This window comes from Gymnoscopelus braueri (genome assembly GCF_963280865.1).
Source record: "Gymnoscopelus braueri genome assembly, chromosome: 24".
Classification (NCBI taxonomy): domain Eukaryota; kingdom Metazoa; phylum Chordata; class Actinopteri; order Myctophiformes; family Myctophidae; genus Gymnoscopelus; species Gymnoscopelus braueri.
The window spans coordinates 26,314,829-26,375,776 of record NC_137626.1 but is presented as its reverse complement, the minus strand read 5'-3'; the positions used below and the strand labels follow the sequence as shown (position 1 = coordinate 26,375,776).

At 39.3% G+C, this 60,948-nt stretch overlaps 6 protein-coding genes and 1 long non-coding RNA gene across 7 annotated transcripts in view; all 7 read left to right on the top strand.

Annotated features, from left to right (window-relative positions):
- Positions 1-4,948: 4,948 nt before the first annotated feature.
- On the top strand, positions 4,949-8,879 carry LOC308080921. Its single transcript, XR_013932762.1, has 5 exons — positions 4,949-5,210; positions 5,389-5,700; positions 6,125-6,254; positions 6,755-6,797; positions 8,132-8,879. It is a non-coding gene; the product is annotated as an uncharacterized lncRNA (long non-coding RNA).
- A 5,509-nt stretch (positions 8,880-14,388) lies between these two features.
- LOC308080408 (uncharacterized protein) lies at positions 14,389-16,418 on the top strand. The gene is made up of 4 exons (XM_080422252.1): positions 14,389-14,485; positions 15,170-15,478; positions 15,892-16,032; positions 16,339-16,418. The coding sequence occupies exons 1-4, from the start codon at positions 14,416-14,418 to the stop codon at positions 16,398-16,400; spliced, it is 582 nt and encodes a 193-aa protein (XP_080278378.1). The 5' UTR covers positions 14,389-14,415; the 3' UTR covers positions 16,401-16,418.
- Positions 16,419-22,672: 6,254 nt separating this feature from the next.
- Positions 22,673-25,177, top strand: LOC308080194 (OX-2 membrane glycoprotein-like; the record flags this gene model as incomplete). Its single annotated transcript, XM_080421970.1, has 6 exons — positions 22,673-22,742; positions 23,345-23,683; positions 23,977-24,270; positions 24,427-24,465; positions 24,553-24,649; positions 24,931-25,177. The coding sequence occupies 6 exons, from the start codon at positions 22,673-22,675 to the stop codon at positions 25,175-25,177; spliced, it is 1,086 nt and encodes a 361-aa protein (XP_080278096.1).
- Positions 25,178-32,386: 7,209 nt separating this feature from the next.
- LOC308080193 (nectin-1-like) lies at positions 32,387-38,899 on the top strand (the record flags this gene model as incomplete). The annotated part of the gene is made up of 5 exons (XM_080421969.1): positions 32,387-32,479; positions 33,412-33,753; positions 35,175-35,456; positions 38,091-38,216; positions 38,835-38,899. Exons 1-5 carry the CDS (start codon positions 32,437-32,439, stop codon positions 38,897-38,899), a joined length of 858 nt encoding a protein of 285 aa, XP_080278095.1. The 5' UTR covers positions 32,387-32,436.
- A 1,642-nt stretch (positions 38,900-40,541) lies between these two features.
- LOC308080401 (OX-2 membrane glycoprotein-like) lies at positions 40,542-49,869 on the top strand. Its single transcript, XM_080422245.1, has 9 exons — positions 40,542-40,681; positions 45,159-45,494; positions 45,963-46,262; positions 46,555-46,596; positions 46,686-46,767; positions 46,869-46,919; positions 47,689-47,757; positions 48,151-48,255; positions 48,595-49,869. Exons 1-9 carry the CDS (start codon positions 40,621-40,623, stop codon positions 48,647-48,649), a joined length of 1,101 nt encoding a protein of 366 aa, XP_080278371.1. The 5' UTR covers positions 40,542-40,620; the 3' UTR covers positions 48,650-49,869.
- A 1,804-nt stretch (positions 49,870-51,673) lies between these two features.
- Positions 51,674-58,801, top strand: LOC308080192 (OX-2 membrane glycoprotein-like; the record flags this gene model as incomplete). Its single annotated transcript, XM_080421968.1, has 10 exons — positions 51,674-51,856; positions 52,622-52,960; positions 53,601-53,894; positions 54,715-54,753; positions 54,840-54,931; positions 55,068-55,112; positions 55,987-56,047; positions 57,572-57,910; positions 58,290-58,583; positions 58,731-58,801. Exons 8-10 carry the CDS (start codon positions 57,583-57,585, stop codon positions 58,799-58,801), a joined length of 693 nt encoding a protein of 230 aa, XP_080278094.1. The 5' UTR covers positions 51,674-51,856; positions 52,622-52,960; positions 53,601-53,894; positions 54,715-54,753; positions 54,840-54,931; positions 55,068-55,112; positions 55,987-56,047; positions 57,572-57,582.
- A 1,107-nt stretch (positions 58,802-59,908) lies between these two features.
- LOC308080121 (OX-2 membrane glycoprotein-like) overlaps positions 59,909-60,948 on the top strand; it is a 17,568-nt gene continuing 16,528 nt past the window's right edge. The window contains exon 1 of the mRNA XM_080421873.1: positions 59,909-60,110. The gene's annotated coding sequence lies outside the window, so the exon portion shown is untranslated. The remainder of the gene's footprint in view (positions 60,111-60,948) is intronic.

Here is a 60,948-nt window from a genome sequence, read left to right as displayed (position 1 = left end):
CTACAAGCTGCCACATGTGTAAGCAGTACACTAATGACAGAAATAGTATAAATACAACATGTCACTTGTCTAAGCAGTACCTGATAGAAATAGTAGAAATATTACATTCACATCCTATAGTGACATATGCCATGTTTTCTGTGTAACCTTGACATAGCATATACCTACTTTCTTACATTTACATTTCACATTGTAGCGCTTGTTATATGTAGTTCTAAATGTTATCATACTTTCGAAACTCAATACTTTCAGTTTGGAGTAAAGAGATAATGTCATGTCACCGCATTCTTTTTTATAGAGCTGCGTGTTATTCAGGAAATGCTATAAAAGTTGAGGCCTGTGAATTTAATTATCTGCCTGCTGGTCTCTCTCTTCCTTGTCTGTGCGTGTTACTGTATGTAGATCAGTGGTTGTCAAAGTGGGTTCTGGGGACCCCCAAGGGTCCTTGAGGGTGTTCCAGGGGGTCCCCAGCAAAATGTGTTAATGTAGCATCAAAATCTGTTTAATCACTTTAACCCTATATAAATTGCCAATCTATAATCTCACAACGCATGGTGTTGAATGTCGTTTTGCAGTCCAGCTGAGGCGCTGTGCTTTGGTCAGAAAGAGACAGAGAGGAGATGTCTCATCATCCTCAACAATGTGACCAAAAACTCTGTGGCCTATAAGGTCAGTCCTGTTCCTTGATATTGCATTCCATGTTTTAGGCATTTAGCTGAAGCTCTTGTCCAGAGCTACATGCAGCTGGAGCTGAATAATGTGTCTTTGTCATATCGGATACATGAGATTGTTTTAAAGCAAAGCTTACGCTGATGAACCCAGTAAAACCGGAAAAGCATCTGTGTCATTTTAGATTTGAGTTTTAGCTTTTAAAAAATAGCAGATATACGAGCTCACAGCGTGTCACTTTGTGCTGTGCTGCGAGCTTGTACATCTGCTATTTTTGAACATTTTTGAAAAATCCTAAAAGAGTGTGAACTACTGATTTAGAAGGCATCTGTAGCATCTGCCTCAGGTCTTAATGGGTTAAGTTTACTCACGTCACACATCAACATGTGTGCGTGAACATGTACATGCGTGCGTGTGTTCTCCCAGGTACGGACCACAGCCCCGGAGAAGTACAGGGTGAAGCCCAGCAGTAGCAGCTGTGCAGCAGGAACCGGTGTGGAGATCACAGTCTCTCTGCATGGAGGTACCGTACCTCTAGTCCATGAGCCAGAGCCCCAAAATTGAGCAATTATTATCGAAAGAGTGGGCAAAACCAAACCTATATTAAATTGTTCAGAGGGTCAATACGAGTAAATAAATGTATGATAACCTCACCACAGGAGCAGCTTTTTCATGGTTATCACACATTTTGTAATTTTCCCCATACGTACATGACAGGTCAAAAAATGACAAAATTTTAAAAAGAGTTATCATAATGAAACTTCCTGAGTTGATTACTTACATGAAGACAATGATTTATCGTATTACAAGTTTTCTGAAATTGTATATTTAAATATGCAAATTAGGCATAGGAAAATTTGCCCAAATTTGCATAACTTTCCAGAATCAACATTGGACAAAGCCAGAGTCAACATACTTATTTCATTTTGTTAAGAAAATTTTGTCATTTTTTGACCTGTCATGTACGTATGGGGAAAATTACAAAATGTGTGATAACCATGAAAAAGCTGCTCCTGTGGTGAGGTTATCATACATTTATTTACTCGTATTGACCCTCTGAACAATTTAATATAGGTTTGGTTTTGCCCACTCTTTCGATAATAATTGCTCAATTTTGGGGCTCTGGCTCATGGACTACTCCAGACCACCGCTCATCCATACCTAACTGGAGCTCTACTGTGAGCTAACCTCCCCACATGAATTTTGGGGGTCCCCAGATCACAGTGAAGTGACAATTTAAGGACTTTTAAGACCTTTTTAATACCTCAAAAGAAAGAAAAGAAAAAGACCATTACTGCATCAAAAGTAATCAACAAACTATATCATAAAAACTGGTCAAACATCGGCCGAATTGTCAAATAATATAAGGAAGAGGCAAACATTGTGAAAATAGCTGATCTACAATCTCACATGAAACCAACGTTTCGACCCCAACAGATGTCTCCTTCAGGGATGAAGACCTAACCCTTTTCAAGACCTCTGTTGGGGTCGAAACAATGGTTTCTCATAAAATAATTCAGCAAAGTGGCTACGAGTCGTGCAACCTCTTTTTTCATCTTCGAGACAACCAAACCTAAAATAATAACTTCCAGCATCACACATCCACCATTCAAAGACAACTTGGAGAATAATTAACAGCATGGAAATTAATATATAGATGGTCAGTTAAGTAACACAGTAGAGTATAGTATTACTGAGTTATGACTTATGATGAACTCTTGGAGAACCTATATGAATTGTGACGGTCGGTCATAAAAGGAATGCGCTTTGGCACTCTTGGCAGAGACAACAATTAACCATTTAGGCATTTTTGCAGACGCTAACTGCCTAACCAACCAAACCTACAGGCAGGAAGGGTGTACACCAACATTACAGAGGTTCTGACCACAGAGCAAAAGCTTAAAGATGTAAAAAGAGGTCACATGAATTGACAAACTGTACATGCACACATGCTTCATTACAGTAGTTTATCACTCAATTGAATTGCAAAATGATACAGCTGAAAATTCATTTCAAGACTTTGGACCAAGATGCTGAACTCTTCAGAAGTTGGGCAAAGTGACACAGCTTTGCTAAATGTGGACAGCCAAGTGTGGGCAGCATTCAGGAAGTCAGACAGTGTGGGGGGTTTCGGAACACTGCTTGTAAAGTCAGACTGAGCGTGCCATTCTTAACTACATTCACTCACTGCAATTTCAAGACAATTTCTTTCCAAACAGCATGCATTTCATGCACACTAAACAACTTTAAGCTACCAGTAATTCAATGAGTCCATATGATAGAGCCAATGATTCCATGCTCAAAACATCATCACTCCATTAATTTCTCATATTGTGATTATTGTCTCCGCCAGGCCGAAAGGCATGGCGAGAGAGTATGTTTTGCCCCCTGTCCGTCCGTCTGTGTGTGTGTGTGTGTGTGTCCGTGTGTCCGTCCTGTCTGTGTGTTAACAGCTAATCTCCGGCACCATTGGCCCGGTCGCTGCGAAACTGTGCACACCCACTCCCTGGATGCCAATTCAGAACCTCTGCCCCACATTTTTCACATGGGCCTGTTATAGCGCCACCTGGAGGCCGATGTGTGCAAAACCCATTTTTTCCTATTACTCCTACAGCTTTTAACTAAACGTCATGCAAATCGGTACACAGTATCTCTATAGTCATGTGATCAACCCGGATCTGTTCAATTTCCCATATTCCATCCTCATTGGCTAAGGTTGGCTTCCAAAGTTTGCAGGATTGGTGAGTTTTGAACAAACTGCCTCAAATCATGAACGCAGCTTGCCATTTCCATAAAATTGCACACGCACATTCCCACTAGGCCGAGGAAGAAATGCCACTTAAAACTTTTCAAATCAGCCTCATGGTGGCGCTATAACAGGCCGATTTGCATTTTTAACTATAACTGCACCGATCTGCGTGAAACTTTGCACGCACACTCCCTAGAAGCCAAGGAAAAACATCTGCACTGCATTTTTCATATCTGCTTTTTACAGCGCCACCAGGAGGCCGACTTATGTCAAATACATTTTTGGATATTAATCCTTCAGATTTTATCCAAACATCACGCAAATTGGTACACAGTATCTCTATAGTCATGTGATCAAGACGCATCTGTCCGATATTTCATATTCCATCCTGATTGGCTAAGGTTGGCTTCCAAAGTTTGCAGGATTGGTCCGTTTTGAACAAAATGTCTCAAATCATGAACGCAGCGTGCGATTTCCCTGAAGATGTGCACGCACATTCCCACTAGGCCGCGGAAGAAATGCCACCCTTTTCACATTGCCCTGTTATAGCGCCACCAGCAGGTCTACTTTAGCAAAACACATTTTTGGAACAAAATGCCTCAAATCATGAATGCATGCACATTCCCACTAGGCCGAGGAAGAAATGCTACCCTTTTCACATTGGCCTATTATAGCGCCACCAGGAGGCCACAATAACCTACCTGACCTGGCGGAGACCTGTGCTCCGAGGAGCACTTTTTCTAGTTATTTTCTCATTTTGAAATGAAACGCATTTATTCATCACGTGATTATAAGTCTTTACAGTCAATGCTTCCTCTTAGCGGTTATGTTGTGTTACATACTTCTTTAAAGCAGTGGTTCTCAAAGTAGGGTCCGGGGACCACGGGGGGGAGGGGAGGTTCCGGGAGGGTCCCCAGCAAAATGAGTCAGTATAGCATCAAAATTTTATTGATTACTTTAACCCTATTTTTTACTTCAGCTAATTGAAAACAGCCAATCTACAAGCCCACAACGCGTCATATCGGGACCCGTTATGAGCTTGTAGATCGGCTATTTTCTTTATATATTTTTTTATCTAGAAACTTGTGAAAAATCTAATCTGACACCACAAATGTCAGATTGGGAGTCCTTTTTTTTGCAGATATATTGACTGGATTCAGACCTGGGACCGAAACACACTCGGGTCAACAAGGTCAACTGCACGGCGATAGCAAAGTGAAACTGTCCGAATGATGGTGGAGAAAAACTGTACAAGCATGATGTGCGAATGGGAGCATTATGGAAACAACTGACTCGTTTAATATTGCTCTGTCAATCGGTAACACGTTTATTTGCACCGATTTGCACTCCTTGTCTGCCTCTGATTATATTCTGATGTCCATAGAGTATGATTTGATGTGTATTGTGTACGGAAGGAAGCCAATAAAAACTGAGAGCCATCACACCTCTTTCACAGTGAACAGCAACACTGGCACGCAATAACACAACTGAAGCACTTCCTCGTTATATTATCACTGTGTTTCTGAGGTATGTCAGACGTCCGTGAAGTTTCACACTTTAGTCATATGGATTGGATAGGGTACCATTTTTGAATGTGGTGGGCGAGTGTGGTGGAGATGTTGTTTAGACTCTTTCAATACCACATTTGCTGCAAGCTACGTTACAGTTCTTGTGTAGCTCAGAGCGGAGGAAGGAATGGTGCATTTGTGTTTTCCCTCGGTCAGCAAGTCTGCATGGAACATGCAATTTGTTTCTCTCTTGCAGTTGTGGATTTTGTTTACTGCAGCAGAAGGTACAGTAATTATCGGTTATACTGCACAGTTTACTCAATTCATGTTTTATGATTTGTTGATAACATGCATATCTGTTGTAGATTTCCCAGCACACATTGGTGCGCTGGACTTTGTTAGGAAAAATGTGATGATTATGATATCTTACAGATTCACTCACTCTTTTCCTATGGTTTGCAGATTCTCTTGTGAAAACCATTGGTGAAGAACCAGATGTCACTCCAATATGTGCCAATCAAACATATGATGTCATCATATTTATAATATGTAATATCACAACAAGGAGTGGAGGACAAGAATGTCAACTGGGGTATAACTCTGATAAGGGCAAGACTGACAGTTCTTGTGACTCCAGGATCACACTGTTGAAACAGAATGAGAGAATGTTTCTACACCTCAACAAATTAACACCAGCAGATAATGGAAGCTATAACTGCGAGTGTTCATTCAATGGAGGAACGCATTTTGTCAAACTCGATGTTACTGTGAATAGTAAGTCCTTTTTTCTTCTTTTCTTATATTTCCCAGACTACATTTATTCATTTTCGTTTACCGCAGAGCTCAAGCATCAAATACGAGTGAAAAGTTTGGATCAGTCCAAGGGTCTTGGATTGTCAATGAATGATGACCCAGTTTATAGGTCTTTATAAATATTGGTGTGATATTTGTTTAACAGTACCTACTGTGCATTGTAGACTGCAGCTAACAAGGCCAACATAATAACCATAGCAGCAGTGATTACAGCTCACCTGAGTAAACTAATAACATATTTACTGATTGAACATCTGCTGGTCTTTTATGATCCTATAGCTCATGTTGCCACATTATGAAAACTGAGGCAGGGTAAGGAATCTGTTTATCACTGTGACACCTTGGCTTGACGATAATGGTTTTACAAATGTCTTTTCCTTTACAGGCACAGAAAAGCATGAAGTGGACAATACTTCCCCCACCCCCATGTACATTCTTATAGCACTGACAAGCGTCACTGTCATCGTCATTGGAATTGCAGTTACCTTTGCAGTTATCAGGAAAATCATCCATCGGTGAGAGTATTATATTCCAGCAAAAACATTAGATAGTGACTTATGCATTATAAATGTATGTATTCTATATGTTCAGTAGGAATAAAGGTATTACAACAGCTTTGGAGCTTTTAATTCTGATTAGCATTTTACTACAGTATATTCTCTAAAGTGATTTCCAAAAGGCCATATTGAAAAACAAGTATCTGGTTCATCATACAGAAAATAATACCAAAACAGAAGATACAAAGAAGCTGTAAACATAAATTGTTTGTAGGTAAATGAAGTTTGGAGAATAAATGTATGGAAACTATATACATATCAAGCAAGTTTTGATCAAATCAGAGATGTTGAGGATACACAGTTCACACTTTTCACTTCCTGCTGTGGTTGTGAAAATAGATTAAACTTGTGTGCTTCAAAATGCTCTGTACTGAAAAAAATGCTCTGTACTGAAAAAAATGCTCTGTACAAATACTATTTGTAATTCACTCATTCTTGTTTGATCTTTTGTCCAACAGAAAACAAAGTCAAACCTTACAGAGGCAGAGCCTCCAAATTGTGGTAATGTATAGAACTTTTCAACTATATGTGTGCATATGTATGATGAACTGATCGATTTATTGTGTGTGTGTGTGTGTGTGTGTGTGTGTGTGTGTGTGTGTGTGTGTGTGTGTGTGTGTGTGTGTGTGTGTGTGTGTGTGTGTGTGTGTGTGTGTGTGTGTGTGTGTGTGTGTGTGTGTGTGTGTGTGTGTGTGTGTGTGTGTGTGAGCCATATGGCATGTACGTATGATATGGTATGAATGCATACATATATGTATTGCTATTATGTGTATGTGTATTACTGTATGTATATTAATGATCACATAGGTTCCTTTACGCCTGGATAAACTCCAGTGTCTCCTCAGCGATACATTCTATCAAACCACCCACAGCAATGTTTGGTGGCCAAGTTTTATCCATGTTTCATCAGTATATCGATCAGTCCACGATGGTCCTTATTGCCATATTATCCCTACAGGGAAGATACAGTAGCTGAACAATCAGCCCATCTTATCAAACTCTCAGCCCTTTTATTCCCGCCTCACGGAAAATAGAGGCTGGGTTTGTACAGTATGTAAGATATATACTGTATATATATATGTATGTAATATATCTATATTTATATATATATATATATATATATATATATATATATATATATATATATATATATATATATATATATATATATATATGTATATATACACACACACACAAACAGTGTATATATATACCGCAACAGATCATTGCAGAGGATGGGGAAAGGTCCAGCCGGTTGGATGACCAACAGGAAGTTACTGTAGTTATGTCAGCAGATTTTTCGGAATTATTATAATGTAATTATTACTGGAAAGTGACACATTATTCACAAGAAAGAGGCCTTAGTGGATCCCCCCTCCCCCCTCTCTCTCTCTGTTGACTTGATGCTGAATTGTAACTTCCTAAATTTTACTTTTTGTAGTTACATTTTGTCATGTAGCATTTGTTTGCATGTAAACCATGTAAATACATTCATTATTTACACTTTAAAGGGCAATTCACACTGAGCACTATAATTATAAAGATAACTATAACTATATCGTTGTATTTATTTTATAGTTGGTGTGAACACTGCCATCCACTTAGCTTAAGACGATTTTTAAAATCATATTTTTATAGTTATAGTGCTCAGTGTGAATGGCCCTTTACTCTCTACATATGAGTACATAAAGACTGTCGTTATAGCAAAGATAGTAGCCTAATATATATATATATATATATCATAGAGAGGGGTGGGGTCACAGTTGTCTGGCCCTTGCCTGAAGGGAGGTCTCAGATGTTCTGACCTCTAATGAGTATTATCTTTGTCTTTGCAGATGGCAGCGGATATTGAGCCTTACGGCATTTTCACACAGACAAACAACATCCTTTATTCAAGCAGCCTCAGACAGACAAACAACATGCTTTATTCAACTGTCCAAGCTCATACCGCCCAAACCTCAATTACCTGTTAACCAGAAATCACACAACAATATTGAGTTTTGTGCAGTGTCGAAGACTTATACTGTAGCATTATCTATACATTAACCACTGAAACCCTATAGACTTGGTAAACTGGACTGGAGTTGGCTCTGTACTTGGACTGCTTTTTTCTGTCTACACCAAATCTCTTTACCAAAAAAAGGCAATCTACATGCTCACAGTCACAACGTGTAGATAAAGATACACTTCTATCTGCTTGGGTCTTGAAACTGAAGGCACTTCAGTCACATTCTGTCACATTCTGTTGTAGTTTTGAGGACTGGCCACAAGGTGGCATCTTCTGCTTTGTGATGAATATTTCAACTGATGTTTTGCTACTTGATGGCTACATTTACAAGACACCTTACAATGATGGGTTATCCCAATTGAATAGTACTGTGAAAAACATTAACTTACAGTAGTTTCCACATAATGTTTGCATTAGCCAGTGATTTTTCTCCTTGTCTATACACTTATTTGGAGCTAGTGGTACCATCCTTCATCTTAGTATTGTATTTGTTATGAATGTTGATAGATTTCATTTGGAACACAGGAAGTGTAACCTGCAGTCTATTATGCACAATACGAATCTGAATCAGTTAATGTATACTGTAAATAAATTAATTAACTGCTAAAACAAATTGCATTTTTGACTCCTTTTGAAAGAATGTGTGGTTCATTATAGCTCCAAGGACATGTCAGCAAGAAAAACATGAGGTAATGCATCAAATGCATAGCAATTGTAATCTAGGATCATAGGTAAACCAAGAACCTATCATCGGTCTAAACAGTATAATATAAAAACTCTATAATCGGTACATTGAAACTATATACACTATAGGATGGCAGGTCTTCAAATGAATCTGACATCTGTCTACATAACATGATATCTAAATTACATTTTAAACTTTGCAGAAGCCTACAAGGTCGTCAAGGCTAGGGCAAGTGCTACGGTAAGTGATACGTGCTAGGGTAGAGTCTGAAGAGGTGAGTCTTCAGATAATGTACCATCATAACTCATTCTTCCATCATAGTTAACACATAACTCCCCTTCATCCTGTTTCCTGCTGTAGTATATTTCATAAACATAGATACAAATCTAAGTCATATGTTACAGACAGAAGAGTGTATTCAGGGTTGACCGCGCCGGGTGTGGGGTACACTTAACATTCTCTTTGTTTTACCTGGGAGACAGAAGGTCTGGGCATCCCCCTTCCTGGCCTATACAGTTGCAAATGTGGTGGGCCAGGGGGTGGGGTCTCACCTTCCAAGGCTGACCCCCACCCACTTATCCTCTTTCTCTGAATGTACTATAAAGATTGGCCTGAAATGTAACTAACTGTGTGTGTGCCACTCCAAGCCGTGAGGCTGTGGAGATGGCTGAGGGACCTCAGGGTCCAAAGTACCCTGTTGTACTATGAAATAAACTGGAAGCAAGTAACCTCACTGACTGGAGTGATCCCTCAATCCATTCTTCAACCATTCATACACTATGATATTCTTTTTTGATTTTCAAATTTTGCTTGTAGATATAATATATCACGCCACTGAAGGTAGGACATCTGTAAAGTCTGTTTTCTAACAAATGACATGTTAACATTGATAGGCCACTGCTACATCAACTTCCTCGTGCAGAACATGAGGTGCAGTAACTAACTGTTGAGCTACAACTGTCTTTCTACAGACAATATTTTATATCCTCAAGACTTAAGTCTTAATTGAGGTAAAAGCATTTACAACTTGTTAAGTGATGTTATTTGAATTGTTTAAACTCACTAAAATATATTTTCTAATGCAGTGTCTCTTGTGAAACCCATTGGTGAAGAACCAGATGTCACTTCAATATGTGACAATCACACAGTTGATGTCATCGTGATGATAAGATGTATTGTCAAAACAGCACGGACTGGAGAAAAGAATGTCAACTGCTGTATCACTTTGATAATGGCACTGACAATTTTTGTGACTCCAGAATCACCCTAAAACAGAACAAGACAATGTTTTTGCAGCTCAACAAATTAACACCAGCAGATAGTGGAAGCTATAACTGCGAGTGTACATTCAATGGAGGAACACATGTTGTCCAACTCAACGTTACTGTGAACAGTAAGTAATTTAGTTTAGATTTATTTTGGTATTTTCCTGACCGAAATTGGAGTGGTGTCATTCATGTTATTCTGTAAAACCAACGCTAGAGGGCAATGCAAGCCAGACTGGAGGGAGGGTGGGTGTGTGTGTGTGTGTGTGTGTGTGTGTGTGTGTGTGTGTGTGTGTGTGTGTGTGTGTGTGTGTGTGTGTGTGTGTGTGTGTGTGTGTGTGTGTACGTGCGCGTTTGTGCGCACGCGCACGCACACACACACACACACACACAGTGATCTATGAAAATAACTATTCTGTCCCTATCGGTTCACAACTCGGACGGCGCTTATTCGACTAGCAGAGCATCGGCCGGTCAGCGCGGGCATTCGCGCCTGGAGGCGCGAGGGCGCTCCTCCTCGGCCTCAAGCTCTGCTGAGTCGGCGCGCCTCCGTCATGGACAATAACTATTATCACGTGTGCGTGTGAACGCGTGTTCAGCGTTCCCCTAGCGTAGCTTCCTGGTTCCTACGTGGGGGAGAACAACAAAAGACAGGTCCGCGTCGCATCAAAGCCCCGCCTCGCCCCGAAGCCCCGTGCCTAAAAACGAGCGCTCTGTCTTCAATCTCCCTGGTTCTCCAATCTCCCTGTGACATATACATTCATTAACAGCCTTGTTAACATTGTAATATAATGTGACTGATTTAATGTTCAATCCCAGAGCATTGCCATTAAATAAGTATGAAAAATGTGGATGATTCCTAGAGTCTTGGCCATCAATGATTCCCCAGTTTATAGGTCTTTAATTCATATGGCGGTCAGACTCCAGTCTGATACTGATACAACAGCATTTACTGATCACCTGTGCAAACTATTGACATGTTCACTGAACTGAACACCTGACGGTCTGTTATGATCCTAGATTCCTAGCTCATATATTGTAACACGTGAAAAACTGAAGCAGGATAAGGGATCTGCACAGTAATAGCCTCTACACACTGTACGATATTTGACCCGATTTGGCTCTCGGGGATATTTTTTGGTGATCGCCGAGAAAACCACCGATCTCAGTCCAGATCGGGCGTTCCTCGGCGAGGTGTTGATCGCGCAGTGTGTAAGGTACTCCGAGAAGAAACACCCCGATAAATTCCGTTCGGCGAGCATGTTGGATATTTGGGTTTGTCGGATCCAATGAGAGCCGTGCTACAGCCAATGAGAGCACATTACAGCCACGAACCGGTCCGTGGCTAGTCCTCCTGCATAGAACCGCAATATTACCATACAGACAGTCCAGTCCTGTATTAGATAAACATGATAAACAGATTGATAGAGTGAGCGAGTCTGCTCGACAACGTTTGGAATAAAAACAAATGTATGTATTGGGTCGGGATCACATCGTGGATTCGTGGTGAAATATCTTCAGTGAATCAGTGAATCCCTGTCGCCGAGCAATCAATCGTGCGAGAATCACAACGATATATTTAGCCCGATTTCAAGAGAGAAACTCGTGCAATGTGAAATGCTTAACGATCTGTTCACTCGCCGACCATTTCAAATATCGTACAGTGTGTAGAGGTCTTAAAGGTTCTATGACATAAATTTTCACTTTTTTTTATTTTTTATGCTTTTTGGGGGGTTTTATGACCTCAATTACACCCAAAAAATCTGAACTTTGAACATTCAGTGGATTTTCTGAGGTCTGGGGTTTTCTGAATAATTAGGCTGAAAAGTAATCTGAGCTTGGCCCTTTGGCAGTGAGGTCACAGCCGATTAATCCCGCCCACTTTCCTCCTCGCCCCTCCCCTACCCTATCCTTTCCTTTGGGGGGGGGGGGGCGGAGCAGAGGCGATGATTGACAGGCAAAATCCCTCACCAGCGACACCGCAGGCAAAGATTTCTTTTTTCAATGCAGTTGAAAAGGCTTTAGAAATGTGAGAGAAAAACACCTGCCATGGATCAAAGCAGTTGAATTTTTTGTTAGAACTTTCTATACACGTTTGAAGGACCATGACAAAGACTTTTAATGTGTGGTAAAACTGAACGTCATGAAACCTTTAAGTTGGATGAGTAACAGTGACACCTGGCATGACAATAATGTCTTAAATGTCTTTCCTTCACAGTCACAGATGAGCTGGAGCATACAGTGGACAATGTTTCCCCTACCAAGATGATGCACATTCTTACAGCAGTGATAAGCATCACTGTCATCATCATTGGAATTGCAGTTACCTTGGTTATGCAAAAAAAAAACATCCATCTGTGAGTTTTATATTTCAGCAAGAACGCTGGATAGTGAATCATGAATTATAAATATATTTAGAAATATATTCTATAGTAGGAATAACGCTTTTTTTCTGTTTTGCAGCTTTGCTATTACTACTACTACTACTAAGCTAATTTACAAAAGGCCAAATTGGAAAACAACGATTATGTGATGTTCTTCATTAATCAGCTTTAAAAAAAGAAGATAACTAAATGCTATTATGATGCTGACTAGTACTTTCATACCGTAGCAGTATCACACTAACTCTGTGTTCTTTTCTATGGAATAGAAGTACAAACCCAGATGTCTCTGTCTCATCTATCACAGCAGCAACTCTTCATTATAAAGTGAACAGTGTATGAACTTTTTCCCCCTTCTTTTCAACAACATAAGCTAGTCTGTGACATCAGCTTTGTCATCCATATCTAATTAAGTTAACAATTTAAACATGCATTTTCATAGGACCAAGAGGACCAAGACACATACACTGCTCTCCAACACCCAGACAATGATCTCTACCAGACTGTCCAGTCAGGACCGTTCTCCCTGCCAATAGAACCATGATGATTTGCTGCTTCGAAGACCAGGAGATGTGTGAAAGAGATACCAATGTTTCTCGACTCTTGCGAAATGTGAATGGAAGTTGACTAAATAACGGGAAAGCATTCTCCTCTTTTTGTTTTGTGTGTAGACAGAAAGTCAATGGTTGTACAAGGAATGGGAGAGACCTACATGGTCTGAGACAGGTCTTCTTAACACAATATATAATTTGTTGTATGACTGTGTAGTGCACCAACAATAACAGATTTTCTGTGCACAATGCTGTTGTAAGAGCAAGTCTAGATTAGGCTTTAACAAGCTCTGTCCACAGCAGTACACTGGTCTTCTTTACTGCCAGTTAGCTCACAAGCTGGAGGCTATTGGGTACCGCATAGCTTCTCTGTTGCACGTGTCAACTCGTAGGGCAGGTACTTCCAAGATGTTATTGAAAATTGAGAAGATGAGCCTGTGATGTAGTAGTGTATAATTCTGTACGTGCCACACACACCCTCTTTAATGAGCTTTTACGTTACTCATCTTTACTGTGTGTGAGAATGATGACCAAAAATAATATTTTTTGCCTAATGTTCCCCACAGAATATGGATGCTGGGGATCAAGTGGTTAAAGATGCACTTCTAGCTGCTTGGGTCTTGAAACTGAAGACACTTTGCTGTCACATTCTGTTGTAGTTTTGAGATCTGGCCACAGGTGGCATGTTCTGCTTTGGGATTAATATTTCAACTGATGTTTTGCTACTTGATGGCTACATTTAGAAGACATCTAAAAAACAAACTATTTTCAGATCTGTGGTGGCCAAGTACGTTAATTTGGAGGGTCCTTTGTTTGAGATTGAACCACTAAACAACATGAGTTAACAAGCAAATAAGCAACTGTTAGAATCAAGCCCAAATAAGCAACTACACTTTACAATTAAAGCCCCAAAAAACGCAACCCGTAATATTTACAAGCAACTTTACAGAAAAACAAGCCCACAGTCGCTTACAATAAGCAGAAATGGCACTGGATTCCCGGAAATGGGAATTTGGGACTGCACTCCTGCACTCACTGCTGCAGGCCAGGGCAGGCAGTGTGAGGGAAATTCTGGGGAAATCCTCCCACCCTGAATCATTCATAAGAAAGTATGTAGCTTTTGGGGCGGGGCGTGTCTTTGAACATATAGGCGAGCTCGGAGTTCCTTCATTCACATTCAACAGTACCAACAGTGGCAGGGAATAACCAAGAACAATCTCTCCATCATAATGATCAGCATCGTGAAATCAGCCGGCATAGGCTTTCTCATCTGCCTGCTTGCTCTTCATCATGTAGAAGGTAATGTGGCTTAATAGCCTACTGAAATAATTATAGATAATATTTTCTAATCAAGTCGCTTGAATACCAGCCATGTGGTTAGATTGAATTGAATACAATGAATTTAGCCATTTTGTCTTTTTTTTTATTATAGAAAAACAAAATCAGGTTTTATGTAATCATGGTTTGGACCATGCTTCATTCATGCTTGTATACAGCCAGTATGAAGTGAAAATACTTGTGCCATGTTATATTGATGCCAGTATAATACTGTACAGTGAATAGACGTATGGGTTATGTTATGTAATAAACTTCACTGATGTGATCTAAGTTAATAGGTTAATTATATCCACAGTGATAAAGCAGATGTGAAAATAGAAAACACAGTTGGAGACTTAGAAAACACCTAACCATAAAATAAATCACTATTTTCTTTAACTATTTTGTATACACCATACTATCTTTTTAAAATCCATCATAGAATATATTTTGTTCTATGTGTAGTGAGTCATTGTGGCCTGTGTCACTCTCAAAGCTTTATTTGTTAAGCCACCACAATGACTGATTTTACAGTATATATAACAAACAGATACATTTTTAAAGTTCACATTTGCTAACAATATTGTACTTGAAGTAAAGCTTTTCCAACTTGTTAAGTAATGTCATTTGAATTTTAAACTCACTAAAATATATTTTCTAATGCAGTGTCTCTTGTGAAAACCATTGGTGAAGAACCAGATGTCACTTCAATATGTGACAATCAAACAATTGATGTCATCATGATGATAAGATGTATTGTCAAAACAGCACGGACTGGAGGAAAAGAATGTCTACTGCTGTATAAATTTGATGATGTTGCTGTAAGTTCTTGTGACTTCAGGATCACCCTAAAACAGAATGACACAATGTTTTTGCAACTCAACAAATTAACACCAGCAGATAATGGAAGCTATAACTGCGAGTGTACATTCAATGGAGGAACACATTTTGTCGAACTCAACGTTACTGTGAACAGTAAGTCCTTTTTTTCTTCTTTTTTTTGTATTTCCCAGACTACAGTGGGAGGTGATTTATGTTGTACATTCATTAACTTTTTTCTTTACATTGTAAGATAATGTCACTGATTTAATGTTTACCCCAGAGCTCAAGCATCAAATACGAGTGAAAAGTTTGGATCATTCCAAGGGTCTTGGTTTGTCCAAGAATGATGACCCGGTTTATAGGTCTTCATAAATATTGGTGTGATATTTTAACAGTACCCACGGTGCATTATAGACTGCAGCTACAAGGCCAACATAACCATAGCAGCCGTGATTACAGCTCACCTGAGCAAACTCCAATATGTGCCAATCAAACAATCAAAGTTGGATAAGTAACAGTGACACTTTGTCATGACATTCATTGGCTTAAATGTCTTTCCTTCACAGTCACAGATGTGCTGGAGCATACAATGGACAATGTTTCCCCTACCAAGATGATGCACATTCTTACAGCAGTGATAATCATCACTGTCATCATCATTGGAATTGCAGTTACCTTGGCTATCATGCAAAGAAAAAACATCCATCGTGAGTTTTATATTTAAAAAAGAACGCTGGATAGTGAATCATGAATTATACAGTAAATATATTCTATAGTAGGAATAATGGCACTACAGTACAATAGCATTGCCGCTTTTATTTCTGTTTTGCAGCTTTACTATTACTACTGCTAAGCTAATTTACAAAAGGCCATATTGGAAAACAACGATTATGTGATGTTCTTCATTAATTAGCTTTAAAAAAAGAAGATAACTAAATGCTATTATGATGCTGACTAGTACTTTCATACTGTAGCAGTATCACACTAACTCTGTGTTCTTTTCAATTAAATAGAAGTACAAACCCAGATGTCTCTGTCTCATCCATCACAGCAGCAACTCTTCATTATAAAGTGAACAGTGTATGAACTTTTTTCCCCTACTTTTCAACAACATAAGCTAGTCTGTGCCATCAGCCTTGTCATCCACATCCAATTAAGTAAACAATTTAAACATGCATTTTCATATAGGACCAAGAGGACCAAGACACATACACTGCCCTCCAGCACCCAGACAATGATCTCTACCAGACAGTCCAGTCAGGACTCTCCCTGCCAATAGAGCCATGATGATTGGCTGTGTGAAAGAGAGACCAATGTTTATCGACTCAGTGGAAAGTAACACAGTAGGCCTATATGAAAATCTCAGGATATTGTAAAGGATGCATATTTTATATGCATATATAGGAATATAACAAAATATGAATGCAAGATGAATACATAATGGGAAAGCATTCTACTCTCTTTGTTTTGTGTGTAGACAGAGGGTCAATAGGCTCTGGTTGTACAAGGTATGGGAGAGAAGATTTCTGGTTTGATTCATTCCCACACCAGCAGGCATAGCCTATGTGGTCTGAGAGGTCTTATAACAAATATATACTTTGTTGTATGACTGTGTCGAGTGCCAACAATAACAGATTTACTCTGCACAATGCTGTTGTAAAATAAGTATAAAATAGGCTTTAACAAGCTCTGTCCACAGCAGAACACTGGTCTTTTTTACGGCACGTCAGCTCACAACCCAAGCTGGAGGCTATTGGTTACCGCATCACTTCTCTGTTATATGTGTCAACTCACAGGTAGGGTAGGTTCTTCCCAGATGTGATTGAAAATTGTGAAGATGAGCCTGTGATGTACGGGTAGTGTAAAATTCTGTACGTGCCACACACACACACGTCCCCCCTCTTTACTGAGTTTTTACGTTACTCTCATCTTTACTGTGTGTGAGAATGACGACCAAAAAAATAATCCTAATGTTCCCCTCAAAATATGGATGCTGGGGTTCAAGTGGTTAAAGATGCACTTCTAGCTGCTTGGGTCTTGAAACTGAAGACACTTTGCTGTCACATTATGTTGTAGTTTTGAGATCTGGCCACAAGGTGGCATCTTCTACTTTGTGATGAATATTTCAACTGATGTTTTGCTACTTGACAGCTACATTAGAAGGGTTATCCCAATTGAATAGCACAGTGAAAAGCATTAACTGATATTTTCCATGCATTTTCTCCTCAATACATTCATTTGGAGCTAGTGGTACCATCCTTCATCTTCATCTTAGTATTGGAATGTTGTTAGTTATGAATGTTGATAGATTTAATTTGGAACACAGGAAGTGTAACCTGCAGTCTGTTATGCACAATACGAATCTGAATCAGTTAACGTTTATACTGTAAAATAAATGAATTGCTAAAACAAAGTGTTTTTGTCTCCTTTTAAGAATAAAGAATGTGTGGATGTGTGGTTCATTATAGCTCCAAGGACATATGTCACACAGTCAGTGTAATGTGTCTATCAAGAGCCAAGTGTTGTATCGTACAATAGCGTTCTTGTAAAAGATAATAAACCATCGTAACACCTTCTTTTTTTTCTTTGATCTTTTTGGGGCTTTTCTGCCTTTATTGGATATAGTACAGTGAAGGACAGGAAACAGGGAGAGATAAATGGGGAGTGACACGCAGCAAAGGTCGTAGGGTTCGGGAATCGAACCAGCGACTCTTGTCAGGCTGCATTAGAGCCTATATGTGGTATGTACCTTAACCGCCAGGCCATCGGCGACCCCATAACAATTTTTTCCATCATAGTTAACACATAACTCCCCTTCACCATCCTGTTTCCTGTATCATTACACCGTCTGTCAAAATGAAGCAAACAAAACAGGTTCTAATAACAGTGTGGCTTCTCTGTGCAATCTGTATGGATATTACAACAAAAGAACAACTACTATGCCTAGAAATTGATATTTATAAGCAAGGTTTTACCATGATAACTGGACTCTAGATCACAAAATAGTATTGTGTGCTTCTTTTTAGTACTTAACAGAAATATACCAGAGTGTAATTTTATTTCATGATATAAAGAACATCAGGAGTGTGCTGAAGGCTTAAGCTTAAGTAACAGCTAGCCCCTGACTCTACGCAGGTTAGTCACAGGTTAGTCACACATGAACCAGTTGCAGCTCAGGAGGCAGATGCATGTGTCTGTCACCCCTTGTTTTGAGTCTGCTGTCACTCCTCAGATCGAGGACAGTCCGGTGGGAGGTTCTGGCTGTGTAAACATAGGCCAACAGACTAGTGAGCCCCTGACTAATAATGGTCCTGACTGTGTCCTGAAAAAAGTCTGGGAGTCAGTTCTTGTTCACTATTTGTGTTTTGACTTTAGATTAGATTAGATTAGATGTCTTTATTATCCACAAATGTGTGCCTTGTGCAAGATATGTTGGGTCTATTGTTCAGTCTGAGTTAATTTTACAAGTTTGTTCTTGTTGGTGGCCGTGTTACGTTCCACGTTGTTTTGTTTTTTGTGTCCTCCCTAACTGTCTCTCTCTCCCTCTCTCTATCCTTCTCTGCAGGCACTTCAAGTCACCATCACCTCATTATCTGCTGTCAATCAACCATTACCAGGTCGTCCCCTTCCCATTTCTTGGTCCTGCCTCTGACTCCACCTCCATCAATTTCAACCTCAGCTCATCACTTACTCATTCATTCAACCTGTCAGTTTGTAGCCTTGTCTTTTGTAGCCATATGTCTGTAAGCTTGTGCTTTGATTATCAAGCACCTTTGAATCTTTAGTATTTGTTATCCTACTTTGTAAAGTGTTTATTTATGCCCTGCCCTGGGACAGGTAAGACAGAGGCCTCTATAAGGTGGTTGCCACTTTTGTATTTCTGAACCTTGCTTAGAGTAATTAGGTAGGCAGGCTTTTGGTTTCATATCTAGTCAGTCTGTGTTTGTTTTCCCTCGCTGCTTTGTTTGTTATTTTGGCAACATCCATGTCCTGAGCTGGTTGTGGCTTCTTTTTTTTTTATGCCCTGTGCATTTTGTCAATGTCTGGTGCATATTGTAAATATTGATCCATAGATCACTAAGCAGAACATTTTTGCCCTTTAGAACCTTGTGTGTGGTGTCCAAATGTATTTGCACCTCATGTTCAACAGCCCGGTAAATGTATTTAACCTTTACATTTTTATGTTACAAACTCTCCCCTAGACCTAAGGGTTTCGTAGCAACCACTTAAGCAAATAGTGAAAATAGCCGATCTACAAGCTCACAATGTATTTTTTTTTAAAGCGAATACTCCCTTTTAACTCAATTAGCAACAAATTTGATGAGCAACTTGAATTTGTATTTGAGTAGGCTAATTCGACTAGGAGTAGGCTACTCAGATTCTGCAGGTTTCCTTGGTTGTAATTTTTCCTTGATTTGGTATCAAACTCACCAGAACACAGGAAATTGCATCTACTCTGTTAAAATGCTTCGGGGGGAGAAACCCGCTTGGGGAGTCCCCCCCCGTCCTCGTCCCCGTCCCCCCCTCCTTGATTGTCACAGTGGGAGTTTGGCAGGCCTAAGTGACAGGGGTGGACACACAGTGCACCACTGCCCAAAAATGAATAGAATAACGGTTCACAGTGGGCACTTTTTTTTAAAGATTTATTTATTGACAGTGTACAAAGTAGCCTACATACATGCATTTTTCTTAAATTAGTCAGTTAATTTTTACCTGGAATCGTGGAAAAATCTGCACGTGTTTCATTTTCCTTTGGTAAGAATTCTGAAACCAAGAAACCCGTCTCCTGCTGTGATAGGATTGATTCCAGGGATCTGCCGAGGTTAGCCCTCGATGCCCAGCATGGTAGAATGCATTGGTGGTAGATCACGTGATTTCTCATGAAGCAGGCAGCAGCGTAGTTTCTGTTCTACCGTGTGTTGAAAAAGGGGACTCCCTATTATGCCTATCCCAAACTGGTGATGCGAGGTTGGTCGAAACACCGGGAAAAGAGAGTCCGCGATTGAAAAAGCCTGGTGGTGACGCGGAGGTTATTCATTCACATTTTAAATAAATCCATCGGTGTCAATGTCATGGACTACAGGCACGCAGTATTGTTTTCATGATTTCACTCTTTCTTTGTTTTCTTCAATTTGTGGCCAAGTAGGCTACATGAAAATCTTTGAGAACCACTGGTTTAAACAACATGAGTTAACAAGCCCAAATTAGCAACTGTTAGAAACGAGCCCAAATAAGCAACTACACTTTAGAAACAAGCCCAAAAAAACGCAACCCGTAATATTTACAAGCAACTTTACAGAAAACAAGCCCACAGTCTTTTATAATAAGGGACCAGTCGAAATTTACATAAGGGGGGGCATGGAGGAAATGTATGTGCCCTGATCTAAAATGCCATGACCCTCCCTTTGACAAAAAAAAAAAATCAATGACCCTCCCCAAGTGATTACAAAAAAAAGAGTAACCCTCCCCGCCTAGAAGTGTCACGATATATTGTGTCACGATATAGCCTATCGTGGTATTAAAATGTGATGATAGGTATTGTCATGATGTCATACTGTATCGTAATATTTTTTTAATTGATTTTTTAATACAAAAAAAACACTTTCTTTTTTTTTGCCGGTGAAAGTTAGGAGTTTTTATTGTATGATATGAAATGTAAAGCTTATCATAATCATAGTAATTATTAATCATGTCCTCCATCATATTCAAGGTATTTTGGAGAGAAATGAAACAGACTCCAGTCAGTCACTTTCAGTTTAAAGCACTGCAGAGGGGAGGTGTTGTGTGTCAGCTGATGCTCGTTGACGCTCGTTAATGTGACATGCATCTGCACTCTCAAATAGGCCTACATCTAATCTAAGATTGTATTATACTGTATCTGGTATTATAGATGTTTTATAGCTGTTGGAAATAACTAGGCTGCACTTGGTTGGTAAAGTCCAGATGACAAAAATATGAGGTTTGTGGAATTTTTAGTTATGCAGTCTTATATTATATTATATTTGTTATATTAGTGTCTATCTGTCCTCTGAAACAATGGGTTTATAGTTAGTGAGAACTTCACTTCTCCATTAAGCTTGCACAAATGTATTTATTTGTGTGTACAAAGCACTTTGTAATTGTTTCTAACTTGCTTTATAACGTTATTTATAAGATGATGGCCAATGTTGATGATACATGAGAGAAGAACATTAATAATATATCATATCGATATCATGCCCAACATCATGTATCGTATTGTGAAATTCTTGACAGCCCTAACCCTCCCCATCAAATACAACATGACATTTAAAACTGATATGTCCAATGTTTTGCTTTCCACATTGATTAGAACATTGCTGTAGTGTAGTCAGTCTTGCTAAATGCACAGTGTATATCTGCAGTAGTGGTAGCAGAATGGATAGTGTTCTCATCTTACATGTGGGAAACCCATTGAATCCTGGTCAGATTGAAGAAAGTTGAATATTTGGTAACCAGTAGTTTAAAACTTTTGTCACTCTGCCCTTTTAATTATCAACTACAGTGACTACAACTACACTGTTGCCTACATAAAACAAATTAGGCTATCAATTATGGCCTGATGCTTCTGGTTTTACTTGTGGAGCTAGGCATCTATACACAACTGTCCATATAGATCCACATTAATCACATGCACAGAATTACTTCAAATGATTATGAATATCCAGTTATAGTAGGCCTATTTATAATGCATCTCTCCAATAACGCCTGTTGAAGTTTTGCTTAATTGTTCAACCACCATCGTTAAGACGCTGAATAGATTTGACTGGGTCGTTCACACTCGCTGTGCGTTGATGGCTTGTTAACGACCGTCATTGATTCTAAATAGACAAGGTGTTACTTGATTTGAATTCTTTGTATCCTTTGAAATGGAGAGGGGTCATTGACCACTGTTCTGCTGTACTAAAAAGGTATATAAAAAACGGACTATTTTATCAATTCAAAATTGCATGACCCTCCCTTGGATTCAAAGTAAAATTAGCTGACCCTCCCTTGGACCAAAATTAGAAAGGCATGACCCTCCCCTATTTTCCTCCATACCCCCCCTTATGTAAATTTCGACTGGTCCCTAAGCACGGCACTGGATTCCCGGAAATGGGAATTTGAGACTGCACCGATACTATTATAACTTTATGGACTGTGCCTGCTCTCACTGCTGCAGGGCAGGGCAGACAGAGTGGGGAATTTCTGTGGAAGAAAGGCTCGAACCCTGGATCATTCTTAAGAAAGTATGTCGCTTTAGGGGCGGGGCGTGTCTTTGAACATATAGGCGAGCTCCTTCATTCACAACAGTACCAACACTGTCTGGAAATAACTAAGAATCTCTCCATGATCAGCATCGTGAAATCAGCCGGCATAGGCTTTCTCATCTGCCTGCTTGCTCTTCATCATGTAGAAGGTAATGTGGCTTAATAGCCTACAGAAATAATTATAAATACTAATCAAGTCGCTTGAATAATACCAGCCACGTGGTTGTATACAGCCAGTATGAAGTGAATAGACTTGTGCCATGTTATAGACATGTGCCATGTTATATTGATGCCAGTATAATACTGTACAGTGAATAGACATGTGCCATGTTATATTGATGCCAGTATAATACTGTACAGTGAATAGACATGTGCCATGTTATATTGATGCCAGTATAATACAGTGAGTAGACTTGGACCATGTTATATTGATGCCTGTTTACAGTGAGACATGTTGGACCATGATGATGCCTGTATACAATGGCTGACTTGCCAGTCTTCAGGTTTTCTTCAAAATATGTAGGACACTGATTTAATGAATGCAGAAATATTCTCGTAAATGTGTAGCAATTTGGCGTAGACACTATATGGCACATTAGGACTCCACTGGTGTACAGTACAGGTCATAGGCCAATGTGTTTCTGGTATTATTTTTGACCACTCATTTTGTATGTCCGTGACGTTTAGATGAAAATGTCCATAACAAGCCAGACATGGTGATGTGACCCCTGTTCTTCTCCTCAACCTATAGGTCTATCAGAGATGATCCAAACACAGGATCTTGTAACGGCCATGGTGGGAGAGGAGGCCTGTTTCACCTGCCAACTCACACAATCCAAGAACGTCCTTCAAGTTACATGGCAGAAAATGATACCTGGAGGAACGGAGGATGTTGCCACCTACAACAAACGTTTTGGCACCAAGATTAACCCTCCCTTTCATGATAAAGTGCAGTTTAAAGACACAGGACTGCAGAATAGTACCATAGTGGTCAGGAATGTAACCAAAGCAGACAATTGCTGTTACAGATGTTTATTTAATGCCTATCCTGAAGGAGCCATCTATAAGAAAACCTGCCTCACAGTTTATGGTAAGGTAGGGGGGGGTGTGTGTGTGTGTGTGTGTGTGTGTGTGTGTGTGTGTGTGTGTGTGTGTGTGTGTGTGTGTGTGTGTGTGTGTGTGTGTGTGTGTGTGTGTGTGTGTGTGTGTGTGTGTGTGTGTGTGTGTGTGTGAGTGATTGTAATTATGTCCTGAAAACAAAGGGGGTTAGGGGTTGGTGAGTGAATGTAGAAGACTTCTTTGGAATGTCCTCACAAGTATAATACAATTTGTCAAAAATTATCAAGAGGGGAAAAAACAATAGATTTAATTATTGTTTTTCAGAACAACCTGAGCCCATATTACACGTCACAAAGCCCAACAGCACAGAGCAGATGGTTGTGTCCTGTTCAGCTGTGTCCCATCCTGCTCCGACAGTAACTCTGGAGGTCCCCAGACATGTTGGATCTTCAAACTACACCACTGTTCTTGTAGCCAACACTAATGGTACCATCACAGTGACCAGTACTGTCACATTGGAAAGGTTCTGTAGTAACGGCACACAGGTTCACTGTATGGTGCGTCTCTCCTCCGGGATTGTCAAGGAGGCGTCAAGGGTCATTTATTCTGACAAACAAGGTGAGAGATTATTTCATTTCCTCTATTTCGTTTAAAGTTCACGGTTAAAAACATAGATTGAATGTTTGTGACCTTCATGTTTATGTTGATGGGTAGATTGTTGGATGGATGGATAGATAATGTTACTAATTACTCTATAATACGTTCTTTTCCCAGATGTGTTTGAGAAATCTGAAGTAGACCTGAGTGTTTGCAGTAAGTTCTTGTTCATCAATGTGCCTGTTTTAGTTTTGAGTGATTTCACTGTAAAACAACATGAACAATTTCATCTTTTCATCACAGTTGATGGTGAATCTGTGGTTATCTGTGCTGCTGCTGTCATTGGTGTTGGTGTAATCATCACAGGATTAGTCTTAAGACTTCAACACAAAGGAACAAGGTAACATTCTGTAATAAACGTCTTTGAGTTTCAGCTCTGCTGAACGTGAGATGTTTTCTGAACATAGATTGATGACTTTCCTGGTCTAAGCTTTTTCTTTCTCTTTCATTACTGGTGCTTTAGGTTGTACAATGATCCTGAAATGAAACAGATGACAATAACAATGTTGAAAGAGTAAGACAGTTTCTGCCATTTCTATCTGTCCATTGGGATATCATTAAATAAGACTAAACCTAGTTTCGGAACTATTTTAACTTGAATGTCTTTTCCCCCTTTTCTAGGACACAGGAGCCTTTAGTTCCACACGATGAGAAAAGTCCAGGGAACAAAACTGCTGATCATCTCGTGGAAATTGATAGTGGAAACTGTGACTCAAAACTCATGTGTGTGATGCCTGCATTGAAACAGCTACTCTACATATACACTACTAACGTGTCCAGTTTATCTGGAATCCAGAAACTGGAATCCAGATTAGATCCTGGATTATGCCCAAATATAGACATGCCTGATGTCACAAAAGTGACTTAATAGCTGACTGACTCCATATGACATCATGGGCCCTTAAGCATTTGCATGTCCTTTATGTGTTTATGTCATGAACTACCTCCATGCGCAAGTCGAGTTTATTGGTCGAGCCCGTTTTGCTCTTTCATGTAGTGGGCCCAAACTTGCTGTACCTCTGCCTCCAACCTACACAATATACTAACTATACACCATACAGTAGATACTGTGGTGTATTTTATATGCTCTATACCATTACTGGTATACTTATGTTCTATAAGCTATTTCTTTTTCTTTAAATTATAATTTTAGATGATAGTTTATGAAATCACCATAGACCTACTATTGCGGGGGGGGGGGGCATCAAAGTAAGTATACATTTCATTGTAGGCTACATATTTTTTTTTAAACATTATAATGTTTAGGCTGATGATAGGTTATTGGTTTACCTATGATCCTAGATTACTGAGGCACTACACTACTACCTTGTGTTTACCTTACTTACTGTGAATTGCTCTGGATTAAGCTAATCTGCTAAATGTCTAAATTGTAAATTGTAAAAGGCGATGGCCCTTGTTTTGTTTTTTTTACTTGTACAAATCTAAATTAAACATACATTTCCAGACCAACAGCAGTGCTACAACTCGTCACAAGAGGGCAGACATAACATTTTCTCCTCAGGTGTGAGTTAAAAATATTTAGGAGTATAGGATCAGAAGGATTTTCTGATCAAGCACTGCCAGAAGGGGAGCTCTGCCGGATGTACATACAGATATGGACACATTTGAAAACTAGATGAAGTTATACAGTAAAAGTCTTTGGTGTGCTTTGTCATATGGGTTCAGAGTTCCTATGTTATGAAATGTGATTGGCATAATCTGGGGAGTCAAAAATATCCATTGTGAGGTCATAGTTTTGTAACTCTGTTTTAATGGATATGGGTTTGTGCTAATGTGAAAGCGTTGACATTCATCAATAGTATTGTCAATTCCTTTTAACCCCTCCTTCTACCTCCAAGTCCCTCAGGTGAGTCAGGTCAGCTGACTTGGGGCTTCTCACAGCCCCCTAGACTGTGGAACAGCGTTCCCTTCAATATTAGACCTCCTTTTAATAATTTAAGGTTCAAGACGCACTTTTACTTGTTAGCATTTGAATTGTCCCAATCAGAATCCCCCTGATGTGGCTGATTTTATTGTTGTTTGTTTTTATTGTTGATTTGTTTGTTTGTGCCTTTGAACTGTGTGTCTTGTTTATGTCTGTAATTTTAGCGACCTCCTGGTCTGTACATTACTTTGGTCATTTGCAATACAGGAAGTTGTAAAATTCTGTCTGCAACAGTTAATTGGATCAGTTAAAGAATAGATCAGCAAATGAATTGCTGAAACTAAGATGAGTCTTTAACTACTGACTATTTCTTGCTTTTGCTTTTCTCTTTCTTCACTTATTATTACCTATGCTGCTACATTGTCTGAAGGAAGCAGAAAGAAAATAAGTTTTACTCTTACGAACCTGTGCATTGTAACAATAAAATACAACCTTGAACCTCTAAGACTAAAAGAGTGGTTGGGTTGGTGGGTGCATGCTGCAAAGTCACAGCTTCAATCCCTGCAACAATTGTGTGCATCAAAAGACAAGTGTTGTTTTGTCGAGTAGTGTCTTTGATTTGTACAATAGAATTATCAGACTTAATTCCATTTCGGTCCCAGAATGAATGAGCAGACATAAGTAAAGTATCTAACTGATAGCAGATGTGTTATTCTATTGTACCTAAACATAACTGTTCAGCATCAAAAACAGTCATATAATCAATGTACAAGAAATATATATATAAATAAATAAATATAACATAAGATTCAAAACACATACCAGCCATACAAACAGGGTCCAATCATCCAGACCAACCAGGGGCCCCTGGAAAAAGATACTGAATCACCTGTGAAATAAGCAGATAAGAGCAGCAACTCCATCTTCATCCACTTTTGATGGGTCTGTCTGTCCGTCCCAAACATCATATCTCCAAAACTTCTGGCTGGATTGCCTGTGCACCTTCACGATGAACCCTATGGATGGCCCTTTCTGCCTTCCTATTAGTGTTCTCTGACTCCTTCCTTTCATGTCTCTCCTGAGTCCTGAGGGATATCTGCTGTCGTTTTCATCAGGAATTGATTGATATCAATTTGTCTTTGAATAGAATTAGCAAGAACATTCAGGTTGTTGTTCATAACATCCTGTCTGTGGCCTGGTCTTTGAGAGTCATGTAGCCTAAATAGCTTCCTCCTGTTTTTGTGGTGGTTTGTTTCAAACACAGCAGAGTAAGGGGGGCTTGATTTATAATGACTTGGTCTCCTTTTTGGAGTCATTCAATAAAGAGGCTCCAATGAGAAAAAAGATAATAGGATTCTTAAACTGTACACCTCGCTCTAAACTAAACCTTTTCCCGTGCATGCCTCAGGCTTACACTTCCAGTTCACTATGTCATCTGATACCTGAAAGTACCACTGCCTGCCCTCACCCTCAGTGTACAATACCTAAAGCTGGATGCTAGTTGAGGTACAGGCCTACGGGTATTTCCATTCTGTGGATATGAACTGCACAAAAAAGAACCTAAAAACAGATGCAAGTAAAATGAAAAAAAAAAAAAAAACAACAGCAGAAAGTCTCCAATAGATAAAGAAGCGTAGACATGAGTACTGGTTTGTTGCTGAATTAATCAGGATTTGGTAAGTGTCTTGAAAGTGGTGAAGAAATGTCAAGTGATCCAGGTCCCACACAAATGTTTGCTTTAAAAAATATTTTTTTAACCTATGGCTTTCTATTATGTCTATTTATACTAAAGTGCTCTTCTTACTCATGGCTCTGTTTATGGGGTGAATGGACGGGAATTTAATTGAACTGTTGATTGTAAGAATTTATAAATACAATTACTGTGATATTATATTATTATTATATTATATATTTTACGTAGTTATTGTACTCCATCACTGTAAAAAAAAAAAGGAAAAATGAAGCCCAGTGCAATCAAAGTGTTAGAAATATATTGCACATAGTTGTGGTGACAGGCAGCGCAACACAACTAGCAGCTACATGTTTACAATTAGACCATTTCCTAGTGTCATGAAAAACCTGTTGAAGTAATTGACTTGGTCATCATGACTGGAGACTACTTTACAATTATGCTCATTCTTGTATTTCTCATTTTGATTGATGATATTATATATAATATGTCACACCACTGAAGGTACATTTATAAAGTCTTCCCAGCAAGTGCAGTGACATCATGTATCACTTTAATATCTCATCTGTCATATTTCAGTTTTACTATTATTATACTGTGTGCAAAAACATGATTAATTATGTACTTGCACAATAATGCCATCTACTGTTAAAAAAGAATAAGAGAATGTTTCTACATCTCAACAAATACACACCAGCAGATAATGGTATCTAATCTACTGTGTGTTCATTCAATGGAACAACATATATTGTCCAACTCAACGTTACTGTGAAGAGTAAGTATAGTTAATGTGATAATGTGGATTATTTCAGGTTTATCGGGTGAAAAGTTAAGATGATTCCAGGGTCTTGGATTGTCCATGAATAATAACCCGGTTTATACTGTAGGTCTTTAAATCATAAATATTGGTGCTTCATTATACATACATTATAAATGTATGTATTCTATATGTTCAGTTGTAATAATGGTACTACAGTACAATAGCATTGCAACTTTTCAATTTTGTAAGATCATTTGTAAGATCATTTACAAAAGGCCATATTAGAAAACAACTATTATCTTTCAAAGGGCTTTCCCCTTGCCATCATTGTTTAGCTTAAAAAATGAGGAAAAGAATAGAACTAATAGCTATTATGCTTGTTGCAGTTTAGTGTTTTCATAGCACAAGCACATTAACTCTGTACTTTGTTTTCTATGAAACAGAAAAATAAACCCAGATATCTCTGTCTCATTCATCACAGCAGCAACTCTTCACTCTCCAGTGAAGTTTTTTTCTATACTTTTCAACAGTCTAAGCTACTCTGTGCCATCATCTTTTCATCCAATTAATCAACTTTTTAAACATGCATTTTCATAGGACCAAGAGGACCAGTGATCTCTACCAGACTGTCACGTCAACACAGTCTGGTCACTCAGAACCCTGTGGTTCTCCCTGCCAATAGAACCATGATGGTTCCGCTGCTCCGAAGACCAGGAAATGTGTGCAAGAGAGACCAATGTTCATTAACTCAGTGGAACAATTAGCACAATATATGACATTTTCTGAAACCAGTAGCAGGATATTATTGTAAAAGATTAATACATATTTTTGTCAAGTTTGTCAAGGTAAATGATAGAGGAATATAACAAAATATGAAAGCAAGATGAATAAATAACAGGAAAGCATGTCACTCTTTTTTTGTGTAGACAGAAGGTCGAAGGTATGGGAGAGAAGATTTCTGTTGTGATTTGTTCATGTATGGTCTGAGACCGGTAGGCTGTGCTATGTTGTCCAAAAATGTCCAGAAATAACAGATTGTCGGTGCACAATGCTGTTGTAAGAGGAAGTATAAATTAGGCTTTAACTCTGTCCACAGCTTCTTCACTGTTTGACACCTCACAAGTTGTCACAACCCGCTGGAGGCTATATGGTTACAGCGTCACATCTCTGTTACACGAGTCAACTCACAGGTAGGGCAGGTACTTCCCAGGTGTGATAGAGAATTGAGATCATGTGTCTGTTACTTATGTACTGGTTAAGTTGTCTATTATAAGTCTATCACTGCCACATGACCCCTCTTTATGGAGTATTTTCTTTACTTTCAGCTTTAATGTGTATGAGTGTGACAAGTGGACTAACCACTCTCCTCTTTAAACAAGACAATATGGAGTCTATTACAATTGGCATGGCTTCCCTGCCCAATCTTTAGTTATAACTCCCTGTGTGAAGTTTGTGAGCTTTATAAATACTTCACCTTCAGTAAAAGTACAAAAATCATATCATGATCAGAGATCTCCATATATGGGCATAAAAGGGACAAGGACTGACAGATACAAAGATCTCCATACACAGTATGGGCACAAAAGGGACACAGACAGGTACAACGGGTACTCTGACAAAGCCCCCAACACTCAGACATATTGGTCGGATCGGCGGTGCAACATACAGTAGGTATCTCTAGATGTGAGGAACCTCTTGGCCTAAGGTAAACGTCCTGATGTTTGTATGTGTGTTTTACCAATTCTCACTGAAGAGGCCTCGATGTGACTCTCCTGGTTAAATGAAAGTTACATTATTTAAACAACAAATTATTATAATTAAACCACCTTTAAATAAAGGTAAATATAATAAATTAAATAAATAAACCTCTTTTTCCAAATGCTTGATCAGGGGATATATGTTGGGTCTATGTAAAGTGCCAAATTACAAGTGACAACTTGTAATTTGGCAATATAATACATTTGTATTGAAATGAAAAATCCCTAGAATGAGATTGTGTGAAAGCCTTTTTATTCATCTTTCAAGGAATAGGATCCAAACTCCAAATATGTTGATCATAAGCTTACAAACTGTGATCCCTGCCATACACACTTCACAGTAAAGCTACACAGGTGACATTGAGCAATTCTGACTAAATCGTTTGGGATATCCTGTGTTGTGAAAAAAGGATATACTTCATCATCATACTTACTGTAGTTACAGGTGGTTACCTTTGAATCAAGAGGAATAACATGTATTTCCCCTTAAATATATGCAGCAGCCTGTCAATATGATTAAAATGTGGGGCCCAGGCCTTTGGCTTGGCAAAATGAGATAAGACAAGATAACTAGTTATACAAATTTAACTAAAACTAAACCTTTTTAAAGAATAAATGCTATACTGGAACTAGCTAAATCACTCAAGAATTTAACAGAAACGAAACTGTAGTGACAAGAATCTCTGTGACACATCTCTTCCTATTCCTAACCAAATTTCACATGTACAGTTCACTGTACAGTAATGCATGTGTGTCATTTCATGATGAGAATAGGAGGCATCATACATGATGACACTCCAACACTGTATACAGTAGCCATGTTGTGATTTCCTAATTTGGTAATTACCACAAGGATAATAACATTACTGTAGAGACAGTTGCTGGGAATTCCCACTTCTTGGGAATTTGATTGCGTGACAATATTGTTGTTCATCTTGACCTCAAACAACCCATTATGGATGTTGGACGATAATGTAGGGCTAAAATGAAATAAGCAGCATCAGCTAAACAGGATTAACACAGTAAGCAATTCAATTCTGTCCCTTTATTAAAAGTAGCCTACACCCTGGAAATTACACCCCCATTAGAACTCTCTTTTTTTATATAATCAAGTCAGCGCTTTAAAAGATATGTGCTCAGCCCTTTTCATATAGGCTACTAGGCTATTGGTGACCTCAAGTAGGCTAACTCAATGGTTCTCTAAACAGTGGTTCTCAACCTGTGGGTCGGGACCCCCAGGGGGGTCCCCACATGATTTTTGTTTTTTTTTGGGGGGGGGGGGGTCCCCAGATGACAGTATAAGTGACAATTTAAGGACTTTAAATATCCTTTTAATGCCTAAAAATAAAGAAAGAAAAAAGACCATTACTGCATCAAAAGGAATCAACAAACTATACTATAAAAACTGGTCAAACATTGGTCGAATTGTCAATATAAGAGAGTAATAAATTGTGTGTTGCGACTGCGAGGCGTTGAGAGCTTGTAGATTGGGTATTTTCACAATATTTATATGTGGAACCGAGTCAAACTAAATGCAATGCCTCAACTCCTACAATGACAAGTGCTTGTCAGGGTGGGGGGGGGGGTACCCAGTTCAAAATCAGATCTGATTATTTTGGGGATCGCGCCTGAAAAGGTTGAGAGCCACTGCTCTAAAGTGGGATCAGATTCCAGGGACCCCCAGGGGTCCTTGGGTTCCAGCCAGGGAGTCCAAAGCAAAATGATTTAATACAGCATCAAAATCTGTTTAACCACTTTAACCCTATATAGGCCTACATCAGCTATTTCTTAAAAGATCTTGAAAAAAAGAAATTGGAATATTTTTATTTTATTATTTGGAAGTCCTGCAGCCCTTGACAAAGTGGACTAATTGATTGATACTTAGCTATAAACACTGCATCATCATAAACTCCCCCTTAATACCACAGAAGATCCCTACTTTCACTTTCAGCTGGGGGTATTTAAAGGTCTGCTGCCCTGCAGCTGAGAAACGTAAACCGAAAGCATTAGTGAATCGTGGATCTACTCCAGCACAATGTGGAAATCAGCTCTACTGTTTGTTTGTCTGCTGAGTGAAGGTAAGCTATCACATCACAGGCTACTAAGGTACTGCTCAATATCAGCTATTATAGGAAGCAGCTCAATTTGGAGGAGGCGTTGTTTCCTTTACCAATGATTGTTGTCTGCTGTGTTCGACAAGTATGCCATCTTTTGTTTTGTATGTAACAATGCTCTGCCTTACATGATGCACTTTGTAACTGGCTGTTTTCCCCTCTATCTGTGTGTGTGTGTGTGTGTGTGTGTGTGTGTGTGTGTGTGTGTGTGTGTGTGTGTGTGTGTGTGTGTGTGTGTGTGTGTGTGTGTGTGTGTGTGTGTGTGTGTGTGTGTGTGTGTGTGTCCACAATGGAAATAATCTCTCAAGCTTTTTGGCAACTTTTGGCAGTAATGCTAATAGTCATGTTATGTGCACTTTTTCAATAAAAATCTATCAATAAATCAATAAAGCTATATTACGAAAACATCATTATCGTTAATGTGTGCAGGATTGGAGTCAAATGAATATAGGCCTATTATAGCAGAAACTCAGAAACGAATCAACTAATTCACACAAAACCAAATGCATGCAGCCTTAACTGCCTGCAAGACATGTATGGGGCTATGGGACCTACAGGCCACAGGTCAGTGGTTCTCGAACTTTTTCATGTTAAGGACCCCCAAATTAATATGTATTTGGCCGCGGAACCCCATCTGAAAAAGTGCCAGTGGCCCCCCAAAATGTGAACGTTTGTTTTTGAAATAGCTGATCTAAATAGCCTTAAATAGATCAAATAGCCTATACATTGGCTATTTGTCGCGATGTACTGTATATAGGGTTAAAGTTGTTAAACTGATTCTTATGCTATATTAAATAATTTAGCTGGGGACCCGCTGGAACTTTGAGAACCACTGCTATAGGCTATGCCGTGATGTTAACTCTGCTTTCCTCTCATGTTTTTTTTCCCTCTCATAGTTGTCTCTGCTCAGCTCCACGCCAATGGAAACACCACAGGTGTATACGGCGGGAAAGCGTATTACCACTGCTCATTGGCTGACACTGCAGGTGTGCTCCAGGTGACGTGGCAGAGAATGTACAAGGACGAGTCGGTGGAAAACTTAGCAACTTACAGCAAACGGTTTGGCAGTCAGATAAATGAGCCTCACCAGAACAAAGTGGAGTTCACAAAAGCTTCGCTCAGCTCAACGTCCATCACTGTGATGAACTTAACATGGGACGATGAAGCCTGTTACATTTGCACGTTCAACGCATACCCCAGTGGTTCCCGCAGAAAGCAGACTTGCCTCACAGTGCAAGGTAAATCCCTACAGTTTAACAATGGCTGCTACACTAGATTAGCACATAACATACTTCAGCATCACAAGTTTACAAGTGAAAATAGTGGGTGAAACTATTTTTATGTTTTTTTTAAGTTACCCACAAATTGCAGTTACATTGGGAAAATGTTATAAAGGAAGAAATATCAAATATAAAAACAGACAATATAAAATATACGTAAAGATTTTACAAAAGAAAATAAAGGCTTAGTACCCCTCAGTCAGTACAAATAAAATACACAATGTAGCATAAGATGACTAGTGCATTCACAGTCATATACAGGAGTAGAGTGATAGTGTCAGTGTAATGGGAGAATAACATGGCATCAGTTTTCAGTGCCTGCTCAGCAGTGATGGCCTGGCAGGTGCTTTTACTCCTTACATCAGGGGTGTCAAATTATCTTGGGTGAGGGGGATAAATACAATGGAGGCAGCCATTTTTACACACCCACTGTGTGTAAACAGTTACATCATCTCACCATGTGTGCCAGTGCTGCACGAGGGAGAGAGAATCAAGGACCTGACATCTACGGTCAACTGAAAGAGAAAGTGAAGTCATTGCCTTATCTAAGAACTGGCATGACTCATGAAGCCAAATAGAAATATTTATTTGTGGTGTTGATGCATCTTTGATCCTCATAGAGGAGAATAGGGGGGGGGGGTTAGGGGGGTCCCCAACTGAAGTAGTTAATGTAGCATCGCAATTATTTTTAACCACTTTAACCATTATCTTATACTTTGGCTATTCAAAAATAGCAAATATAAGTTTATATAAAGTTCATAGCACAGCACAAAGTGACGCGCTATGAACTTGTAGATCTGCAATTTTTGCAAATCTTTGAATATATATATAATTTTAAAGCAAACATTTTAATCTCAAATCTTTGCTTCTGGGGGTCCCTGGAACTAAATATTTTTAGATGGGGGTCAGCGGCCAAATACATGTAATTTGGGGATCCTTGACATAAAAAAGTTTGAGCACCACTGATATAGCAAGAAAACTGTTATGATTTAGAAGGCAGACAGAGTACCGGGGCAGAGTGAAAAAAAGGATATATAAATGTGCAATGGGACAATCAATGAATCCTTGAGCAAGACACTGCACACCCATGGACTTATGGGCACTGCTCAGTGGCCCACTGCAGGGGGTTCACAGTGCCCAATACTATAATATTAATAGTTAGTAATAGTTAGGATGGGTTACATTTAGAAGACTATATCTGGGTTCTGGGACAAATGTATTAAATGTATTTGAACACACATTTTGGTTTGGTTGGCCAACATAAAATTATTCATGCAGTGAATGTAGAAAAACACAGTCAAGTAAGTTTTCAACTCTCCATTTAGATTCTGACTGGCAGAATAAGATCTTTTTATTAATACATTTTGTTTGACGTATAGGTATATCACACGTGAAAACTGATGTGCAGCAAAGATCCGGCGATGACCAAGTTGTTTTCACATGTTCTGCCACTGGGAGACCCGCACCGACCATTCAGTGGAACAGCACTGGGGGACAGAGTGACATTATGGTGCGAAATTATGACAACACATTCACCACCACCAGTAATCTCACTCTACTGTCACCATACTCAGAGGGACACGTGGACTGTGTGGTAAACAACGTGATGAGGCACAGGATTGAATGGTTGAATGGTGACAGGAGTACAGAAGATGATAGTGGTAAGTATTTTTCTTACTGTACAGTACACTGACCTCCTGCAAAAATCCTTCCTCAGATAGAAAGCAGCAGACTGTAGAGCTGTATTCATATATTTATATGAGAATATGTAGTTATTAGTGGTTATTGTAATAAGGGGATTTTCTTAGACAGGGGAATGTCTTTTCGAGGGCTGCATTACAGTAAAGTCATACAATTTTCTGAACATATTCGACTGCTGTAACTGAGTGAAATGAACAACATATGTCTCTATTTGGTCATCAAATTTACAATGGCCGCGTTTCCCAACGAGATTCGTAGAGATGCTGCGTTGAGATCCTGCGCAGGTTGTACGACGGGTCTAACGTGCGTCCACACAATCTGCGCAGTACCATAGCAGCCACGTAGATTTCAGCTCATGCGCTGCCTACGCAGCCTGCGTAAGAGCCTGGGACCCGGCGAAACCAACGCTCTACCCTCATTAGTAGCAGCTGGTTCTGCCCAACGTGCAATCGCTTCACACGTCCACGGCGTTACGTTTCTGCTAAAACTACATTTGGGAGACAGAATGGCGTATCCTACTCTCCTCCTACTTCTGCGAGAGGCGTAGCCCTGCAGTGCTGTCCTACGAAGCAGTTTGTTACTAGCGCCCTGGGGCGGTAGTAACACCGAACGTAGCGAAATAGATCCATGAAAAGACCGACCACACACACACACACACACACACACACACACACACACACACACACACACACACACACACACACACACACACATTTAATTATATATATATATATATATATATATATATATATATATATATATATATATATATATATATATATATATATATATATATATATATATGTATATATATATATGTATATGTATATACACACACTCACACACACACACACACACACACACACACACACACACAACGCGGGCAGCTGCGCTGCTTCTAGCCCTGATTCAGAGCGTTAGTGGGTACAGCCACACATCCGTAAAGCGTCCGTCAAGTTTCCGTACGGTCGCCGGAAGTCCCATCCACTCCCATGTTAAGTTTAAAACCGGAAGTACCGTTCCGTTTTTTTTTTAACATGGGAGTGGATGGGACCTCCGGCGTCCGTACGGCAACTTGACGGACGCTTTACGGACATGTGTGGCTGTAGTTCACTAACGCTCTGAACCAGGGCTTCGTCCTCTATATGCATGAACCCGAAGTTTACAAATTGTACTCTCACGGATGATCCGATCGTCTGATAAAAATATTAAGCATATGCCAAGTTAACTAAAGGTATATAAATGATGCTGAGCTAAACATGTTTACTTAATTTCGAAGTTTTATAGTTAAACGTTATGATGAAAGTCCCCAGTTCCTCTCACAAAGTGACAGCTGTTGCGCTCGCCATGTTTATCAATGGTTAAAACATCTTTTGAAACTAGCAGATCTACAAGCTCACAACGCTTCACAAGCTTGTAGATTTGCTATTTTCAAAAGATTTTAATACATATTAATTTTGGGAAATGGGACATTCTGCATTCCTTTTGGTATTTTAAGTATATTTAATTTACTTGCATAATGGGGACACTTTAGTGTTTTATTTAACTTGCAGATGTCAACTCACCACTGTAATTTCATTCATAAATATATTATTCAAAAGTTGTATTTGGAGTGGACTGCTTCAGGACATCTGACAGTTGGCTCTGGTATTTTTATGATCCATTTCACTTTCGCAAAGGGTGTTTAAACTGCAGTGTAGCGTATGACAGCCCTACGTAGTTTACGTCGGCCTTACGTAGACTTCGTCCAGGAGGTCTTTACGTCTATGCTGTCTCGCGATTGATACTAAAGATTGTTGCTTGTGTGTTCTTGTGTGTGAATATCTTCTGAACAGTCATATCCCAAATTGCATCGCATTATCCATATGGAGGTATTCTGTGAAAGAATATTGTGATATTTGATTGAGTCAGTATCTTACAGGCAGCCCTAGATTGTGCAGTAGACAGTGTTGTATGGTGTAATAATGTATAATCATAGCATTGGATAGCATAGCTCTGAGGTTCCCAAACATTTCCATGAACAAGGGCCCCCAAATAACTATACCCTCTTGCTGCGGCCCACCTATTGTGAAATGGTAAAAGAAAAGAAGAAATAAATACAAGAAAATAGTGAAAATAGCAGATCTACAAGCTCACAATACGTCGATGCAACGTGTTGTGAGTTGTAGATCTGCTACCGAAATTTCACAGGGCATTCCCTGTGACTTCCCTACAAGGAAATCAGCTGATGGCTTCATAACATAGAAGGGAAAAACACAATATTTACTTCTGGATGAACAACACTCACTTAGAAAATCCCCCACCCTTCTCACCAGGAAATGTTAATTGCATATTTACATAGTTATTTACATACAGTACACACACACACACAATCAATCATCAGTGTTTAAGAATAAGTTGGTTTAAAAAGTGGACTTGACAAAGACATAGTTTAAACAATGATTTAACCCTTAGCCAAAGTTGTATCATAATAACCTCAGAGCCGTATCAGCTCTGTGAGTGGATAATTGATTCAAAACCCAAATAAACGCTTAGTTAATGTAACCAACTGATAACTCAATACTAATAACATTTTTGCTGTCTAATTTTCCCAGGAGGTGAGACATCTCATCTGGTGATTGTATTGATCGTAGGCATCATATCAGTCATATTTGTCTTAAGTGCTGCTGTCCTCCTGATCAGGCGTAAACATGAGATATTGCATCATAACACAATATACTGTAAGTATACGATATGAGTTTTAGGAGTTTTGGACAGGAAAGTTGTTCACTCTCTGTTGTCCTACTGTCTCACTCTCTGTTGTCCTGTCTCACTCTCTGGTGTCCTTCTGTCTCACTCTCTGTTGTCCTTCTGTCTCACTCTGTTGTCTCACTCTGCTGTTCTAATGTCTCAATCTGTTATACTACTGTCTCTCTCTGTTGTCCTAATGTCTCACTCTCTGTTGCCCTACTGTCTCACTTTGCTGTCCTTCTGTCTCACTCTGCTGTTCTACTGTCTCACTCTGTTGTCCTACTGTCTCCCTCTCTTGTTGTCCCACTGTCTCAATCGGCTGTTCTAACGTCTCACTCTTTTGTCCTGTCTCAGTTTGTTGTCCTAATGTATGTGTCAGTAAAGTAAAAAGGGAAGTGTATTGACCACACTCTCCTTTTTATTTGTTTTAGTTGTTTGGGGATATTTGTCACTGTATATTTGCACAAACGTGAGATTTGTCCTCTGCATTGAACCCACCCTAACTATTTAGAATACTGCTAATGAATGCAGACCAGTAGGTAAATACAGTATTTGCTGAATCCTACTTGCTTGTTGTTTCTTACTAAGAGTTCTGCTTTGTCCAGCAGGTTGCAGGAATGCACCGTTGTCCAATACCACAGAGGAGCTGGATGTGTTTGAAGAGGGTGTGTAGCATCTGTCTGCAGATGCATGTGATTTATTTGCATTAATATTTTGTTTGTTGATGATATAAAGTAGCACAGCACTTTACAGACTTACAGGTATAATTGGCAAATATTGCTTAGAGGTTTTATTTTGTCCTGTGAATGTAACAGCACTTTATATCTTAGTAATAGAGCAAAGACTTGGGAGGACAATGACAATGAAATGTTTGGGTGCTTCATGTGATGGATAGATTTCCATAGTTATATATATATATATTAAGTGTAGTGGCTTAGCACCCAAAGCAAAATTCATCATAATAAACAGAGACTTTGACCTGTGCTGAAGAGTAGCGCTGCCACCTCATGTCCATAAGTGGTATTAAACTACAGTTTTTAACTACAGTTGCTCACTAAATAATCAGAAGCTTCTACCTGATAATCTGATATCAAGCTTTTTTTATGCCATTACGGAATTGTATTTAATATGTCTGGAGTTATACAATCTTTTGCTAACAAGATGGAAACATCTATGAAAGTGTAGCATTGATTATTATATTGATTTTGTATTTGTTATAATTACATGTTGTCTAATTTATCATAGCATATTGCAATGTTTTCACATTTGAAATTGTATTTGAAGCCTTTTAAATGTGTGTTGCTATTTATTTATGTATGTATTTATTTATAATCTATTGTCATTCATTAATTCAACTCTGATCTCTATGTCCTCCATCACCTTCTAAGCTACCTCTTGTAACTTTGTATTGACAGTAGTCACAGCTCCATGGTCCAGGAGGTTATTTGGAGCCATACACATCTATTCACCCCCCTTTGTATTTCTGTATTGGTTGTATACTATTTATTATGGTTTGCACTTTACTGTATGTATCAGAGTGTCAGTTTGTTTGTGTGTGAAATATAAAAAATAAAAAAATACAGAAGTAACCATAAAGTGATGGTTTAGTACAGTGGTTCTCAAAGTGGGGTCTGCGGGGTTCCAGATCGAGGGTCCCCCCTGTAAGATTACTTTGGAGGCCTATAGCATCAAAATCAGTTTAACCATAAACATACAGTACATCGGCTATTTTCAAAATGCCTATCTACAAGCTCACAACGCGTTGCATAGCAACAATGTTGCTTGTAGATCAGCTATTTTGGGGACTATGATCCCTGGCACAAAATATTTTCAGATGGGGGTCCGCAGACCGCAGCCAAATACGTATTAATGTGGGGGTCCGTGACATGAGTTTGAGAACCATGGTTTAGTGATTATCTCATTTAACTGTCACTCAGTAATTAACCCTCTAACACTAACGTTGAAAATTGTCACATTATCACTAATGTTGGGTATATTTTACCCGATATAATAAAAATTCCATATTAAATATGTCTCATCAAAATATATTAAAGTACAACAATATATGGCAAATTGAGGTACTCTTCTTTAATATTTCAACATGATATTTCACGACAACAAAAAAACGCCCACGCCCCCAGGCAGGATCAGACGCGCAGATCGGACAACTATTCCACAATCTCTGCTCGCTTCTTTTGGGCTTGTTTTCATAGACCTGGTTGCTTGTTTCTCTCACAGAATCTGGCAACATTGCCTGGTGACGTGAGGTTACATGACGAGAAATCAAATTCAAATACAAATGATAGCTGGGGGCGGGGCATACCTCTATTGGTTACACCTTCCAGGCGCGAACGTTCATTCATTTCAAACTTAACGGCTGCTATTCAAACAGACATGGCTCATCATCTTGATCACACACTTATGGGTTTTCTGCTGATAGCCTTCTTCTCAGACGGTAGGTTAAATTGATCAAAGTTTTATTATTTAGTGTAGGCATCAAAATCATTGTGCAGAATGTCCCATTTCACAAGCTCAAAATGTACAAAAAAAAATATTTTCTACAAGCTCACAATGTGTTGCATTGCATGCATTGTGGGCTTGTAGATCTGCTATTTTCAAATGGCCGAACATAACGCTGAAGTGGTTAGTGTGTGTTGTAATAATAATCAAAATCTACAAAGTAACTACTAACTAATGTTTTCATATAGTTGTAGAGTAAAAAGTACAATACTTGCCTCTTGAGATGTAGTAGAGTAGAAGTAAAAGTACTAAAAATTGGAAACACACAAGTAAAAACGCATCAAAAGTGTACTTAAGTGTTTCTATAAAAATGCAATTCAGCAATAAACACTAAACCAAACCTAAAATATATTCAAACAAACAATAAAAACAAGCAGCAAGGGTGATGACAAGACGGGTGGGTAGAGCAGCACTTCACACCCCTCCACAAGCCCTGTGGGGGATAGAAAATACTGGGCAGATCACTGGTACACTGGGGATAACTGTTATATTGGCATAGCCACGCTGTCGCTCTGTAGGTCAAGTGTTGTTTATAAGTCAAAGACTAGTCTAACCGGCTGCGGTTGTTAGGAGTACAAAACTGACGTCTCCGATCTCCGTCGGCTCACACTGCCCGTCTGTTACTCTCTCTCGTGTCTCGTCTCCTTTCCTTCCTTCTGCTCGTTTTCCTGCTGTCTCTCTCTTCTCTCCGTGTGTCTTCTCACGTCCATCTTGGAGCATCTCTCTCTCCCTCGCTCTCTATCTGTACCTGCAACCAGGCTGACTAGGCCGCCTCCCACGGACGGGATCCACAACAGGTGGACAGGGCACCCACCGGGCGACCGCATGTTGCCTAACAACATTCTTTGGCCAGACGGATAGAACAGCTATCTCACAGCCTGGCCCTTCATCGGCGGTGGCGTCCTTGGCTGTCCCCGCCCGCCCGTGGGAGCTGCCCCCGCCCGCCCGTGGGAGCTGCCCTCTTGCCTGCACTTAGTCATCGTGCTTCTGTGTCCTATCCTGTTACTCACACTTTAATTTCATTTTCAAAGCTCATTTTCAAGCACTTCTTCTATTCGTTCCTGTCATAGAGGTATAATATAACTAGAGGGCGGATTGCCCCGCCCCCAGCTATCATTTCAATGAATGTGCTCAGTGGCGTTTTGAAGCACCCGGAAACCTGCCGGAAGTAGAATTATTGGTTTGATTTTGTACCCCCATAGAGTTATGAGCATGCGCACTAGTGTCCTTTTTGCGTTCTACGGCAGCCCGTGTGTCAAGGATTGAACGCGATATATTTATTAAATACACTCGAGATGCCTATGTATAACTAAATGCATATGTGTTTATGTATAATATGTTTACATATTTATATCTATATATATAAATATCTCTCAGCATATTTTGCGCGTGCATGTATTTCTCCCCGCCTGCAGTTCCAGCTTTGGCCACTGGGGTGGCAGCTTCAATGTTTCTCAGCAACTCTGGGGGCTTGGGTTCCTGTACCCTCCCCTTCGCTCCGACTGGCTCCCCGCCCTGCCAAGGTGCGCTCCGGTTGGCCGAACGTCTCCTGCGTCACCGTTCCCAGCTGTCTGCACTTTCAGTCATTATCTAGGGCGCGTTCGAAAATTACGCACCAGAGCACACTCGCCTAGGGTGCGTTCGGAAATACAGCACTGAGCGCACTGGCCAATACAAACTAATAGGCGAGTGCGCTCCGGTGTGCAATATCCGAACGCACCCTTTGGGTGCGTTCGGAAATACAGCACTGAGCGCACTGGCCAATACAAACTAATAGGCGAGTGCGCTCCGGTGTGCAATATCCGAACGCACCCTTTGGGGTGCGTTCGGAAATACAGCACTGAGCGCACTGGCCAATACAAACTAATAGGCGAGTGCGCTCCGGTGTGCAATATCCGAACGCACCCTTTGTATTGGCCAGTGCGCTCAGTACGCACCCGTAAGCTCAGTGGAAAGAAATATAAACATGCAACTCAACACTCTCAGAAATAAATCACAGCAAAAGTAAATATAGCAAAACTCACAGCAAATATCACTCAGGAAAACGATAATCTCACTTCAAAACTTGCAACATATTAACCATAGAAAATATAACACAAAATCACATAATAAACCAAAAACACAAAACACAATCTAAATGTCCACTGGCTCACATGTACTTAGTTACTTTACACCACTGTGCTTATGAAAGGTGCAGCATCAATGCCATAATGTAACGCAGTGATTGTATAATGATTATTTTGATATCCTCTAAATTGCATAAACAAATGTTAGCCTACATATAATTATCCAAAGTACTGTAGGTTTGGCTTCTTAACATAATACAAGACAAGGAATACAATAGGCTATGCCACTAACCACAGTGTAAATGTAGTGCAAATATGTAGTGTACACTTTTTTTCATGTCAAGGACCCCCAAATTAATATGTATTTGGCTGTAGACCTCCATCAGAAAATATGTTGTGCCATGGACCCCCATACAAGATTTGTGTTAAAATGTTTGAAAGAAAATTCCATTAAAAAAAAAAAACGTTCGTCAAGTTGAAAATAGCAGATCTCAGCTCACAACCCGTTGTATCTAGATTGGCTATTTATTTCAAATAGCCAGTGTATATAGGATTAAAGGGGTTAAACTGAGTGTGATGCTATATTAACTAATTTCGCTGGGGTCCCCCTGGAACCCCCTCAATGACCCATGGAGGTCCCCAGACCCCACTTTGAGAAGCACTGATTAAATCAAGTGGTGCTCTCATTGCAGAGCCCAGGAGTATCTCTTGAGCAGTGGTACGCAACCTGTGGGCTCAGGGGGGTCCCCAAATGGATTTGGGGGGGTCCCCAGATGACAATGAAGTGGTAATTTAAGGACTTTTAATACATATTTAATAACCATTAAGGACTTTTAATACCTATTTAATAACCAAAAAAATAGCCAAAAAGATCACAACGCCTCGCGTTGCTTGTAGATCTGCTATTTTCACAATATTTATCTGTGGAACTGAGTCAAACAAAATGTAATGCCTCAACTCCTACAGTTCCAAGTGCTTGTCAGGGTGGGGGGTCCCCAGTTCAAATATTATTTTGGAGGGGTCCCCAGTTCAAATCATTTTGTGGGGTCACGGCCTGAAAAGGTTGAGAACCACTTCTCTTGAGCACAACACCAGCCAGGGAAAAGCAGCTGTGGGTGCATAATGCATATCTAGTCTAGTCTCCACACAGACGTGTTGGATTGGAATTTTCAAGGCTTTTTCAAAGAATTTTCAAAATGTGAAAAAGTAAAGAATAAGAGTATGCTTTGAAAATGGTCAAATTATGTAATGTATACATGATTTGAACATGTACAACGGTACATCATTATCAGACCTAAATTTAACCTTCAATTATTATTTTTTGCCACGTTTTGTAGCAATTTGTAGCAATTGTGGAAATATTAGGCCTTAAAATGTCAAATATTCAAATATGTATTTTACCTTATTTCAGACCAATTTCCAAAGCATACATTTTTTATTTATAAAAAAAAAAAATCCAATTTAACATTGAGGTGCCCATACTTCTCAAGTGCTCACTCTTTTCTTTTTATATCTTTGTATTGACAACTCGGGCTAAGTTACATCACACACTCAACTCTTTTAAACTTCCTTTTTTGTCTAACCAGGAATGTCTTATGTCCCCCCCCCCCCAAAGACTAAAACACAACAAGCAGTACACAGCTGCCCAAAAGCCAGACCACATTAATGTATCAGAGCTTACTACCTTTAAAAACCACAACACACCAGCCTGTAAGAAAGAATGCACATTGGCACAGGCCTAAAATGAGTATACCGTATACCGTACTACTGACTGTAAGTATTTTTATGGCACATATGATGCAGTAAAAAGCAGTAAATCAATATAGATATATTTAAGACAAACAAACAAACAAAAAAAAGTACTGTCTTACCTTAAGATGAACTCAAATGCATTTAATACAACCACAAGCAATCCGCCCATCAAGGAGTAATAAAGAGTCATCAAAATTGACAAACTCGGAGAACAGTTTCACAGCCATTAACATAAAGATGAGCTAATCTATAATCAATCATGGTGGTCCGGTCAAGTAACCGTTAAATAGTTTCAAAATAAAGAAAAAAAAACTAATTTGATGCAGTTGATATGGTACTGTTTCTTCGTTTCAAATCTTTTTTATTGTGAAGCACAGGGTAAGATTATACATTTCTGTTCATATATATGGATTGCTTCCTTTTTTTAAAACAAAAACAAACAGACATATACACAAAATAGACGGGTAACATGAAAAGAATACACTCAAACTTAAGCAAAAAACAAAGGGACGGTACTGTTTCTTTTATGTATTTATTTTATTATTATTATTATTAACGGTATGCTCTTATAACTGTCACCTCCTCCACCTATAGGTCTATCAGAGATGATCCAAACACAGGATATTGTAGCCATGGTGGGAGAGGAGGCCTGTTTCACCTGCCAACTCACACAATCCAAGAATGTCCTTCAAGTTACATGGCAGAAAATAATCCCAGGAGGAACGGAGGATGTTGCCACCAGTAACAAACGCTTTGGCACCAAGATCAACCCTCCCTTTCAGGAGAAATTCAAGTTTAAAGACACAGGGCTGCAGAATAGTGCCATAGTTATCAGGAATGTAACCAAAGCAGATGAGTGCTGTTTCAGATGTTTATTTAATGCATACCCTGAAGGAGCCATCTATACAAAAACCTGCCTCACAGTTAATGGTAAGAATCAAGTCTAAGAGGGGTTTATTTGTCTAATTCATACAGGTACAAGCAGCGAAATGTTGCTGGGACATGTTCCACAAAGACTGTGCTATAACACAATACTATATAACAGCAAGATACTGTAACACGATGATAAATAATCCTACTATAAATGCGCCAAATCTCTGAATATGTGTGTGTGTCTCTGCGTATGTGTGCATCTGTAGTTACCGCCTTGAAAACCGCCCAACTGATCAACTTCAAACTCAGAGATCCGGTTGTCCAGAACCGCTGATCCGACCGATATGCCCATATATAGGCATATGGGCCTTGTTTTTTAGCCTTTATGAATTACATTCTATGACCTAAATGCAAAGGGGGTTAGGGGTTGGTGACAGGAGGCCTATAAAACATCCTCACAAGTATAAGACAAGTTGTCCAAATTATCAAACGGGGGGAAACCTCAAATTATTGATTGTTTTTCAGAGCAACCTGAGCCCATATTACACGTCACAAAACCCAACGGCACAGAGCAGATGGTTGTGTCCTGCTCGGCGGTGTCCCGTCCTGCTCCCTCAGTAACTCTGCAGGTCCCCAGACATGAAGGACCTTCAAACTACACCACCGTTCATGCAGCCAACGCTAATGGTACCATCACAGTGAACAGTACTGTCTCATTGGAAAGGTTCTGTAGCAACGGCACACAGGTCCAGGTCCGCTGTGTGGTGCGTCTCTACTCCGGGGTGGAGGTGTCCAGGGTCCTTTATTCTGATAAACAAGCTTGTGGTGAGAGATGGTTTTATTTCCTGTATTTGATTTAACCACATGAATCATAGTGTCCTTATTCTAGGGTGAACATTCAGTGAAAATAGCAGATCTACGAGCTCACAATGCATCGCAACACAAGATGTTGTGAGCTTGTAGATCTGCTATTTTTGTATACTGAAAGGTTTAAGTGGTTAAGGTTCAAGGTCAAAAACATAAGTTGAAGGTTAGTGACCTTCATGGATATGTAGGTGGATGGATCTTTGGATGATGTTACTAATTACTCTATGATACTTTATTTTCTTATTCCCAGATGTGTTTGAGAAATCTGAAGCTGAAGATCAGAGTGTTTTCAGTAAGTTCATCACTGTGTCTGTTTGGTCCTGGCTCCTGAGTGTTTTCATTGTAGGACATAAATTAAAATGTCTCCTCTTTCCTTCACAGTTATCCTGGTTATTTTTGTTCTTGCTGTCATTGGTGTTGGTGTACTCATCACAGGATTGATACTTTCACAAAAAGGAACAAGGTAACATTCTGTAATAAAGGTCTTTGCGTTTCAACTCAGCTGTACCTGAGATGGTTTATGAACAGATGGCTGACTGTTGATTTTTCTATTTTCTTCTTTAGGTGGTGCAATGACTCGGAAATTAAACAGACGCTACAAACAACATTTCAAGAGTAAGACACTTGACATCAGAAACCACTGTCTGTCTATCTGTCAATTGGTCGACCTTTAAAATTAGACACACTCCACTTTGCATTATGGTGCATTCGTTTGGTTCTTGTCAACTTGTAATAAACTCTGTTTTGGCTAACTGTTAGAATCATATACATCAATTTTGATAGAAGAATGGAAGTTATATGAACATTTACCAACATGCCTATCGTTATGTAGTGTTATGTCACAACTTGTAGACTTTTCCCAAGTTGAACACTGTTATTTACGACTAAACTGGGAAATGATCAACATTGTGAGTTGATGAGGACCGGCCGATAACACCATTAGGGTGCAGTCACACACACACACAAATAAAATATTCGCCTTCCCTTCACTTTAAATGTATGCAAGTGAGAGCTTCCGGTGTTGAAGCAGATTCACATCACATGCCTCACATGGAGTTTAACTTTGGTGAACTTTGACGCAGATTTAGCCTCAGCTGGCATTGGCCACTGCCCTGCATTTGCGAATGTGCGACCATACCCTCAGTCTAAAGCTAGTTGGTGGGAGGGGTGTGTTTCTGCCTGTGATTGACAGAGGATAGGAACTGTTCACATTTTTGTTAATCCATAAACCTTAAAAATTGAATACTACTGCCATAGTGTTACTCTATTATGTATGCAGGTTTGTATTCTAAGCACTACACTGAACTTCTCGTGGAACTGGATGAGGCAGTGGTTTAATATGTTTTGAAACTAACTTAAATTGACAGGTTTTCTTTGTTTTTAGGACAGTGGTGACTTTATTACAACATTGCACTCCAGAGAAGACCAAGCCTGTTACCAACAATATAGATAGGTAATGTAGGTCAATATTGGCTCTGTGCATAACTGTAGTCCCAGGTTAGCAGAAAGTGACATCCCTGGTTCTGGTTCAGTTTTCCATAGCATTGTTTGACTGTCTCTGCAGCGGATTTGAACTGAAAACATATGAAACCTCCATAATTTGTATGTTTCCGGTTCAAATCTGCCGCAGAGTCAACAAAACAAAGCTATGGGGAAATTAACCGGAACAGGAAACGGGTATGACACCTAAATGAAACCTGGGACTACAGATATGCATACATCCTGTAATAAAGGTCTTTGAGTTGCAGCTCAGCTGCAACTGACATGGTCTCTGAACATACAGTACAGTAGATGGATGACTCTCCTGGTCAAAGCTGACTCTTGGTTTTTCTAACTTCTCCTTTAGGTCGTACAACGACCCTGAAATAAAACGGACGCCCCAAACACCAGGCCAGATCAGACAACGTGGCACTCCAATGAAGAAGCCTGTTAGCCGCATGATATTTGATGGGTAGGTGAAATATTAGGGCTCCAATGATTGCAGATCAGCTGAACCTGAGATAGTATCTGAACTAGGTCGGTCAACCTTCCCCTATAATACTATTGGAATGCTTTATCAAAAATTTGAATGCAGCCATTGCTATGTTTTGTTGCCATTGCACAGAAATCTGCAACAAAACGCTCCGTTCCCATTGAAAACCACAACAAAATGTGAACGACAATTTGAGCTTTCAAATACTTTTTTAGGGGAATTATTGAACTCCCGAAATTCATTCCAACTGCCCTACTCAGAACATAGATGGATGACTCTTCTGGTCAAAGCTGATAGTTTTTCTAAATTCTCCTTTAGGTCGAACAATGACCCTCAGACGAAACAGACGCTGCAAACAACAAATCAAGAGTAAGACAGATTCTTAACTTCAGAAACCACTGTCTGCAGAGAGTTACTTCAGGACAAACCAGACATCCGGTATGGTATGCAATACCCAGCGAAGCTGAGAGTGACACTCAACGTTTGACTGAGCTTCACTTTGGTAAAGGCAATGGAGAGACAGACAATGCTGAAATGACTGGTCCTGGCGATAATGTAGACTAGAGGAAAGCCTGTACAATGCTACAGTACTTAGCTAGTTAATGTACAGTATATTTCTTTCAGTTCATTCCTTTTTACCCAGGCTATATTGTAATATAATGAGCTTCATATTGGAAACTGTAGCCCAAAGCTTGCGAGTTTCATGTTTGCATTGAAACGGTTAAATGCCTTGTGTCTTTGAGCGAGCACTCACTTCTCTACCAATTAACTCATTCACAAGTCTTGCTGGATTAAAATTGTTGCTAAAATCCCTTACCACCAGATTTCCGAACAGTTAAACTGTTGATATTGATACTGTTGATACTGTGTATATATGACTATATGACTTGGTTGTTTTTCATTTTATTTTATTATATTATATTGCTTAGACTTATGTAAGGTTATTGGTTTACCTATGATCCTAGATTTGATGTATGCTTACCTTGCTTATTGTAAATCAAGAGCGTCTGCTAAATGCCTTAATTGTAAATTGTAATTGTTATGTTATAATCAGCTACTTTAATTGTCTCATTTTATATTTTTTTCCTAAACCATGCACCTTATGTACATATCTATCATTACATCTGTTGCTATTTTTACTGCGTCATCTTACTGCTATTTTTATAAAGCACCTTATGTATATGTTACGGTGAATGTTTAAAGAAATGGGTAAATGTAACCGGCAAGACTGGTCTTCTAGTCAGCCTGAAGTTTAGAATGGGGATTTGACCTCCAGCCGCCCAAAACCGCTTGAAAATAGACTTAAGACTTGTTTGAGCCTTTTCAACCAATGCAGTTATATTGTATACAAGTATGTCTTGTGAAACACATTACATCATAATGCCATTATAAAGCACTGACATGTACTATTCTGTCTGATGTGGGCAGCAACTGGGAGCCTTTGGAGGAGCGGAAAAGGGGGGAGACGTGAAGATATTGGCTGCTTGAAGACCAGGGCCTGTTGCAGCCCAAAATTGTTTTAATTATGTTTTTGACACTTGTAAATGTAGGTAGGTTTTCTCATGCCAATAAATCTCTTTAGTTTGAATGTAATGACATGTAAGTGTGTGTGTGCATGCTGGTGTTTGGGGGGATATTTAGTATTGCTGTGTATGATTGTGATTGCAAACAAAAACATGATAGGGTTAGACAAGAGAGCAAATCATATATTTCCCCTTCTCCCAAGAGCCTATGATTAATGCATTCTCTAGACAAAGTTTTGAAAATTAGCATTGTGAAAGGGTTTCTTCAGACACGCGTATATATAACTTAGTTTTTTAGTAAATCAACCCTTCATCAGTTGAATTATGTCTGCTGGTGGTAGAATAGATATGCTAGCCTGGAAACCAGACAAATCTGCGTGAGAAAATGTCTTTGCCCTAGTCTGGCCATGCCAGGCTATAGCAACTCGGTATGAGAACTACAGCCTTACAGGTATGCATAATACATGCACATAAATATGACCTACGTATATCTGTACATTAAAAAAAAAGGTAAACTATTCGGGTCTGAAACAAATGACTTGTCACAAATACCCAGAAGAAGTTCGGTCTTTGGATATAAAATGTATAAAGTCAGACAAGTTGTATAGTCTCTTTTATCAGTATTATTATTATACCATGAATTTGTTAGGTTAAAGTATTTTCCGTATTTTCAAAATATAACAATACAGAACAGCAAAGTATGGAGATTTATTTTCTCATAACGTCAAATAGAAATTAAAATATATATTTTGTATTTATTTTTTTGGTATTAATGAATGTTTCAGAAATACTTCCTATCCCTGTATCTATAAAGGTAAGGTTTGTCTAATTTTTAACCAACACCACACAGACTTAGTCCAGAGTTAGTCCTCCTTAGCGGAAGAAAGAGGGAAAACAATTTAACTGAACAGGCGACTTGTTTGAATCCAGACGGTTGGTATTGTAAAAGTCCAAATTAAAGACAATAAATTGGCTTGTATCACTTTTTACTGTGGAATACAGAATAGAAACAATATTATGAACTCGTCTGAACAAAATGTGCGATATATCTATGGTGTTTAATATTCCGAAATCAATTCCTCCATTGAATATACGCTCACAGTTATAGATTGCAACACTGCTGGTGTTAATTTGTTGAGGTGAAGTATGTAACATTGTCTCATTCTCTTTTAACAGTGTGATCATTGAGTCACAAAAACTCAGTGCCACTATCAAAGCTATACATACAGCAGTTGACAGACTTCTCCTCCATTCCTATCTCAAATTTTAGGCATTTAGATGCTGTTCTTTTTTTTGTAAACTGCACATCTAGTAACTTGCTATCCATAGTTACAGTGAGGCCACGCCGTTATAAGACCCTGTCTTGTTTGCTTTATTTAGACATATACAGGAACCAGGATGGTGAGGGGCAGTTATGTGTTAACCACAAGAGTATGGTAGAATGAGTTAACAGATGGTTCAGTATGTTTTTCAAGGACACTATTGTCTGATACAACACTTATCTCTTGAAAGACATGCATAGACTGCAGGGATTGAACTCGTGATCCTGAAGTCACAAGTACTCTCTGACATTCTCACAGTTGAGTTAACAGGTAGATGTGTCAGAGTCAGAATCATTGGTTGACCTACAGGAGCAGTTAGAAAAACCAACTGTCATGTGCACAATCTAAGTTTACAGAATATGACACATCCTAAGATCTTACTTGAATCAAAATGATTGACTCTGCATTTGTTTGTTTCTCCATTTGAAGTTAAAATGAGCAGGGCAGGACATTGGGCGAGGCAGTAATTAGAGTCTAATTACATGTACTATGCCTGGTAGGCATCTACACACTATAGTTATGTCTGTGAGCCACTCCTCCGGGTTGCAACAACAAGAGAGAGCAAATTCATGAGAGTTCCCAGGGAATTGGATTTTTTAAAAACTTTTTGTCGTTATATGAATTTGGGCTTTTAGTTTTACGATCCAATTAACGACTGTATGTCAAGTCATTAAATAGAAATGGCTCATCTCGCTCACGCACTTGCTTTTTTTCTACTGGTCATCTACTCAGAAGGTAAGTTTAATGAACAGAATGTCCTTATAGTCTACTTACTAAGATTATATTGCAGTACCTGTCAATCCATAACCCAGGTTTAATACTGTTACATTGGCTCTCGTTGAATGTGTAGGACTTCTACCTTTATGAATTGATTTGTAAACTTACAGTATGCTACAACCTACTGTAACTTGTATCATCCCTGTGCTAGCATCCAGTTGCATGCAAATGTATTAACTTGGAATTCCACAAAAGCGTTTGTGAGAACCTTACTAGTTTCTCGTGACATTGCTTGTCTCTCTAATCCATGTATTAGCCAATTAGATATAGCTCACTGGTTTTCAAACTATGATACGTGTACCACAGATGGGCAAAAGCCTTTTTTTTTTTTGCTGAATGCATTAAAACAATACACGAGGTCCTGACTGCTGCACACTGACACAGCTCTGGGTAGGCAATCTGGCCTGGCGGGGATCTACGCTTCGGGGAGCGCACTTTTAGTTGGCTTCTGCGATCACACTAGATGTTAAAATATGAATATCAGCTAGCTGTTAATGCTTGCTTGTTCCATTAGACCTACACACACACACACACACACACACACGCACGCACGCACGCACGCACGCACGCACGCACACACACACACACACACACACACACACACACACACACACACACACACACACACACACACACACACAAATTGTATTCATCCTTATGCACCTGTTCATACAGTCAATGGTATTCTATAATAACTTTAACCATCACCTTCTCCACCTACAGGCCTATCAGAAATTATCCAAACACAGGATACTATAAGGGCCATGGTGGGAGAGGAAGCCCATTTCACCTGCCAACTCACACAATCCAAAAATGTCCTTCAAGTTACATGGCAGAAAATAATACCAGGAGGATCAGAGGATGTTGCCACCTGTAACAAACGTTTTGGAATCAAGATCAACCCTCCCTTTCAGGGGAAAGTGGAGTTTAAAGACACAGGACTGCAGAATAGTACCATAGTGGTCAGGAATGTAACCAAAGCAGATGCGTGCTGTTATAGATGTTTATTTAATGCCTACCCTGAAGGAGCCATCTATAGGAAAACCTGCCTCATAGTTTATGGTAAGGGTGTGTGTGTGTGTGTGTGTGTGTGTGTGTGTGTGTGTGTGTGTGTGTGTGTGTGTGTGTGTGTGTGTGTGTGTGTGTGTGTGTGTGTGTGTGTGTGTGTGTGGGGGTGTGTGTGTGTGTGTGTGTGTGTGTGTGTGTGTGTGTGTGTGTGTGTGTGTGTGTGTGTGTGTGTGTGTGTGTGTGTGTGTGTGTGTGTGTGTGTGTGTGTGTGTGTGTGTGTGTGTGTGTGTGTGTGTGTGTGTGTGTGTGTGTGTGTGTGTGTGCGGTGTGGTCATGTGCGTGCGGAGTATTCTACTCCTCCCCAGAGCAGTGGAGGTTGGCAGTGAACACAGTACACATGGGCGGGACTGGCAATGATTAATAAATTGGGAGAAAATGTATAAATAATATGGGTTAAGGTTGGGTTGGGGCTATGTATGGAATAAAAGTTGTCAAAATTATCAAGCGGGGAAAAACAACAATTGATTTAATTATTGATGGAGCCATCTACCGTATAGGAAAACCTGCCTCACAGGTTTGGCATTTAAGAGGGTTTAGATGTTAACATCTCAAAATGGTTGTTGAATGAATATAGGCCTCACAATGTTCTAACAAGCATAAGCCAAGTTGTCAAAATTATCATTTTGTTTTTCAGAACAACCTGAGCCAATATTACACATCACAAAACCCAACAGCACAGAGCTGATGGTTGTGTCCTGCTCGGCTGTGTCTGATCCTGGTCTGACAGTAACTCTGGAGGTCCCCAGACATGTAGGATCTTCAAACTACACCACCTTCCATGCAGCCAATGCTAATGGTACCATCACAGTGACCAGTACTGTCACATTGGAAAGATTCTGTAGCAACAGCACACAGGTTCGCTGTGTGATGCGTTCTTACTCTGGGGTTGTGAAGGAGGTGTCCAGTGTAATTTATTCTGACAAACAAGGTAAGAGATGTTTTAAAATTTCAATTGTAATGTTTTATTTCGGGTTCAGGGTCAAAAACATAGATTGAGGTTAGTGACCTTGTACATATAGGTACTATAGATCAAGGGTTCCCAAACCTTTCAGGCTGCAAGCCCCCCAAATAATCATGTTTGAACTGGGGACCCTGACAAGCACTTGGAATTGTAGGTATTACATTTAGATACATTTAGTTTGACTCGGTTTCCACAGATAAATATTGTGAAAATAGAAAATCTACAAGCTCACAACACCTCGCACTGCGAGGCGTTGTGAGCTTGTAGATCGGCTATTTTCACAATGTTTGCCTCTTTCTTATGTAATATTTGACAATTTGGCCAATTTGGTATTAAAAAGGTATTGAAATTTATTAAATTGTCACTTTAGAAATGTGCAGATAACCTGTATACACTTATACTGTATGTTGGTATGTTTACTGTTGACTGAGAAAACAATGTTGCACATTAATCTGAGGGGCGGCCATAGCTGAGTGGTTAGTGAGCCCGCCTAGGGAGCCAGAGGCCCTGGTTGCCCCAGGTACGATTCCAGGCCACGCCAGTATATGTGTCGATGAAATTAAATTTGTCCCTGAGCAAGACTCTTAACCCCTAATTGCTCACAGGCCCTCATTGGAAACAAGCCCGCAAGGACTTTCATGAATGTCCTGTTAAAAGGAATTATCCTTATCCTAATCTAATCATCTGGGGACCCGCCAAAATAATTTGGGGACCAGTGCTATAGATAGATAGATAGATGATTATGAATTATGTTACTAATTACACTATGATTGATACTTTTCCCCAGATATGTGTGAGAAATCTGAAGCAGATCAGAATGGTTTCAGTAAGTTATTGTCATCAATGTGTCTGTGTGATCTTGTGTTTTAATTGTAAGACATACATGAACATTTCTACCTCTTTTGCTCACAGGTTATTGGCTATTTGTGCTTCAGCTCGTGTTGGTGGTGTTGCAATCATCACAGTTGGATTAGTCTCTTCAGACTTCAACAAGAAGGAACAAGGTAGCATTACAAGGTCATATTCTGTAATAAAAGTATTTGCGTTGTAGTTCAGCTGAACCTGAGATGGTCTCTAAACATAGATGGATGAATGTCCCTAGTTATAGCAGACTGTTGTTTTTTCTAACTTCTCCTTTAGGTCAAACAATGACCCTGACTGTGACACATACCTGTAAACTCAACTGTAAGTCTCATTGTGAGAATGGCAGCTAAAATCCCTGATGTACATTTTATAGTGTCTCACTTTTTACATGTTACTGTTTGTTGTTATTGAATTGATGTCTGTATATGTTTATTTTAATTTTTATATTTGTATGTTTGGTTTTAATGTAGTGCCCTCTGGGGGGGCTCTTGGATTAGGCTAGGTTTACAGCCTAAAAATCTAACATTTAATTTACACATTGTACAATATACTGCTGCCAGGATATTAACCAGGAGGAGAACATTTTAGCATCTTGTTTATTTCTTTACACTGGCTCACACGCTAGATCTGACTTCAATACAAGATTATACTTTTAACTCTTAGAATACTACACAATCTTGCACCATCCTATTATCATCAGTCATCAACTCTAGCCATTCCCCGTTGGCTACTGCTGTGCTGGCACAAACTGCAGACGTGGTGTAAAGTAACAAAGTACATGTACTGTACTTAAGTAAAATGTTGAGGTACTTTTACTTTACTTGAGTATTTCCAATTTTCAATACTTTCACTTCTACTCCACTACATTTCAGAAGCAAATATAGTACTTTTACTTTTATTATTTGAAAACTTTAGTGACTAGTTACTTTGTAGATTGTGATTATTATTACAAAACACACATTACCCACTTCAGCCCTATACATTTCGGCCATTTGAAAATAGCAGATCTACAAGCTCACAATGAGTCTCGATGCAACGCATCGAGCTTGTAGATCGTCTATTTTCAAAGGATTTTTATACATTTTATACAGTTGAAAACTTGTGAAACTGGACATTCTGCATAATGGGTACTTTCTACTTTTGTTAATTTAAGTACATTTTTATGCCAATACTTTTGTACTTTTAGTTACTCAAGGAAATTTTGAATTCCGGACTTTTACTTGTAACAGAGTATTTCTACATAATAAGTAAGAAATGTGAGTTATTTTTCTACCACTGAGGGTAACATGTTCCAACTCTCGTCAGAATATAACTCCCCTTCATATGAACGCGTGTTCCATTATTATTCTCAGTTCGGCCAGCAGATAGCGTCAGATAACCTCTTTTAAAAGGGCTGCCAATGAAAATACATTTGAACTTCAGAATGCTGCAGTTGATTTCTGACCCATATGACAGACCACCATATCAGACCAAATCATGTATAACAATAAACAGCTTCAGAGATTGAGGTCCCAAAAGAAGAAAAAAAAACGTATCAAGTGGTGGTCCGTGGCCTAATCAAATTGGGGGTTCTTGAAATTACAAGGTTGAGAAATCACTGCGCTAACTAACATACTAGATAATAAACTATTAGAGCACTTAGAATACATAATAGTTTACATGTAATGTTTTGTCATCATCATTAACTTGTGAAAAGGAGAGGTGTCAAAGCATTTGAACTTAAATAATGGTAACAGGGCCCCACAGGACACAGCCTCCACTCTAGAACCAAAACACCTCCCATCAGTATAAGAAATAACAGTGTAACGTGGGATGGTCACCGAAGATCTTTATACATGACAAATAAACTATACGGAAATCTCCGGCGAGTATTTCACATTTAGAAATGATTCATATAGTATAGTTGATGCCTGATTCAAACAAAAATGTACCACGTTCTGAATAAAAAATGACACTTTATTGCCGTGTAATATTTGCCTACTGTGTGAATAATGGTCTCATGATACAAACAGTTCGATTTGTTTAATATAATGCAGTCATAGATACAATTCAACTTCAAGTCTTACGCCTTAAGCTTATTGTGTACTGTTATTACACAATAAGCTTAACGCTTAAGACTTGGAGTGCCCAATGGCCACTTCATTTTAGTGCTCAGTTCACAAGTGCCCACTTCCTTTTAGTGCCCAGTTCGCTCCAGTGCTCATTCCTTTTAGTTTCTCCTGTGTACAGTAACCTAGGCAATGTAACCTAATCTACCTCTAGCATCACGTTTGACATAGTAGCATTAGGCTACAATGTCATGGCATTATGTTCAGTCTGTTGAACAGAAATACTCATCTCACTCACACACTTGTGGTTTTTCTGCTGGAACTCTTCTTCTCAGAAGGTATGATAAATTAACTGACGTATGTAAGCCTATATGTTAAAGTGAACTGAAGCATTAGAGTTTTTCTCAGTTACTTGGATGCATTTCTTAAAATTCTTACCCCATTCTCTTATCAATGCCTCAGAACCTTACACCATAAAGGCAATTGGCCTGGCACTATTTAACTTTATCACGGCATTCACGCAGAATGCAAAACACTAAATGTAGTTCTGCATTTCAGTAGCTGGGACTACCCGGAACATTGAAAAAGGACACGACAGGGGAGCCCTCGCTCCAAATGTGTACGGACCGTGCTTTTGCCCCAACTCATCACTATAGTTACGACCTGAGAGTGAGAATATGTTGGGTACAGTCAATGATATGAACTTATAACTGTCACCTCCTCCACTTATAGGACAATCGGAGATGATCCAAACACAGGATCCTGTACCGGCCATGGTGGGAGAGGAGGCCTGTTTCACCTGCCAACTCACACAATCCAAGAACGTTCTTCAAGTTACATGGCAGAAAATGATACCAGGAGGAACGGAGGACGTTGCCACCTACAACAAACGTTTTGGCACCAAGATCAACCCTCCCTTTCCGGGGAAAGTGGAGTTTAAAGAGACAGGACTGCATAATAGTACCATAGTGGTCAGGAATGTAACCAAAGCAGATGAGGGCTGTTACAGATGTATATTTAATGCCTATCCTGAAGGAGCCATCTATAAGAAAACCTGTCTCACAGTTTATGGTAAGAAGACTTTGTGTGTGTGTGTGTGTGTGTGTGTGTGTGTGTGTGTGTGTGTGTGTGTGTGTGTGTGTGTGTGTGTGTGTGTGTGTGTGTGTGTGTGTGTGTGTGTGTGTGTGTGTGTGTGTGTGTGTGTGTGTGTGTGTGTGTGTGTGTGTGTGTGTGTGTACCAGTTGTATTGTAACCTTAACAAACAAAAATGTAATATGTCCTTAATACAAAGATGAGAAACAGCAGGTATAAATTATTTCCAGTTCTTTCAAATATTTCATGGTTAAGGCTTTGGTTTAGGGTTAAGATGTTAAGGTTGGTGTACCAAACTTCACATCTCATGGTTGTTGTCCTCACAAGTATAAGACAAAATACCCATTTGGTTTTGCAGAACAACCTGAGCCCATATTACGCATCACAAAACTCAACGGCACAGAGCAGATGCTTGTCTCCTGCTCAGCTGTGTCCCGTCCCGCTCCGACAGTAACTCTGGAGGTCCCCAGAGATGTAGGATCTTCAAACAACAGCACCATCCATGTAGCCAACGCTAATGGTACCATCACAGTGACCAGTACTGTCACATTGGAAAGGTTCTGTAGCAACGGCACACAGGTCCACTGTGAGGTGCGTTCCTACTCTGGGGTTGTGAAGGAGGTGTCCAGGGTCATTTATTCTGACAAACAAGGTGAGAGATGATTTCAACTACATTGTAAGGTTCAGGGTCACAAACATATAGGCTGAAGGTTAATGACATTCATGGATAAGTATGTAGCATAGGAGGATGGATTGTTGGGTGATAGATAGATGATGTTACTAATTACTATTTTCCTAGATGTGTGTGAGAAATCTGAAGCAGATCAGAGTGGTTTCAGTAAGTTCTTGTTCATCAATGTGCCTGTTTGATCCTGTTTAAGTGTTTACATTGTACTGCAGAAAATACATGAGTATCTCATCTTTTCCTTACAGTTATCGCGGTTAGTTGTGGTGCTACTGCTGGCGTTGGTGTTGTTGGAATCATAGCAGTTGGATTAGTCTTCAGACTTCAACAAAAACAAACAAGGTAACATCCTGTAATAAATATCTTTGCGTTGTAGCTCAGAAGAAGACCTGAGATGGTTTCTGAACATAGATGGATTAACTGTCCTGATCAAAGATCTAACTTCTGTTCTAGGTCAAGCACTGAAATGGAACAGATCCAAATGTTGTGACATGTGATCGGTGTATCCTACTAGACCAGCCAGCTACCGATGCACCTGATGTGATTTTTTTATTTGCTATTTATTTTTTACTATTTTCTTTGCATTTTTTTGATGAAACAGGTTGAGGGTGGCATGTTTTTAGAAAGCCCAATTGGGATGAAAATAACTAAATAAATCACTGTGGACAAATGGAAATGAATGTAACATGTGTACTTTATATAATGGGTTATGCGTGTGCTGTGTACATATTAAGTTGTATCTTTGGATGTGTGTGGGATGTAGACTGTGACTTGATGTGTGAGTATGACTTTGACCCTAGATTTCAAAAACAAATATTGTTCTTTTGACACTACATTTCTAATTTCTAATTAACCACTTCCCATTTCAACAAGTCCCATTTCAAATAGGCCTATAGTGAAAATGGCTATTTCCACTATTATTGAGATTTCTTTGAAAATGTATGGAAAATCTTTAAATGTCTAAATTGTATTACAATGCAATGCATTGATACCAAAAAAGAAAATGTGTTTTGTAATTTGTACTAATATTTAAGTATTTTTAAATGCAATTGATTGACTCAAGTACTGGGGTTGAGGAGGCTACTTTGTCCACCACTGGTGACTGGTCAGATGTTTTGTCCAAATGTTCATGGTTTTACATACAAAAACATTATTTTGAAAGATTAACTGCAATAGACTCCGGATAAGCGGTTGAAGATGGATGGATGGATGGATTAACTGCAATTCCACAACTCGCCACAAGAGGTCAGACCTGGCTCGCATTTCCTCAGGTGTGAGTTAAGTCCTTCAGGAGCAGAGATCAGAGCGTCCAGTTGTCAAGCACTGCCAGAGGAGGAGCACTGATTTACACACAGACACGGATCATTGTATATTTTTTGTTTGTTACATATTTTACAATCTTCTAGTCTTTTCATTGGACTCATAACCCCCTACTTGAAACATGGATTATATTGTTCCATATAACAATATTTAAAAGAAGACCTTTCACACTGGGTAAGCATCACAGTTGCCTTCTGTTAAGCGTTTTCACATTTTACACACTTTTATCTATATACATATATATTTTAACTTGTATGTGTTTATTTACACTGATAAAATGCTCGGAAAGAATCACAAGTGGTGAGTTTCATGCTCATTTCCAGACGTGAGAACCAGTCCACACATGTATTATATCATGCAGGTTTTCATTCAAAGACAGTGGTGTAAAAGTAACTAAGTAATGTACTGAAGTTCTCTACGTAAGTACAATTTTGAGGTACTTTTACTTTACTGGAGTATTTCCAATTTTCAGTACTCAATGCATTGCATCGAGCTTGTAGATCTGCTATTTTCAAAAGCTTTCGATACAAGTACTTTTTGCACCACTGAAGACACGCAGCTGACACTAATTGACTCCACACGTGATTGAAATTGTGTTAATCCAGAAATAGTGTTGATTTCTATGGCTGGAATGAAAAAAAAACATACCTTGGACTCTTATCATGACACATTTGAATACCTGCAGCACCCTGACTGTCTGCCTGTATATTACATTTCAGGTTTGTCTAATTTTGAACCCACAACCTGCTAGAATTTCAAGTTATTGGAGTGATAATAAATCACGTTTGCAGTGTCTGTCAGGATGAAAGACTATCCAACATCAGTACCCCTTTTAGAAGTGGAAGAAAAGAGGAAAAGTAATTGAACCCCATGAAAAACAGGAGCACAGGCGGCTTGTTTGAATCCAGATGGTTGGCATTGTAAAAGTCCAAATAAAAAACCTCTGAGGTTATTTCACTTTCTCAATGTCAGTCCAATTCAGTCCATGTCAGTCAAATTCACTCACTGTATT

What these genes read in the sequence shown, in the direction of transcription:
- LOC308080408 (XM_080422252.1), top strand. Translation starts at nt 14,416, where the DNA reads ATGATCAGCATCGTGAAATCAGCCGGCATAGGCTTTCTCATCTGCCTG. An exon ending in TGCTCTTCATCATGTAGAAG is followed by an intron (nt 14,486 to 15,169) that starts GTAATGTGGCTT and finishes TTTCTAATGCAG; the next exon opens with TGTCTCTTGTGAAAACCATT. An exon ending in ACTCAACGTTACTGTGAACA is followed by an intron (nt 15,479 to 15,891) that starts GTAAGTCCTTTT and finishes TTTCCTTCACAG; the next exon opens with TCACAGATGTGCTGGAGCAT.
- LOC308080401 (XM_080422245.1), top strand. Translation starts at nt 40,621, where the DNA reads ATGGCTCATCATCTTGATCACACACTTATGGGTTTTCTGCTGATAGCC. An exon ending in AACCTGCCTCACAGTTAATG is followed by an intron (nt 45,495 to 45,962) that starts GTAAGAATCAAG and finishes ATTGTTTTTCAG; the next exon opens with AGCAACCTGAGCCCATATTA. An exon ending in GTTACCAACAATATAGATAG is followed by an intron (nt 47,758 to 48,150) that starts GTAATGTAGGTC and finishes CTTCTCCTTTAG; the next exon opens with GTCGTACAACGACCCTGAAA.